The sequence below is a fragment of the Coffea arabica genome, chromosome 9e (assembly GCF_036785885.1).
Source record: "Coffea arabica cultivar ET-39 chromosome 9e, Coffea Arabica ET-39 HiFi, whole genome shotgun sequence".
NCBI classification, from domain to species: Eukaryota; Viridiplantae; Streptophyta; class Magnoliopsida; order Gentianales; family Rubiaceae; genus Coffea; species Coffea arabica.
Window position 1 is genome coordinate 1,390,991 of NC_092327.1, and position 72,089 is coordinate 1,463,079.

Here is a 72,089-nt window from a genome sequence, read left to right on the forward strand (position 1 = left end):
AGCTTTTTACTCCTTTTATCTTAGCTCAGCCATCTTTGCATGCAAACACTCAAATCAGTTCTCCCAATTTGTCATTTACAGACCAAATACAAGGAATTTGCCCCCCAAACATGAATAAGAACCCAGAATTCGCAAAAACAAACTGGAAAATTCTTTTCTTCTTCACTCGGCTACACTGGAAAAATTCCAGCAGCTTTAGTCCATCTTTAAACCGAATTTCCTCGGCTGAAACACTAAATTATGTACCCAAAACTAACATGCAAGACTAATAAATGAAGTCATTATCAATTCCAGTTCAAAACAGGGTCGGTCACCAACAAAATGTATCCAAAATTCCAGAATTTGTTCAACTATTTACGGATGACATGCATGCAGCAGATTTTTTTTTTTTTGTTTCATTCAAATTTCTGGTTTACACACAGCTAATTAATCTCATGCAGGGCTTAATCATCCAGCATTTAGTTAGCTAAACACACAACCCAGTGAGAATCAAACACTTTCCAGCAAATCTCATTCTAAAATACCCATACAACTCCCAAAACAACTCCATCGGCTAAGCTGGAAAAGTGTTTAGCAGTCCAACAACTTCTAATAAAAAAAATTCCAGCCATGCAATCAGATTCCTGGCCATAAGGTTCACATGCAACACCAAATAAAAAGGTTATCTATCAAATTGGATCCTCAATTAAGCTCAGATTATCACATGGAGTCAGAATTAAAATTACATGTCCCAAATTAGTTCATCGGCAGAGACATTTAGCCAAAACAGAATTTCTGCATGCTTCATAACATCATCCGAATGCACAATTTAACATGCATGGTCTTAATCATCACAATTTCATTCGGCTAAGTACACTTAGGTGCTCAGATTGTCCTAGAAAAACAGAAATACAGCTGCGTTCTCTCATCAGTTTCTCGGCAGCAACACTTAGCCAAAACAGAAATTTCCTAATGGCTTGATTTCTATCCACCGACTGTACAAGCCTCACATGCAACTCGCATATAGTTTCCTCCACTAGTAATCAACCTAAAAAGTCCAGAAATTACCTCACAGCAAGCTAAGCTCTTGCACAGAAAGTCTGAAAATTTTTCTTCCTCTCGGCTCTCACGCACGGCTGAAATACAGGTTTACTTGGGCTGTGGCAGATGATGGAACTGGTGGTGGTTGCGGCTGGGAAACTTGATTGCAGCTGGTAGAAATGGAAGTGCAGAATGGTGAAACTTGCTCACGGTTTCTCCCTGGCTTCACTCTAGCTTTCGGACAGAACCAGGAAATTTTGCAGCCGCGGTTTCTCCTCTTGCTCTCACCCTCTCTCGGACAGCTCAAGGCCGCAACTCACTCCACCCTTTCTCTGGTTTCCTCTCGTCCTCATGGCTTGCTGATTGCAGCTCACTCTCTCTCTCTCCCTGTCGATGATCACGAGGCAGATGGAAAATCTTGTTGTGGTTTTGGGATGTATTGATGCCGAGGAAAAAAAAATGGAATTGGTGGTGCGAGGTCGTGGTGATATAAACCGGCACTAAGGATAGAAAATACTAGAATGTGAAGTGGAAATGGATTCGGCAGAAATAGAATTGTGATTTTTTTTGATTTTTTTTTGATTTTTTTATTTTTTTTATTTTTTTAGATTAATTAAAACAAAATTAATAATAATAAAAAGAAATAACAAAACAATTAACATTGGATAAAGAATAAATAAACTAGAAACAACAAAATGCAAATTCCATTTTCCTTTTTTTTCATTTTCATTTTTAAATAATGAAACTAAATCTAAAACAACTAAAACATATTTTTTGAACGCTTTTCTTTTTTCCTTTGAGAAATTCTACGCTAAAATGGCTAAAATAACTAAAACTAAAAGTAAATAACTAATTGTGACAAATAAAAATAGAACAAATAAAAAACGAATAGTAAATAAATAAATAATAAAACACCAAAAATTTGGTGTCTACAGTTTGCCCCTCTTTGTCTAAGTTTTGAAAAAACTTGAGACAAAAAAGTAGACACCAAATAATTACCTGTGTTATTTGGCTGCATTAAACTTAAACGACTGACACTCTAGAAATGAGGATTTACCCCTTTTGACAAACTTAAAATGGAATTGACTTAGACAGGAAATTTAAAGCGGGATTGACCCGAACGAAATTTAAAGACGGAACTGACTAGAGAAGGAAATTCAAATCATGGGACTGGTCCGAACAAGCTTTAATTGCGGGACTGACCCGAATAAGCTTTGAATCGCGGGACTGACCCGAATAAGATTTTAATCGCGGGACTGACCCGAACAGGCTTTGAATCGCGGGACTGACCCGAATAAGTTTTGAATTGCGGGACTGTCCCGAATAAGCTTTGAATCGTGGGACTGACCCGAAAATGCTTTTGATCATGGGACTGACCCGAAAATGCTTTTGATCATGGGACTGACCCGAAAATGCTTTTGATCGTGGGACTGACCCGAATAAGCTTTTGATCATGGGACTGACCCGAAAATGCTTTTGATCATGGGACTGACCCGAAAATGCTTTTGATCGCGGGACTGACCCGAAAATGCTTTTGGTCATGGGACTGACTCGAATAATCTCTTGATCATGGGACTGACCCGAAAATGCTTTTGATCGTGGGACTGACCCGAAAATGCTTTTGGTCATGGGACTGACCCGAAAATACTTTTGACAATCGGTCAGTGGGATTAAACCCGAGCCTGCCGTGATAAAATCTGTGTTGATTTTTGATTGATGATTTTTTCCTTTTTTTTTTTTTTTTGACTTTTGAAAATCTTTCCAAAAAATTAATTTGCCTCAGTATGATGAATTTTTGCAATGTGAGTCCAGAGTTGATTCTGTATCGCCATGCTGTTGCATTTTTTGATGAAATTTGCTTGCGACATTTTCAATCTGCCTTTGTTCACCGGAGGACTCTTTCCGACACCTATTCCAGTGCGAGGTGTGCTTACTTTCATCTGTGTATGCAATTTTTCTGCAAAAGAGAAAAAAACAAAGAAATTGCCACCATCATTTGATCCGTTTTCCTTTGAGAATCGTGTAAACATGAGTCTTTCAACGCCTTTATCAACTTTTGCTGCGGCAGTCGATTGAGTTGGATTTTTCACCCTAAGGCTTTTTCGATTTACAAACTGATCAGGTATGTGCTTTGCCATATTGTGAAGTCTGCGTAACTGACTTTGTTGAACCTTAACCCTTTTCAAAAGATGACTGAACCCAAGTATGCTTCGAATAAACCACGGGGATTGTTATTCACCAAAATTCAAAGATAAAGAATGAAGTATGCAAGAAAATTCACATGTCATGAAAGAATAAATATGCACAAGAATGCACACATAACCATTTGTGCTTAAATTCTACAAAAATGCCATGAATGCAAGTAATTTGGAAAAATGAGCTTCCTAAGAATGTATTTGCAAAAGAATGTTTTACAAAATGACACAGTTTTGGCCAACAAATGTCATATTCAATTCTCTGGATATCTTTGTTCTGGAATTCAAAATTGACAGAAGTATGACAAAATGAGGAGAAATCCAAATGAACCAAATCACCAGCTGTTCTTCCTCGTGCTCGCTCGCTGCAAAATCCTACCTTGGTGCCCTTTCGGGTTTTTACCAAGGTTGCCCCCCCTTTTTTGTTTCGTTTTGTCTTTTCTCTTTTTTTTTTTTTTTTTTTTTTTTGAGGTGCCCTTTCGAGTTTTCACCTAAAGACGCAAATGAAAGAGCTCAACCATGATCGACTCAGGAGTATGAGTTGAAGATTTCTGGCATCAGTAAAATGCACTTCCCTTAGAAGTTTAGGCGAAGGCATTATGGACATCACTTGTCAGTTGATTAGCAAACTTTCCAATAGAAATACTGCAAGTGACGAAAGCCAGGACTTTGGGCTTTTGTAATGGGGTCAGGTGGGGTATGTCAAGAAAAGTTAAGGCTTGAAAACAATTTGCTCTTATGAGAGGTGAAATAACCTGAGATTGCATCATTTGAAATCATCTTCAATTTCGAACGAAACTGAGGGAAATTTGCCCCAGTTCGATTGAATCCTCTCTCCTTGCATTTTCATTGCATTTTCCTCACTTTTTGCATTTTTCTTCAAAGCTAAATTTGCCCCGGTGTGGGGTTTATTGTCTTCCATCTTTCTTTCAAAGATAAATTTGCCCCAGTGTGGGGTTTTACCTTTTCTTTCGGATCGTCTCTGTTCACAATGAATTTGCCCCAGTGTGGGGCTTGCAATCCTCAGGGGCTGCCAAACGAAAAAACTATTGTTCTGATAGCTCAAAAGGGATGACTAGGGATGAAATGTTTTGATTGGAAAAGAAGATGGCCTGACTTTTGTTTCGCTCCTTGCATGATTTCCAAAAGAAATTTGCATAATCAGAAATAAAACTTCTTACACATGTCTGAGTTGATAGGTTGAGAGACTGTTTGTTCGTCCATCTCTTCAAGGATAAGTGCTCCACTCGGTAGCACCTTTTTGAATGACAAATGGCCTTACCAGTTTAGGCCAAATTCGTCTTTGATTTCATCTTGCATTGGCAAATCTCGCTTTAACTCATTGTCCTTCTTCTCTAAAGGACCGGTGGCGGACCTTTTTGTTATGAACACAGGCCATACGACATTCAACTGCTTTTCATCCATCAAAATCAATCGTCGGTGACGCTGCTTTAACCAATCAGCTTAGAACTTGGCAGAGGAGGGATTTCTTGATGAAAGGCTTTCTTAACGAAAAGATTTTCAATGAAGAGCTTTCTTAATGAAGGGATTTTTCAATGAAGGATTTTTAATGAAGGGATTTTTGGCCTTCTCAAAGAAGGAATTTTTCAACGAAGGGATTTCTGGCCTTCTCAAAGAAGGGATTTTTCAACGAAGGGATTTCTGACCTTCTCAAAGAAGGGATTTTTCAATGAAGGGATTTCTTAATGAAGGGACTTTTGGATGAATGGTATTATCGGAATCCAGAACAGTGATATTCAAAGGGTCAAATAATTTCATCTTTGGCCATTTAAAAGAATTAAAATTCAGGACAATAATCAAATAAACAAATTGTGCATTTAATGGAAAAACTAATCAAAGCGAAAACAAGACAAAAGCTTAATTGCGAAAGATGTTTTCATGAAGCTATTCACATATGCAAGAAATGGTTTTTGTGAACTTTAGTAAATAACAACCCCTAGATTAACCGAAATTCCCTTCGAGAGGGAAGATACTCGGCCATCCAAATTGTGCAAAGCTCCTTCAGGATTTTCAAATTTCGTCGTTGGAGGTGGATGCCTCGAAGGTGTCCTGGTGTTCAGGAAAAGGATTTGTACTTATGATCGGCCCTTGTTCACCTCTTTTCCTTAGCACTATTTCTCCTGCCTCGATCATGTCTTGGACTTTGTGCTTAAGTGCCCTGCAATCGGCGGTTGAGTGGCCAGGTACTCCCGAATGATAGGCACAAATAGCATGTGGATTGTACCCAGCAGGCATGCCATGAAGGTAAGTTGGAGGGGGAATCACGACTATTTTGTTGGCAACCTTCAATTGCTCATACAATTGGTCCAAAGGCCTGCCTAGGTTGGTGAAGGTTCGAGTACGGCTTTGATTGTAGGTTTCAGTGGGTCGGGGATAGTTGTAGGTGGGTCTATTTGGTGGGGGAAATCTTTGGTGGTAAGGAGGCCGAGGACGAGCTTGTTGAAAGCTTGGTTGAGATATTTGGAAAGGGGTTGTAGGCGGGTTGGCATAATTTGGGCGAGGTCGAGGATGAGTGATATTGGTGTGGTAAACAGGACGAGGATTTGAGTAGTAGGGGTAAGGGTTTGAGTAGGTAGGGTATTGTCGAGGTCTGGGTCTTGGGACAGGGTTTTGATTCCATGTGAAAGCAGTTTCCCCCTCTTTCTTTTGGAATTGCGGGTTCTTCCCACTAGTCCCCTGACCTTGCAAAGCATCCAACTGTGACTTGAGGGTAGAGACATTAACAATCTTCCCAGCCTTTTACGAAATCATCAAATTCCTCAAGCTTATTGACAATAGCAGCGAACGAGCATCCAGTCATGCGAAAAATTTCTTCGAAATATGGAGGATCATGTGCCTTAATGAAAGTGCGTATGATTTCGTCCTCAGTCATTGGTGGCTCGACTTTGGCAGCTATTTTCCTCCATCTCTTGGCATAAGTCTTGTGATCCTCGGAGGGTTTTCTTTTTGTTCCTTCCAACGTATTTCGTGTTGGAGCCAGCTCGCAGTTATACTCATATTGCCTTACAAAAGCATTGGACAAGTCAATCCAGGTTTTTACTTCTTCGGACTTCAAATTTGAGTACCAATCGAGGGCATCCCCCTCCAGACTTTCCGGGAACAACCTTAGAGGCAGGTTCTCGTCGTCTACAGGCTTTCCCAACTTGTTAGCAAATAGTCGGAGGTGTGTCTTGGGATTACCCGTCCCATCGTACTTGTTAAATTTAGGGGTTTTGAACCCCTCGGGCAATTGCATATTGGGAAAGAGACAAAGCTCATCGTAGTCCAGGACTCCTTGCTTGTTCAACCCCTGACTCTTCCTCATAAACTCATCAAAACGATCAAGGCGTTTGAGCAGCTTTATATCAACGGGAGCAGAAGATTCCCCCATTTCTGCCTTGGTTTGAACAATATGGTCTGGTAGGAATGGCTCAGCAACAGGGTGATAAAAGGTATGTGGCTCAGGTGGTACATTTGAAGTGATTTGGGGTGGTGGACCTCGCGTGTGAGTAAGAATAAATGAAGGATGAGGAGGGTAAGTGTATGGCAAATTTGTGGTGGGATAGGTGAAAGTTTCTTCGGGTGCAATAGGAAATGATGGAGTAACAGTGGCATGGGCCGAAGGTAGGACAAACGGCTCTTGCTCAGGCTGTCTGGCGGGTACAGGTTCGGGTTGAACTCCGCTGCTAATTAGCTCATCATTCAACTTCCTTTGGGCGGCCATCTCAGACGCCATCTCTCCAAACTTGGTAAGCATCTCAGTCAACTGAATCCCCAAACTTGCAGTCTCGGGTTGAGCGGTAGTAGCAGACCTATCTGACTGTTCCGGTTGTGAACTCATGTTTACACGACTCCTCTGGGCTTGACTACGGGATCGCGTTATGATGGGGCTTCGACGAGAAGCTATATTTAAATATTACCTGAGAATTTTGAAAGATTGCCTTTAGATTTAACCCTCGCTTAGTTATTCCAATAAAAACAAAGAAAAAGAAAAGAAAAAACAAGAGTTAGTAGATATTCAGAAAATTCGGATGCATGTCCTATGGGGGAACCCTTTTGTGCCAAGGGTAGGCCTAGCATGAAAATGCAGTCCTCCAGAGCAGGCACTATACAATACCTGATGGATCCGATCGACTGATCGTGTGAGGAATGATTTGAAAAATTTGGCCACTTGGAGTGAGAAGAGACATTTGCCCTAAAACATGAGGACGAAGTCGGAACGGATTGCTTGCTTTGATCTACACATAAAATGATTTGTGAAAGGGATTGCCATGTCTCGATTAATTTATTCAATGAACCCTAAAGGGGAAAAAGCGAGTCAAATGGATAAAATTGGTGATTTATTCAAAATCGACCGATTTACCTAAAAATAGGTAAGTTGGATAACATTGACGATTTATTCAAAATTGATCGAATAGATAGACTTGGTCAACTGAATTGAATGAAATTGATGATCTCTTCAAAATCAACTTGATTTCGCCCTAAAAATGGGTAAATTGGCCAAAGAGATGAAATGGAGTTAATGATTTATTTTAAAAATCGGCCAAATCCCTAAAAGGGTAAATTGGTCAAATGAATTGATGACTTATTCAAAAATCGACCGGATGACCCTGAAAAGGGTAAATTGGTCAAATGAATTGATTTATTCAAAAATTGACCGGATGACCCTAAAAAGGGTAAATTGGTCAAATGAATTGGATGAAATGAATTTATTCAAAAATGATTAGATTGAACTAAAATTGAATGAATTGACAAAAATGGATTGGATAAAATGGATGATTTGTTCAAAAATCGATTGAGTTCTCTACCCATTGGGTAGTTTCAAGAAATCATTACAATGTCTTAGTCTATGAGCCTCCTAAAATCAAGATTTGGCCTCCATTGATTTATCGTCTCAATAGTGAAGAATTATTTGGGTTTCTTCAAATTAATGTCCTTTACGCAAGGGATTTTTACCAATTTTGATAAAGTGGCCAAAAGGTGATTATTAGACGCTCATATTCCAAAGATCGCTCTATGAAAATGATCGGATCCTACCTTACCTTGTGCACTACCCTTTTGGATGATACAAAAAATGTAAACGTGCAAGTCTCCTTGGATTAAGTATCCGAGACATATGGTGGCTTATTCCTAAACACGGGATCCCCTAAATGGCATTCCCTTCCTAGGGTGGATGCGTGATGCCAGTTTATTAAAAGCAGTAAGATATGCAATTTGAAATGAGACATGACCTAAGGAACCCTTTGTTTGCCAGGGTAAGCCTAAAAATGACATGCCATTATTAATTTACGAATGAAATACACCGAAATTTCTAAACATGCAATAGCCTATCTATAAGGGTAGGTCCTAAAAGAAGGTCATGCCCGACCTCTTATTTCCTAACGTTTGTGAATGCAAAGGCAAGAGACAAGGAAAGTTAATTCAACACATAATCACATAACACGTTGGACAATTAAATGATATAAAAAGTAGGAAAAGTAAATAAGGAAAAGGGTGGGATCCCTCCCCTCGTGAATGGTGTCCCTACTAGGGCAAGGCAGACTCTACCCTAGGTGAACTATATGGATGCATGCGGTTGGGGTTCACTAATGCATCTAGACTCGATAAGCTCAGGTCCCCAAGCCTTCAGACTCGTGGCCAAGGGTCATCACTCCCAAGGCCCTTTGTCGGTGGCTCGAGCGATTCCCCAAACACCGCTACGCACACGTCGTGTTACGGCTGCATGTTTGAATGAATCTATAAAAAACCCTCAACCTTCGACTAAAAACTAAAGGCTATCAACCCAAAGTTTAAAGCGGAAGATTGAGTGACCCATTGGATCGTGCTACGCACACGTCGTGTCACGATCACACGTCCAAGTGGGTCTCCTAATCCTAATAGGGTGGAGTGGCGTGACAAGCCACTAAAAAGAAAATAAAGAGGGATGAATAATAAAGCGTATGCGCGTATGATAGTATACGTTTTGGAGGGGAGGGATCGAGAACCAACGCGTGGCTCTAAGGGTGACACACCCCCCCCCAAAATGTAAATGCAAAGCGCGAGATAAAGCAAGTACAATCATACATCCAATCATCCAATCATACATACGTGAGTGAGGGAGTAGTTTGATATGCGCGTACGTGGCAAAAAGTCCTAGAAAGGGAAAATGCAATCCTAATATCCAAATGCTATACATAAAGAGGGTAGAAAAAAGGAAAAGAATGGCTAAATCAAATGCTTGGACCCACTTAGGAAGTCCCCAGTGGAGTCGCCAACTGTCGCGCCCCACTTTTTTGGAAAAAATAAAATAATTGTTTTTTGTTGAATTTTATTGATTTGGGAAAAATGAATTTTGTTGATAAAAACAAAAATGGGTCTAAATGGGACTTTTGAAAATGCGACGATTTGACCCAAGAAAAATAGTTCAAAAAGGGTTTTTATATGAAAAATGGAGTCGCCACTTGGTATAGAGTTAGGGTGTACCAAGTCACCCAAAAAATGAAATTTTTAAAGAAAAAAGTAAGAAAACCCTTTTTAAACGACTCCTAGTCCACGTAAAACAAAGAAAAAGGTTCGGGAGTCACATTTGACGAAGGGGAAGGCAAGGATAAAAATCCAAGGCACCCCTTCGACCTAACCAAGGCTAGTTGCGTGATTTAACCCTTATTTTCCTATATTTTCTACCCAAAGTATGTATTGCAAATTGGATTTGACTAATGAATGAGAAATGTAATCCTAAATCTAAGAAATGTCTCTTATGAGGCTTTTGGTCCCATTCACACGAGTCGTGACGGCCAATAAGGAAAGTTCTCATAGAAAATCATGAATGATGCAAATGAGGACTCAAATGAGAGTGTAAGTGTGCAAAGTGTAGAAAAAAGTGCATGTGTGCAATTTGAAAGTGTTTGTGTGCAAATGAATAAAAATATAAATGCTCGTGTGCAAGTGAATGAAAATAGTAAATATATAAGTAAAATAGGTGCAATGTGTGAAGTGAAAAGTAAAGAAAGTGAATAAGTGTGTGAATATGACATGTGGATTTAAAATATATAATTAGTGAGGAAAATAGTGAGAAAATGATATGAAAATGCATGAACTTAGAGGAATGCATCAGGTCGGGTACGGGAATGACCTCTAGTTTTTGTGATTTTAATTTTCCCTTTGATTAGAAGGAAAAACTAGCGTGCTAAGGCTATTTTGAAGCCACACTCGCTCGTTTCCCTTACCCAAGGGGGTTTCTCAGGCAAATGGACCCTATAACTAGCATGAAATGCAAAGGCCTAAAATGAAGGGAAAGGGAATCGGGGGCATGCAAAAAATGACAAAACTAAAAAGAATGCATGACATGTAATGAACATACAAACATGTACTAACGAGGGGAAATCCCTAAGGGTCTAGCGTTGGACTAGCCCATTCTATGAATTCCGACTAGCGTTGGACTAGTGGAAACGTACATTCATCCATTCCATTCATCTACACTACAGAAAGCTAGTAGACATGCCAAACGTTCGTAAACACATAGCACATAACATTTAGCATGCTCGACTAGATGCAAGGGCCTAATAAAGCAAATTAACATGTAGCAACAAAGGTAAGCAACCAAACTAATAAATCTATTACATTTGCTAGCTAGGCACACGTCTTCAATAGGTCTTCATCAAATGCTTCTCCAAGCCCTATCTATTACAAGCTAAGAGGTGTACACATACCCCATAAAGAACAACTTAAATAAAAGTAAAAATAAATGAAATAAATGCAAGGAATTAAGGAAAGGCAAGGAAAGCGAAATAGACATGCATATTCACATAACACGTAGGAGCACGTAGGGTCAAATGAAGTGCAAATAAGGGATAGAATGTACCTCCCTTGAATCGATGCTCTAATGAAGTGAAATTATTAAATTACCCTCCAAAATAATAAAAAGGTCAAGGTACCACTTTAATTATCAAATAATCACATGAAACAACCATTAAACACAAAAGTGGAAATTAAGCATGAAACGAAAATTAAATATGGAATAGATCATGCACATGCAAGCAAAACTCGGTCTTAAATAAAAGGTCTCAAGAATCTAAAGTGGAGTGCTAAATTGAAATGCTTACGATGGAATCCATCACAATCAAATGCAAAAATCACAAAAAGAGAAAAACTATCACAGAAATTATTTATTGTGATTAAATAACAAAATTATCTAAGAAAAACTGAATCAAATGAAACCAAGACTATGAATTCTTCCAAGATTATTAAGCTTTCATGACATTGGGAATTATCCATTGAAATTTGTCCACAATTCACGTAAAAACATACCGAAGCGAATTATCATGTAAAAGGGATCCAATTGCAAACATTAATCAATCATGTGAGCCCAATTAGAACATTTAAGAACTTTAAAGGTTCAAGAGTGATGAAAAAGTCAAGTCATGGTTCAGATTGCAAATACTTTAGGACTCAATTGCAAGAAATTAATCAACCATTCAAAGCCAATGGGAACATCTTAGAAACTTTGAAATTCCAAGAGCAAGAAAAGGCCAAAGCCAAATTATTTCAGAAAATTCAAAAAGAAAGGCGAACACAAGCTCATTTGAACACAAAGTTCTTAAACTCTTGCCTTAAGTATCACCTTAGCAAAACATGGTAACCAATGAAGTCAAGCAAGTAATTGAATTGAAACATTAATGTTATCAAAGATTCAATTATGAACACTAGCCAAGCATTCAAGCTTAAACAAACACTTTTAGGAACTTCCAGGGTTCAAGGGCAAAAGAAAAGGCAAATAATGATTCAAATGCAAATATCTTAGGACCTAATTGCAAGAACATGGAATGTAATTGGGCCATAGTGGAACAAGGGGAGACTTGGGGATCAAAGTGCAATTTTCAGAAATTAATTCATGCAGTTTTCATGCAAGCTACGTGAAAATCAACATGAGAAACAACATTCTGCAGCAGAAATTTCTGCTGAAAGCTTTCGGCAACCCAGAAGACAACCGTGACTTTCATTTTCTCAACCTTAACACCATTTTGATCGAAAAATCTTCTAACCAAAACATTAAAGCATGAATCTAACAACCAAACAAGCAAGTAAATCAAATTCAAAGTGAGTTTCTGCAATATTTTCTCTCATGCTTGCTCAAACGAAACCCAACTCAAACTCACATCTTATTTTCCAAAAAATCAGATTTCAAGTTCACATACATAGCTTTAACTAAGCTGCAAACTATGTCATTACCATCGCCTCAACAGGTAGAAAACTTAGAAGGAAAAAAACATGCAAGTTCTATGCAATAGCCATGAAACAAGTTTCTGCAATTACTTCACATACTCTAGCAACCGAAGACTGCTGCACTTTCTTCTCAAGCTCAAGCTTCTTAATCACAACCGTGATCAAATATTTTTCAGCATGGTGTTTAATCATAGCTCAAGTGTTTTAAGGACTCAAACGTAAACTTAACATCAAATCATTCCATTCCTTCTCCTTAAAACCAGATTTAACAAGCAATTTAAACGTAAGGGTCCCTTAAACAGCCATGGAAAAGAAAACAAAAAGACAAAAAGATGCAGCAGCTTTTTACTCCTTTTATCTTAGCTCAGCCATCTTTGCATGCAAACACTCAAATCAGTTCTCCCAATTTGTCATTTACAGACCAAATACAAGGAATTTGCCCCCCAAACATGAATAAGAACCCAGAATTCGCAAAAACAAACTGGAAAATTCTTTTCTTCTTCACTCGGCTACACTGGAAAAATTCCAGCAGCTTTAGTCCATCTTTAAACCGAATTTCCTCGGCTGAAACACTAAATTATGTACCCAAAACTAACATGCAAGACTAATAAATGAAGTCATTATCAATTCCAGTTCAAAACAGGGTCGGTCACCAACAAAATGTATCCAAAATTCCAGAATTTGTTCAACTATTTACGGATGACATGCATGCAGCAGATTTTTTTTTTTTTGTTTCATTCAAATTTCTGGTTTACACACAGCTAATTAATCTCATGCAGGGCTTAATCATCCAGCATTTAGTTAGCTAAACACACAACCCAGTGAGAATCAAACACTTTCCAGCAAATCTCATTCTAAAATACCCATACAACTCCCAAAACAACTCCATCGGCTAAACTGGAAAAGTGTTTAGCAGTCCAACAACTTCTAATAAAAAAAATTCCAGCCATGCAATCAGATTCCTGGCCATAAGGTTCACATGCAACACCAAATAAAAAGGTTATCTATCAAATTGGATCCTCAATTAAGCTCAGATTATCACATGGAGTCAGAATTAAAATTACATGTCCCAAATTAGTTCATCGGCAGAGACATTTAGCCAAAACAGAATTTCTGCATGCTTCATAACATCATCCGAATGCACAATTTAACATGCATGGTCTTAATCATCACAATTTCATTCGGCTAAGTACACTTAGGTGCTCAGATTGTCCTAGAAAAACAGAAATACAGCTGCGTTCTCTCATCAGTTTCTCGGCAGCAACACTTAGCCAAAACAGAAATTTCCTAATGGCTTGATTTCTATCCACCGACTGTACAAGCCTCACATGCAACTCGCATATAGTTTCCTCCACTAGTAATCAACCTAAAAAGTCCAGAAATTACGCTAAGCTCTTGCACAGAAAGTCTGAAAATTTTTCTTCCTCTCGGCTCTCACGCACGGCTGAAATACAGGTTTACTTGGGCTGTGGCAGATGATGGAACTGGTGGTGGTTGCGGCTGGGAAACTTGATTGCAGCTGGTAGAAATGGAAGTGCAGAATGGTGAAACTTGCTCACGGTTTCTCCCTGGCTTCACTCTAGCTTTCGGACAGAACCAGGAAATTTTGCAGCCGCGGTTTCTCCTCTTGCTCTCACCCTCTCTCGGACAGCTCAAGGCCGCAACTCACTCCACCCTTTCTCTGGTTTCCTCTCGTCCTCATGGCTTGCTGATTGCAGCTCACTCTCTCTCTCTCCCTGTCGATGATCACGAGGCAGATGGAAAATCTTGTTGTGGTTTTGGGATGTATTGATGCCGAGGAAAAAAAAATGGAATTGGTGGTGCGAGGTCGTGGTGATATAAACCGGCACTAAGGATAGAAAATACTAGAATGTGAAGTGGAAATGGATTCGGCAGAAATAGAATTGTGATTTTTTTTGATTTTTTTTTTGATTTTTTTTTATTTTTTTAGATTAATTAAAACAAAATTAATAATAATAAAAAGAAATAACAAAACAATTAACATTGGATAAAGAATAAATAAACTAGAAACAACAAAATGCAAATTCCATTTTCCTTTTTTTTCATTTTCATTTTTAAATAATGAAACTAAATCTAAAACAACTAAAACATATTTTTTGAACGCTTTTCTTTTTTCCTTTGAGAAATTCTACGCTAAAATGGCTAAAATAACTAAAACTAAAAGTAAATAACTAATTGTGACAAATAAAAATAGAACAAATAAAAAACGAATAGTAAATAAATAAATAATAAAACACCAAAAATTTGGTGTCTACATTATAAAGTATTTATGAATTTAATAGCTAAAAATGTATTTTGTGATATCAAATTGGATTGAGCATATGTACTTATTTAATGATTATATGTCCATGAATGATTACAATTTGTCTTTATGCTTGATTAAATATGTGTGACTCTGGACGTTATTGAATTTGTTAAAATAAGTTAAGGACGGGAAAGATTGGAGAATTGCAATGTTTAAATGCTAGTACAGCTCTCCCACGAGATATATAGTAATAAACAAATGACTCTATTACATGCCCTTCGGGGTTCGGTTCCGTGGTCGTAGTCCAAGTTGGGGGAGAGCCACGTCCAGGGATCAAGTCCCTGGGTTTACCTGGTCGGTGATGTTAGGCAGCCTCTCCCGGCCACGCAGTGGGATTAGTTGAGTCGTACGGTAACCAGTCCACGGACCCAGATACCCGCTGCGTTGACAAAAAAAAAAAAAAAACCAAATGACTCTATTACATGTAAAAATATTAACCATAGTATAATATTTGGAACTATATTTTGACCGACATATTGCCCTATCATGAATAAGAATGGTAGGTATCGCGAGTATAAAGTGATTGTAGCATATTTTATAGCTGAAGACAAAGGAAGAAAGAGGAAAAGATCTTTAAGGATTGGAGTTAAAGATTAAAAAAATACAAATGCATACATTATATATGCAATACACAAATAATGTGCTAATTGTGATTGAATTATGTGATACGTTTTATTAAATGCTATGTGCATTATTAATATGGTTGATCCTGTAGACAAATGACTGGATTACTTGGTGAGTAAATTGATCCTCATTCCATTTACTTTCATTTCCTACGGATAAGGACCAAGCATAGGCTGACTTGAAGGCTAGTTTTTAGGCATTTACATTTACCTCTCCTGAGGTATGACTAAATTACCAATCAAACCCTCAAGTTTGACCAAATAATAAATACCCCCCTTATGATTAACTTCCGTGAAGTATCTCAAACAGAAGTGGAGAAAAGACCAAAATGCCTACTAATGTGAAAAGATAGGAGTTTGTTTGGATGATAAAAGATATTAATAAATCTTCTTGTAAATTTTTTTTATTCTTTCCTTTTTTATTTTGTTTTCATCTCTTTCCTTACCAACTTTATTAGAAACTTTAAAATTTTTAAGAGAGTAACCTCGGACAAGGGGCACGGACGGTTGCACCTGCAACCGTCCCCAACGATTTTGGCCATTTTCAACAGCGCGCAACTTTGGTTACATACGTCGTAACTTTGTTTGCACAACGTATAACTTTAGTCACACACGGTGTGAAAATCGATGCATAACTTGTTATCTGGACCGCACAAAATTTTTTGGCCAAATCATGGCCATTAACTGCTCAAGGACAGATGACCGTCCCTGCTCCATTTCCGAGTAATCTCACTGCTGCCACACCTGCCGCTGTCAACTGCCGTCATCGACCACCTCTGTCCAATAATAAATTCTAGCAAAAATTGCATCTGAGAGTCATTTTTTTAGTGCAAATCATATGATTCCAACCTTAAAATTGGCTAAAAATGGCTGTAGAGCCACCAAAGGAGCCTAAACCAGTGGCTATTCCTTCCTTTTTTCCACCAAAACCCAAAATGTTTACAGCAAAATAATTCTCACCAGGCATGGAACACAAGCAAGCCCCAAAACCTCGAGACCCAGCTCGTCAAATTTTAGGTTCATAAATTCGTGAAGTTTTAGTCATAGAATCATCAAAGGGACAGCAACCGGAATAATGAAAGAAAAGAGAAGAAATTTCTACGGGTAAAAGGAAAAGGCTTATGTTAAAGTTGAAATCAAATTGCCGTTGAAGAAGAAATTGGCAGTCGATTCATTTGCTTGAATAAGTCTGATTTGAAAGGAATATTTAGTGATTTTGAGTTTGATTCCATGTGAAAATGTTTAAGTAGACAAATTATTAGTTCTTGGTTTTTGGTTTTAAGTTATTGATTAAAACATATACAATGAGCCAAATCAATGTGTAATTAAATCGGGGAGAAACATCAATTGCATTAGATTTTTTTTAGGTCACTTGCATTAGAAGATTTTACTTTCTGGTTTACTCTTTCCTTTTCCTTTTTTTTTTGAAGTATGAAGCTGTTATTCATATTTTGGGAATAAAGAAAATTATTTTTGTGATATATAGGGGTGGCAATGGGGCGGGGGTGGGGGGTGGGGCGGGGTTAAAAAAAAAATTATATAATTTCATTAAATTTGAGCAAATAATCAAGTACTAAAATATTAACATATCACCAAATTATTATTCATTGTAACTTCACAAATGAAACTCATAAAAATAATTAAACAAAAGTTATTTGAATACAATATAATATGATAAAACAAATATAACTAAAATAATCAAGTTTTTATTTTTGATACAAATACAATCACTAAATTATTATTTTATTTTTTTAGAAAAAAGTATTATTGTATTAAGTGTAGTTAGGAATTTAATATAAATGTATTAATAAATTTAGTATAAATAATTAATAATTTTTATTAATAAACATGTATAATTAGTAGTATAGTTGATAATATCATGATATATATAATTATGCACATATATATACCTTTTTTTTTTCCAAACAGGTGGCAGGGCGGGGGTGGGGCGGGGGTATCCCTCAAACGGGGGGAAAAAATTCCCCGCCGCCCCAATAGACCCCTACGGGGCGGGTGCGCCCGTTGCCATCCCTAATGACATACATGGTTTATAAGGGCATTTTTTGGAGTCTCACACCATTTTTTTTTTTTTTTTTGCTTACATTAGCAACATTTCTAATGGTAGAAGATGTCAAGGGTATTTTTTGATAAACTTTTGTGCATTCAAAGGGTTAGACCATTATTTGGTCAAAATTTAAGATTTAATTGGTAATATGGATAAATTTAAAGGGAGATAAATGTAATTAATCCAAAACTCTATGTGGTTGAATTTATCAGATATTACGATTTAACTGCTTCGACACATACTCTTAGGCCCTATTTGATAATTCAATTCAGCACTTAAATTTAATAGATTCAAATTTTAATATATTCAGACCGTTTCATAAAAAAAATGAACATCTAAATTAATCAAACGGCACTGAATTTTCTAAAGAAAGTTTGTTCTCAAAATTAAGTAATAAACTATTTACTTATTACTGAATGTGATATGCACTCAAATGTATTAAATTTAATATTTAACAATTCAATAACCTAATGGATTTATACTTCAGATTTCAGACTTCAGTATTATAAAAAACACCCTTAATCATTTTTAAAGCAAAAAATGTGAAAATTCTACATTTTTACACATATAACATACCAAAGACAAATTAAAAAAAGTAATAAAGGATGTTATATTCCATAAATTAATTCAAGACATTTAAGTCAAATTTATATGAGTTTTTTTTCCATAGTGTTGACAAATATCATCGTTGTATCCACGACACATGTAAAAAAATAAATTTTAAATTTAAATTTTATATAATTATCATTTATTCAATGCTCTCAGTGTAAAAACGATCAATCTAAAAGAAAAGTGAATGAGTATACGTTCATTGGGATCCCTGTCTTACCAAATCAGGGATAAATAAATGAATTTGTCTACTACTCGGAACCTTTTCACCAATTTTTCCATCATAATTTAGTAACTTCCAAAATTCCTCGTTAATACTCCTTAGAAATTATTAGTCGTTGTATAACATAAATAAATAATACTGCACTTATCACTAATTGTGTGCTGGAAGCCAAGTCTACGGCGCCTTCCTTCTCTGTCCCTCCTTTTCTTCTCTCTCTCTTTCCCCGACGAGTCAACTCCTCCTCCCTTCTCACACCCTGACGACCCGACCGAGTCCTGTATCGTCGCCGTCATCGCTCTTTCTCCGGCGAACCATTGCTACTCCTGCATCTTTGTCTTCTCCTGTCAAACGACCTTTAGCAGCATCTACTAAAACTAGCTGTTTCTTTTTCTTTTCTTCTCCAGAGCTCGACTAGGATCCACTGATTGAATCTTCCCCCATGGTTAGGGTTTTTCTTCGCTGTTTCCAATCTAAGTCGTAACTTATTTTGTTGTAGTTGAATATTAGAGATTGAGTAGCTCCGGTTTGTTGTTAGATGTGTGTAATTTTATGTTTTAGTTAGTTGACTTTTCTCTGCTTTTGTGGTTTGTTATGTGCTTTTAGTTGCTTCTGACTGATAAATATCTGTTGTTTTAAGTAATTCAATTGAATGTCTTTTTGTTTGAATTTGATTGTTGGATAATTGGGTTTGTAAGGTTTTGACCTAGGTTGAGCTTCTTGTAATACTCCAGTTGAGATCAAAACCTAGTCAAAGTTATCCGCGAACTTGGTTCAGATACTCCCGTTTTGAAATAGTGAACAGGATTTTGCTTTTTAGTATTTTGGGTATAGGAGTAATTTTTTATTTTTTTTCAATTTTTTGGTAATTGGGTTGATGAATCTCTGTTATGAATTTGATAGTTGGATAATTGGAAATAAGGTTTTGACCCGAGTTTGAGTAGTATTGAACTGAGTTCAAACCCTACAAAAGGTTTTTGGTGAGCCCAAGTGCAGATTGAATTCTATGGAGTTAGATATAGGCCTTAGATACAGCCTCTAGATAAATTTTGCAGATGAGAAAATTTTCTGTTTTTAACAACCATTGATGTGTTGAATTAGGTGAAAAGAAAACGGATTATAAGTCTCCCATTGTTCATGCTTGCTTTTAACATGAATACCTGAATAATTTTAAAGTATCTATCCTCAATCAGCAAGCATATATTTGGTTTGGTATTATTAGTTGCCCCAGAAAGAAGGCAGGATAGAGCCTGTCTTGGCATCCACTGTAATTAGTTAGGAGAAATAACAACTTTGTTCTTGTATTGGTTTCTTTTTTATGTCATTATATTTTTGTTCTTTATGTGTGATCTTGTGCACTTGAATATGGGAGCTAGTGCAAAATATTTTTTTATCGTGTGTCTGGACTGATTGAGTTCTATTTTTTTTAAAATGTGTTATAGCTCCTGGAGTTGTTTTGGCCTTCCTGGATGGACTTCTCATCCTCAGCATTTCAGTGACAGTGGTTGTTCCTTACTGTTTTGAGGAGTTTATTTTCCCGCGAATGTTCTTAAATCCAGATTTTGGTGCATATCAGAAGTATAGATCAAATGCCATCACTCAAAATGAAAACCAAGTCAACTGTGGGCTGTTTGAAAGAAAAAAAAGGTCTCCGCATATGCCCAAAATCAACCATGATATCCAAGAATTCTCTCTCTGTTTCCAAAATTGCTCAGAATGCTGACGAACTTCAGACTATTATTCAACATACTCACGATGGTAAGTAAACAATAAAGGATCTCAATCTTCTAGAAGAACTGTCTTTTGGGGGTCTATAAGGATCAAGTCAATTATGATTAAACATATTGTTCTTTTGAGAAGAACTTTAAGTATTTGTTGGTTAGAAGGCTTTAGAGTCTATGACAAAGGATGTAACTAGTTTAGTTATTGTTTGCGATAATAGGATTCTTTTGTTGTGGTACTTTTTATTTATTTTTTCTGCTGTAACTGGATGAGACTATACATATACTGTGCAACAAGATGCATCATTCCAAGGGAAAGATTGAGGTAATTATTCTGTGAATTTAAATTTGAAGTTTTAGTTTGTGTAAGAGTGAGCATAGTATAAATTCAGATTTAGAGGCTGGGTGCAAGTTAATCAGACATTTGCATCCATAATTTTTTATTATTGAAGTTTTTTGAGGTTTTTTTTGAAATACAATTTTATTATGAGGTTCTGGAGATTCACTGCTTGAAACCTCTGTTTCTTGATTATTAATATCTATAAACTGCTATAGTGCTACAGGCCTGGTTGTCTCATTGATATGGTGTATTAACTACTTCAATTTCAAGTAGCCCCTTTTTCTTTGTCTTGTGTAAAGGTTAAAGTGTCCTCAGGATATGATTTCTTTCATTGTCCTTGTAGTTTGTTCGTGTGACGAAAAACGTTCTCATGATAGCGAAGCAAGCGATGCTGACCATGGGGAATCATTCAATGGAGAACTCCTTCAAAAGCAGTATATGCCTTTCATTGATTCTACAGATGTCAGTAGAATGGTAAAAAAAATCTTTTTCCCCCCCAATTTAGCTGTTTGTTTATTGTTTTTTTGTTTGTGGCAGTTTGCAGCTTATTATCCAGTTCGTTTTGTGGTCTTGGTCATTATCCTTTTTCAAAGCAATGTACTTGATGCTTTTGTATATGAGACAAGAATTCCTTAAGTCATGTAAAATAATTGTTGGACATCTTTGTCTTAACTTAGCTCTAAACTCACTGCACGTCTTTGTCCTAAGTTAGCTCTGTACAAATCACACTTCTTTGTCCTAACTTAGCTTTATAGTAGCCTTCTTCAAGGCATGATACCAAGTGGTTTGTCATCTAAATTAATGTAAAATATGGTGCATTGTCTGATAACGAATTTCAAGTTTACATCATTAGAAAAAGAGCTCTCTCTCTCTTTTTCCTTGTTCTGCATTCAGATTTTGTCATTTACTTGTATTTCTTGAGTTTATTTGTCTTAAACTTTGTTCCCATTCTTGTTAGTTCACTAATTGGGAAGTTTTTGCAGTCAACCAAGAGCTCAGGGAAATACAGAGCTAGAGATTTGTGTGATTTTCCTCAAGCTTTAACTAGGCATCCCATGTAGATAAGGAGCGTAATTAGGAGCAATAATATGTTAATCGAGAGTCTTTGTTTATGTTGATTATAGTTTTATTTTCTGAGTTTAGTAGTTTTTGAAAGATTGGGTCTCAAGGGTGTTTTGGTCTTTTACTTGTTGCAGGAATTTTCCAACACGTGTGTTGCTGAGTTTTTTTTAGTTATTTATTAGATTAGGTAAGTCATTGTCACAGAAAAGTTCCTAAAAGGCTTTGCAACTTGTTAATTTCCATATTAGAAGATGGAAATACTAAGTTTAGGAAAGTTTGAAGTTTATAAATTTTAATATTCCTATGTGATCCTAGGTAGGGTGAGATTGATGAATAGGAATTGAGTTTTTTGTTTTGTGCTCCCTCCGTCCCATTGATGGGCGTCATGCTTTCCTTTTTGGACTGTCTCAAAATTTATGTCACTTTCTAAATATGGCAAATAGCTACACAACTACTTTCACTTCCTGTCCTTCACCTACTCATTGGGAATTAGTATGACTCAGCCATCAATTTAGGTCTAATTTGTGCTGAGAAATTAACTCATGAACAACGCAGTCAACAAAACAAGACCATCAAGGTGCGATAGATTTTGGTGGGATTTCAACTGACAACCAAGATGTCCTAGGCACCACTTATTTTTCTAGTTGTTTTGGTTGTGAACCAAATTTAAGCGTGTGAACTACACAACCTCAGTAATGAGGAAGTATGTGCAGCACATATAAAACTTGATAAGGTTGATATAGACAACAATTCTCATTTGGCCCCACACATTTATCACAATGATGTTATGAAGGATAAAGACAGAACCTGGCTCAACTTTTTCAGCTACTTATACGCTGTTTTTTTAAAAAAAAAACTCTTGAAATGCATAAAAAATTTGGGTCTGAGGGAGTACTTGGCTTGTCTTCTTCCCCCCTAAATCCCTGTTCTTCTTCCCTTTTTCTCCAATGTTATTGTTCATGGGTACTGTACAAAGCCTGAAAACAGTCCAAGGATCGTCCCATTCTTCTGCTAGAGCTAGTAGGCGAGGACCTCACCTATTTTTCCGACATCAGAAGTATCTAATCGCCAGGTTGTAATCATAACTTATGTAATTTCTCCGGAATTTGAAATTTTTGGTAAACTATGATTATATGTATCGAGGTATCTTTGAATCTTCCAATACCAAGCACGTAAACATAGAGCAATTGTGGAAGATCTGAATAGTTAACTCAAAGTTGCAAGCTATTATAACTTGAGAAGCTTATTATGTTACAAATGGTTACTTCAATTTGGACTATTTTAAAAGTTCAAATATAGATTTTTGCAATGTGATATTTTTTAGATACTGCAGTTGCGATAGATCAGATGTCTTGTGTGTGTGCGTGTGCCCAAGTTCTAGGCTTCTAGTAGGACATCCTGCAGAGTCACTAGCTGTAGGAAGTTTCAATGGGGAGAATTGATGTGCTATTTCCTAGTTGCTGCATTCTTGTAGTATTGCTAGATTTTCTCTCAGTTAGTGTAAAGATTTTGTGATTTTTTGAAATATTTACCGTTTTCATTCTTTTGCAGAATATTTTTCTTTTCATTGATCACATACTCCATAGTTGTATTTGTGTTTTAGTGAAGAATGTCAGCTTGAGTTATAGTATTTTGTGTTATTCCCTAGGATATATCTTTCCCGTTGTGATTATGGATCGAATCATTTGAGATGCCTGTTTTATTTGCACGTACAAAGCTAATCATACTGAATATGATAGCAGTTTCTGATTCACTTTCACTTTCATACAATGTTTACCAGAGTAGGTTTGTTATTTAGCATGTAACAGCATAACTAATTGTAATGCTTTTTTAAACTGCAGGAGTCTGCACCAGGAACCTGTACAAGCTCAGAGACGATTTTCTCTCCCATTTTAGAGTCTATTGACATTCATAGTAAATCATATACTGACTATTATGGAGGTGAGATGCAATACTTGGTCTCATTTGTTCTTTCCTCTGAAGAGTACTATCATGAATATTTCATAATTGATGTGAATTGAATGTGAGGAGACATAAGGTTTTGAGATTGTGTTTCCCTATATAACACTTTTTCCTTCCATATGAAGAGGTAACGCAAGAAAAAATGAGAGATATGATGTAGTAGCTGCTAGTGTTAGAGAATTTCACTTAAATGCAATGCTTCTTTTACTTTGTTTTGCGCTGAAAGTGTGGAATTGAACTAGAAATTGTTTATCATCTGCTGGGCCACCTGATTTTACTATCACACGGAGACAAAGTATCAGCATTTGATATTCTGGTTAAATTGCTTATGCTGCAACTCTCACGGGAGTTGAAATTCTCATCTGTTTGATATGTGTATGTTTTTCCTCGAGTCATCAAATTAAATCCTTATAACTTTTGGAATAGAATCTGTTATGCAGAAGCCTATAGACATAAAAGATAATCTCTGTTTATTGGTTTTATCTAATTATAATATTATCTTATTTATTAAAAAAAAAAAATCTTAACCTTGCTACCAATCCTTCCAGGGAGCAACAACCTGTATGTGCCACAGTTGGAGACAGAAGATAGTGATGATAGCAGTAAAGGTTCATGTGAATACCAGACCTGCAGCATATCAGATTTCTTTATATCTGACATGATTTTTTCTGGGCTACCAGTTGATGGCAACTCAGTCTTTAATGATAGTACAGACACTAAGTTCTTGCCTGATTACAAATGTGAAGAACCACTTAATTCTTTTGATTTGACTGAGGAAACCATGGTAATGCCTTATCTTAAGAATGCTATGGAAAGTGGCTATATTCATGATATCAGAACATGTGAAGATGCTACAATAGATTCTTCTGATTCGAGCTTGTATCTTGCTATCCATCAATTGAGATCGTGCAACCAGGAATCTGATATTAATATTTACTCAGATGTGGATCAACCAGATTCATTTGATCCACACATGTTTATAAGGAATATACCTGACTTGCCAGATTTGGCTTCAGATTTGCGGCCAACAATACTGCCTAAGGATAGCAAGAAAACAAAATCTGTTACTCTTGTTCTTGACTTGGATGGTAAGAGAATTTCTTGAGCCTGCTGAGCTTAGAAAAAAAATGCAGGAATGAAAAACTAACCTTGATCAATGAGTCTTACTTTTAGTTTCAGTCCAGTTCTTTTGGTTTATGTACTCAGATCTTTGCCCTTACAGTTGGGTGACATCAGTTTTTTGTGGACAGAAACCCTAGTGCATTCAACATTGGAACACAGTGATGATGCTGATTTCACCTTTCCAGTGTTTTTCAATATGAAAGAGCATACAGTGTATGTGAAACAGAGGCCTCACCTGCGGACATTCCTGGAGAGAGTTTCTGAGATGTTTGAAATTGTAGTTTTCACAGCTAGTCAGAGCATCTATGCGAAGCAGCTTTTGGATATATTGGATCCAGATGGCAAGCTTATCTCTAGACGAGCTTACCGCGAATCCTGCATCTTCTATGATGGAAGTTATACTAAAGACTTAACTGTTTTAGGTGTTGATCTAGCAAAAGTTGTCATAATTGATAATTCTCCTCAGGTAATTAGTGTTCCATTGTTGTGTCAATTCGTGTGGTCACTAGTATGTTTTGGGGAATTCTTATGATTTTAAATCTGTAGATTACTAAAATATGTCATTTTTTTACCTTGTTAAGTCTATATTGTGCATGTATTTAAATGCCAAATGGTTGCGTAATTCAGTTATGTTACAGTTTTTGAGGGGCAAGTACCGAATTGAGTCTGCTTGTTTGAATAACAGTCATAAACAAACTTATGGGATCTCAACAGTTACTTGATTATTTATAATGCTTATCCTTTGATGTTTTGCAGGTATTCCGCTTGCAAGTCAATAATGGAATTCCCATCAAGAGTTGGTTTGATGACCCCTCAGACTCCGCACTAATGTCACTACTTCCATTCCTTGAAACACTGGTTGACACTGATGATGTTCGGCCTATCATTGCTAAGAGATTCGGTAACAATGAATGAGTGCTCCTTGCACTCATTAGTTGTTTCTTTAACATTTCCTGTCCCTTTTATATCATTTTAAGCAAAACTTTCCTTCATTTTAGATGCTCATTATTCAATTCTCTTTGAGCATGGATACAATTTTTTTTCATACAACAGGGATATTTTTCCATGTTTTGGTCAGTTTTTCTTCTCCATAGCCCTTTGATGACTTGGTTAGTTAAGCTGATTTCTGGGAGAAGGTAGTTTTAAAGGTTTTCGCCTTGTCTGCATTGTACAGTTATATGCTTAAAGGTTTAAAGGTTGTGTATATTGTTAAACTCTTTTTTTGGGGATACTTTAGTGATTTTTTCTTGGCGTTTACATCTCTTTACTACAGCTGGAAGTTGCATACCTAATTGTTCAATTAATATTGTGCTCTATGCTAAGTAAAACGTTCTTGAATTTTGGGGAAGCATGCAACAATTTGCTTCTGGGACTAAGATATGTGAGTGGCATTGACTTTACCTCATACCGTGGATTGAGAGATTGTTAGAATCTTGTCAATTAATAATAGCATTCAGGGAGTATTTGAACCATTATGTAACATGTATGAGCCATCGAGATTTTTTGTTAAGTAGAAAAAGACAATTATGAGTTTTTAGAAATAGGTGACTCCTGAAGAATTTGGGGAAATAGTTAATCCGCATAATTAAAGATGTTTTACATTGTAAAATTACAAAATTCAGAAAATACTGTTACTGGATAAAGAAAAACAGAAATCAATTCAAATTTATATGATGAGTGTTAAATTTCAATACTGACTTTGTGTTCTTTTTAACTGGATAAAACTACTAGTGATCTCTTAATCTGGATTGAGCTTCTTGTTTTCACAAGATAACTTCGCAGAATTAGATTTATCAAACTTGGTAGGGTGAGGATAGAAAACGATAGTATTGGATTGTTAACGTTTCTTGTTGTATGTCTTTAAGACTGCTTTGCATGAATTGGTATTTTCACTCCCTAAACCAGTTCCTCATTCTCATCCACCCAGGTGATGAGAGTGGGAAATGAACGACACCCGGATACATGATTTGAAGTCACTGCATGTGGCAGTTTAGTTGTCTGTACTAAGACTGCTAATTGTATATTTTTATGCTTTACATCTTTGGTGATAAGCTTTGTGAATGTTTTTAAATTTCCTCCACCACAAAAAATGGAGAAATTGCTTCTGTTGTTATCACTTTCAGGATTAGGAATAACATATGTATCTCAACCTATGTATTTTTCTTGTTTATATTGACAGAAGTGGATGATGGTAGTTACTTATTTCCTTTTATTTCTTTCAAAATTTTATACAATTAAATTGACCTCTATTAGTTATTGGAAATTATGTTACTAAGTTTGTTTCTTTCTGACACCATTGACTTAAATAGATTTTCTTTACTAAAAAATTAAAGCATAAATATGTCACTGGAGTAAATACCTGAAGCTTGTGTATAAAAAAAATGTAAGTCAAAACCCTGTTTGCATGGGAGAATATTTTAAAGAGCAGTACCTTGTTAGGTGTTCTTCAGCAATAATGGTTATAGTCATACTTGAATTTTATAAGTTCAACACGGATAGTTGAATTTTCTGTCATCTTGAACGACTTCTTTGAAAGTATGTGAGTTTACACATGAGTGGCACACTAGGTCTGGTCATAATGTTGTTTGATTTTAGTTTGTGAATGGAAGTTAAATTCAGTGGTGAATAATAGCCAATAAGTAATCAACAAGAAAGATGGACAATGGAAAATATAATAGAGAGATCCTATGGACGAAAACCTTAGCATCCTTTGGGACAATAATCTTGTTCTGGAAATTCTATTCTAAGTGATTCACAAACTTTGGTGAAATGAGGAGGTCCACACTTGGAACTCTTCAAGTGGTTAGTCTATCCCCATTTATACTTCGCTTTGAAGGAGTGTTTGCCCTTTTAGTGGAGGTTTTGTGGTTGATTGTGGGAGGGGTTTGAGTTTTTTCTTCCTGTTGGGGTTTGCTTTGGAAAGAAGTGGCATACATTAGGGTAGTGCTTTTAAGTTGCTTGGCGTGTCTCTTTATCAAGTTTTTTGATATCTGATAAGTTTAATGTTGTTATTGTTGTCGGGATAATATCACTGGTTAGGTTCAACATAATTGGCAAATAAAAAAACAGTCCAGCTTCTGGTGGCAACTTTACATCCTTTCTAAACCAGTCCAAGATGGTATCCTTTTCATATTTTGGTTAGAGGTGCTTTAACAGATGAGAAACATCTTTTAGCTTCAGGATGAAATTAGTGGTCCTAGTAATTATGGATACTTTTGCTATTTTAAGGTTGGAAAATTTAATCTTTGGAGTAATTAAGCTACTGGGATACGATGTAATCATTAGATTGTAGTGGTTATTGAGTCTCAGCTACAAGTGGTATCATTCTTAGTTTACCAGGAAGTATTTAAGTGGTTGTTAGTGGCTGGGCTGCATCCATTGAGCTCCTACAATCTTCATTTGAGCTGTTTGATATATGTGTGTGGTATAGCCCTTGGGGACATCTGGATACCTTTTGAAGGATGTATTTCTACAATGCTTTAAGTTTAGCAAAATATGGGGATTTTTATTTGATTGATTATTGGACGTGGAGGATAGCTTTTTGGAACAGCTTCCTGTTTGGCACATGAGCAATAATTACAATCATACAGGACTAGGAGATTAGGACACGTCATGTTTAGCATAACATGAACTTTACAATTAACAATTTCAACATTTTGTTTAACAAACTATTTATGAACTGAGAGAGGTCATTTGATAGCTTAATGAACAGTAAACTAGACACCAAGGCGCAACACATTTTATAGAGTCTTTGCCAGATGAAGGTGATGGCTGGTCGACTTGCATGGATCAGGAGGCGATAATGATGTTTGACAAATATCCTCTGCTCATGACATTTTTGTATAGTTTCTTTACAACTTTGAATGCCTTATCTGCAGGTCATGAGAAGATACATAATGTTATCGCTACCAAATCGCATAAAATTAGGTACGCAGTATTGAATTCATGTTTGTTTTTGCTAAACATTGAGAGGAGAATCAACAAGTTTAAGATCTGTACTGATTTTGACACATTAAAATTGGTGGGAATATTAGAATAAATTCATGTTCTATGTTACATTGTGATCAAATACTAAAGCAGTTATTTATTATCCCTACCACTTTGAACAATGTGGTGTAAAGTTTGATACTCAATTGCTGGAATTTACCGTTTGTTTATATTTTATTCCGCTAGTGTTTCTCAATACGAGCACCTTTTTTTTAACAAGTGGTGGATGTATTTCATCAAACTTTGATTTACCAATATCAGTTTAAACTCAAGTAGTGGGTGTATTACATGTTCTATATCAACATTTATGTTGTGCAGTTAAGCGTTACATACTGAAACTGATTATATGTTTAACCATTTGGATACATTATGGATACTTCTAAAGAGGTTTTGGATTGACCTAATCGCAAGGCAATTAAGCTGTTGTTTGTTTGCTATGGAACTCCTGAATGATTGTGTATATGCATTGCCTGGTCCAATACAACTCGAACCAGAAGAGGTTTCAAGCATTCAGCTTCGGTTTTATGCTGCGGGGTCATGATTATTATAAACCATGAGCCAACAGTAGTACGCAACATAATACCTCAGTAAATGAGAGTTTGCGTACAAATTTTAATGGGAAAAATCGAGCGTTGATTTTTCACTTTTGTCATGTTGGATTCATTCAGTGTTCCAAATCAAGGGTTATCGTTCAAACACACTGGGCAAAGAGCCGGTTAGTCTAATATGCTGTTTAACTAGCCTGGCAGAATTTGACGCGAATACTTGGTGTCTTCCTATTGTATCAATTAATTCTTAATGCCTGTTCTTTAAATTTGGACATTGCCTACATTATTTTCAGCTTCACAACTAACTCTTAACTCAAAATGACTTGATAAAATTATCAGCAACTTGGTCTTCGGTCTTACAATAGTCAATAATAATTTTTTCTTCTTGAATCAATTCACAAATGAAGTTATAGTTGACATTGATGTACTTGTTTCAACCATGAAAAATTGGATTTTTTGTCAACTTGAATTGTGAATTTGCTATCGCAAAATGTTATGGTAGGATCATCTTTGTCATGTCAAATAAAAGCAAGCATTCTTCTTAACCATGATACTTGAATGCCGCTACTCGTTGCTGTAATATATTCTGCCTCAACTATTGACAAAGGACACCATTTCTTCTATAGAATACATAGTTAGAGGTACTTCTTGGAATCATGTCGCCATCCAATCCAATCACCATTTGTAAATTCAATAAATCTATATTCATCAATATGTTAATAAAAGATACCATCAGATTGCATACTTTAGATATATCTTAAATTTCTTCTACAGGAGACATTGTTGGTTTGGCAGTGTTCATCTTGAATTTCTCTAGAATATCACCAACATATTTCTTTTGTGAAACAAATACTCCACCATCTATTTGAGAAACTTCAATGTCAAGAAAGTAAGGCATTAATCCCAAGTCATTTATTTTAAAATGACTCATCATAGCCTCTCTAAATTCAAAAAATAACTTGATATAAGCACACAATAACTACATCTCTTCTAGGATTGAATTTGAAATACTCCATCCGTCCCAAAAATCATATATTAAGCTCAAGGAGCTCGTTTCAAATCATATAATGCTTTCCTCAATTTGTAAACTTTATTTTTTGGCCCTTCCACACATATCTAGCAAGTTGCTCAACATATACTTCTTCTTCAAGAATGCCATTCAACAAAGAAAAATTCACCTCCATTTGGAAGATTTTCCAATAATTATTGGCAGTAAGGAAGATAATCATACCAACAAAAACTTTGAAATAATCAATATGTGCATTTAATTTGTGCCATTTAGCAACTACCTTGCCTTGAAGCGATCAAGTTCTCTAGTTGACTTGTATTTGGACTTGTATACATACCCATTTGACTCTAATTGATTTCTGTTAAATTGGAAGAGTAGTCAACTCCTATATATTATTCTTCTCAATTGCTTGACTTTTTTCATTCATTGGTTGAATCCAATGATCACCTATGACAGTGTTTTCAAAAGTTACCTGATCAAAATCTACATATAAGGCAAAATTTAGCGCATCCTCATTAGATAAATTATTATCCTTACCAATGGCATAATCCTCCAAATAGACTTGTAATCAAGGTTGTCATTGCGCATGATTAGGTGATTGTATAGGAGTAGAATACATATTAGAAGATAAAGGATCACTGGTGTGTTGCTTCATTTATTGTCTAGTAAAACTTCCTCCTATATTTGAAGACAATTGTAGATGTTTTGTCAAAATCGCGATCCGGATCGTAAGATTGTACGATCCTACGATTCGGATCAGCAAAATCAATCTAGATCGTGCATAGAATCGAAAATTGCTTTAATATACATAGAATCATTAGAATCGTTTGTGGGATCGTAGGATTGTACGTAGGATCGTATGATCCTACGACCCTATTGCTATCCTACGGATTTTTGAGAATTTTGTAAATATGGGGCTAGATTTTGAAACTAAATGGAAACATTTGGAGCAGGTTTGTAACTTATCAAAGAATTAGATCTTTAATTATAATTTTGCAACAATTTTGTCTCAAAAACAAAAGTTACAACAAAAACAAGCTTCGAGAACAAATGAATGAAACAAACAGAGATAAAGTCACAAAAGACAAAGAGAGAGAAAGTTTCTTTGGTTCTTCCCCATCTCCATTCTAAACTTCTCCTCCATCTAGATTCCAATAAAATGTCACAAAATTTTGCCAATCTCCCATCTCTAATTCTCAATTGTCTTTGTATCCTTGTCCAAACTCAAGGAATTTTTGGCAGAAGAAGTTGTCCAATGAAAACAACTGCGAGTACCCGTAACCAATGACGGAGCCAAGGGGGGGCAGAGGGGGGCCATGGCCCCCCCTAAGTTTTGAGAATTTTAATTCATAATATGTAAATATGTGTGTAAAATAAAATTGGCCCCCCCCTAAATTTTTACAATTTTAGTTTACATTATGAGAGTTTATATATATATATATATATATATATATATATATATGAATTAGTCATCTTTGAATGGAATGGCTTGCAAACTTTAATTTACCATGAATGTCCATATGCCTGTTACATTCATTGTTTGGCTCATAGGTTTCAATTTGCTTTAGTTGCAGCTTCTAGAGAAGTAGCTTCTGTTCTCCAATTCTTCTCCAATTTAGTTTTCATTATCAACATTGTTACTACATCTAGCAAACATAATGATGAATTAAAGATGGCTCAAGCAATTGAAGTTGCTACTAAGATTGCTAATGGTGAACTTGAAACTGGAAGGGGGCTTAATCAAATTGGCACTTTAAAACAAGCTAGAGATACTCATTGGAGTTCTCATTTGGATTCTATTTCTAGTTTACTGAAAATGTTCAATGCTACTTGGGTGGTTTTAAGTAACATTGCAGTAGATGGAGGTTCATACTCTCAACGTGGAGATGCAAATTTTGTTTTGAATCAGTTGTTATCTTTTAAGTTTGTTTTCACTTTGCATCTTATGAAAGACATTGTGGAAATTACTCATCTTTTTTGTATAGCATTGCAACGTAAATCTCAAGATATTTTGAATGCAAAGTATCTTGTCTCAAGCACAACAAAGCTACTAAAGAATTTTCGAGATTCGGGATGGGATGATTTCTTGGTGAAAGTTAAATTATTTTTTGAGCAACATCAAATTGATATCCCATGTATGAATGCTCAATATATTGCAAGACGTGGTAAATCTCGAAGTCATCATGATTAGATTAGTGTGGAGCATTATTATCAAATGGATATATTTCTTGCAACAATTGATTATCAATTGCAAGAGTTACATAGCAGGTTTAATGATCATACCGTGGAATTGTTTGTTTTGAGCACTGCTTTAGATCCTAGAAATGGATTTATGCTGTTCAAGATTGATGATATTTGTAAACTTGCAGAGAAGTTCTATCTGAATGATTTTATGGAGCAAGAACTAGTACGTCTAAGAATAGAACTTCAACATTTTGAACTTGACATTCCAAATCATCATGAATTGCAAGAATTATCTGGTATTATGAGTTATGTCAAGACTTGGTGAAGAAAAGAAAATCAGTGATATATTCTCTTATTGATAGATTGATTAGACTTGTTCTTACTCTTCCTGTATCAACTGCAATTACAGAGTGGGCATTTTCAATTATGAAAATAATCAAGACAAAGCTCCAAAACAAGATGGAAGATAATTTCTTGAATGATTGTCTAACTGTGTATATAGAAAAGGAAGTTGCTGAAAAATTTAGCAGTGATTCAATCATAGATGAATTTAGTTCTATGAAAGAGCGTAGAGCTCAATTTATTTCTAAGAAAAGATATTGAAATTTCAAAGTATGTTAACATAACTTTTATCTTTTTTCAATTGAAAATAGTTACATTTATATTACATGGTTATTTATATATTGCATAGGTGACATATTAGAGAGCATCTTCTCATAATGTGCAAATTGGATGGTTTGTGATGTTATAAGATATTTAATCAAAGGTTATCTTTTTTGTTATGACTGTACCGCATATTTATGAATAGACGTACCTTTATAATTAAATTTAATATTTGATATTTTTAGATGTCATATATTTAAATAGAAGAAAATTATTTTGAACATAATATATTAAGATAATTTTATTAGAAAAAAATTTTGGCCCCCCCAAAAAAAAATTCCTGGCTCCGTCACTGCCCGTAACCCTAATTTGATTGTTTCGTTTAATTATGTCTATCAGCTATATATGCATACTAAATGCTTTTACTATCAAGCACTAAGATGGGTTGTATTCTTATTTCTGATTAGGCAAGACGTCTGGACCTTTTCTTTTCATTTTGGGGTTCCGTTGCTTTTCTTTCTTTTTTTTTTGTGGTTATTCTATGACATTGAAATATATAGCTATGGACTTCATTGAGGTTCCGTTTCTTTTTTTTTTTGTGGTTATTTTGTGACATTGAAATATATATAGTTGTGGATTTCATTCTAGTGCTTGTTTCTAATATTTGTTGTCCTTATACTACTTAATATTATTGTAATTGCATATGAAGTTGTGTCAACGGTGTTTATTCTTCTATGTTGATCTGAGTTTTACTAATAATCTGTCAATGGTGTTTATTCTTCTATGTTGGTCTTGGTTTTACTAGAAGTCTCGATTTTACTAGAAGTCAAAAAAGGTCTAAAAATAATTGAGATACGGAAATAATTAATCTAGTTTCTTTAAAAAATTTGAGATATTTTAGGAGAATGATATCTTGAAAGTTTTGCTAGTTGTAGCCAGCCACATAGCTGAATTGTTAAAAGAATGAAAGCAAACAATTAGAAAATCATGCGAGGAACATGAATGGAAAAAAACAAAGGTGCTATTTTAGCATATGACATTTTACTAGTTAATTTTAATGTTGGAGATCTTGGATTTGGAAGTTATCACTTTTTATTATTCGTGGAGATTGATGATTATCTTACATTTGAAATTATTGTTGTGTAAATTGTAAATCATTTGGTTTTAAGACTTGTAATTATAAATAATAACTGTTTATATTCTTCTTCTTTATTTCTCGTCAAACTATAGGTAAAAATTCTATATATTTATAAATAATTTACTTATTTGATATCTTTTAGGTTGTGCAAAGCTATATATGAACTTCAAATTAGTTAATTTAGTTAATTTGGGAGTTTTGGGTGGAATTTTACAATCCTACGATCCGATCTTGTGAAACTAAAATCGATCCTATAAAGGATCCTGATTTTGCAAACCTTGGTTTAGTCTAGAATCTAACAATTTCTTTGACCTATTCTTAACACATTGTTTATCAAAAAGTAACATCTCTACTAATAACTACTTTCCATGTGTTTGGATTGTACTGTTTATAAACTTTGTTTCATTGCCATAACCAATGAAGATGCATTTCTCGACAAATCATTTAATTTAGTTTTGATAGGATCTAGAACATGGGAATAGGTAAGACAACTAAATATTTCAAATAAGTAACAATTGGTTTCTTATTTGTCCATGCTTCTTGTATATTTTTTCCAAAATTGCACCTTAGAGGATACTTTTTCCCTATAGAAATATAAACAACACAAGCAACAACTTCTGCATAAAACCCTTTAGGTTCAGTTTTAGTATGCATCATAGACGTCACCATATCTATCAAAATATGATTGTTTCTTCAGCCACACTATTTTCTTAATGTGTGTATCTTGCTGTTAATTGATGTTTAATGTTTTCTTCTCCAAATATTATTACAGATAATAAATATAGTGCTTCTATCATTTCTTAAGATTTTAATTATGTGTCCACTTTGTTTCTCGATATACAATTTAAAACTTTTGAAAAAAAATCACATGCATCAGATTCAATTTTCAGAAAATATATCCAAGTTTTTCTAATAAAATCATCAATAAAATAATATAATATTTGTTACCTCCATTGGAAGGAACCCAAATTGAGTACAAACCTGAATGAACCAACTCCAAGGGTCATTTAGATCTCTTAGCTTTGCCTTTTGAGAAAAGAATCTTAATTTTTTTCCCAAAATACTAGATCCGTATTGCTTATTAGAAAAAGCAATAGGAGGTCACCCATCCACCTTTTTTCTTTCTAGCAAGAAAATTTGGAACTCCTACCAAGTGACCAAAACTCATTATCCACAGCTAATTATAGTCAAAAGCCATAGAACTATAATAAGATAAATCACTACAATTAAGAGTGACATGCCACAAACAACTACGATGCATGTAAATCTTGCTATAAGTCCTAATTGATCATAATGAATAGTATCAATTTATAGTTACAATGTAAATCATATTTGTTCTCAAATACAACCTAAAGCTCAATCAGTTATGATGAAGGTTTAGCACAAAATAAATATTAGATATAAAATTAGAAGATTCATCGTTTAGAATTTTACTAATTTTTCCTTTACCCAACAAGTACTTTTTCATTATTTTCAAATTTAACAATAATTTTGAGAGAATTCATCCAAGGTAGTAAATGTTTCCTTATCATCACACATGATTGCTACAGTTAGAACCTAAAAACCAAATATCTTTTTTGAATTTCTTACTTCTAGGGGTGGAAAACAAAATAGTCTCACCTTTTTCACCATTATTTTCAATCACTTTAGCATGCACACTCCAATCATCAAATTTATTAGACCAACATTCATTTCTATAATGGCCTAACTTTCCAAACTTATGGCACTGAATATTATACCTATGATAATTATTATTTTTCTACTATGTATCGGAATTCGTATTACTTTTTGCTTTTAATGAAAATATCTCTACCCTAACTTCTAAAATTACTCCTATCACTATGTGTCCTTCTTCTATGGTTTTGATTTCATTGATTTGAAATGTCACTTTTTCTTTGGTCTTATCTTGTAATGCCTTTATTTCTATATCATTTTCTCCATGTTCATCCAAGTTCTCATTAATTTCCCGTTCATGAAATAGTTAACAAACCTTGCAATTCTTCAATATCAACATTGATAAATTTTTTGTCTCTTAAAGCATGATTACAACATGATCAAAGTTCATCAGAAAAGTATTGAGAACTTTCTGGACAATCACATCATGAAAACATGACCATTGAACTCAATTTTGATCTTGATATCTATTAATCAGAAAAAATAAGATTCAATTGTCTCTAATTTTTCCATGGTAATGAGTTTATATTTCCTCTTTAACATTATCAAATTATTTTTCTGGACTCTGTTGAATTCTGTGTATGTATTTCGCAAAATATCCCATACCTACATTGTTGTTTTGGCATTTGTAATTTTTTAAAAAATTGAGACATCAAGCGCCTAGTGAATTTGAGATAATGCCATGCTTGTTTTCCTCTTGGTATTTTCATTTGCATCTATATTGACTTCTTGTTCGACAAACATGTATAAATTATATGCCTCAAGACGGGTTTCTATGTGCATATTCCAAAAATTATAACCGTTCTTTCCTATGAGTTTTGGGACTTCACAATTAATATTGCTCACAGCCATATCGTCGAATCAATCTACTTTTGGTATGATTTTGTAGGAAATAAATTTATTTCAAATAGATAAATATATCAGTCTCTCAAAAGGAAAAGTTAGGTATCGAAAATAATATGAAGAAATACGGTACAAACACACGGCACTAAACATTTGCAAGGCAAGCTCAGCTTTTTATTCTAAACTTCTCAAAACTTATACTACTAATATATAAGTAGGATGACACACACAAACACACACAGTGTGTGCATGTAAATATATAAATACATGTTAGGATCCAAGTGTCTGTGAACAGTCCAATTTCGCAACCCAGCTCTGATACGACTTCTTAGAGAGAAATATATCCAGAGAGCCCACTAAAGAATCCAATATGTAAGTCATTATTAGGTCTCAGACCCTTATTTACATACTAAGTACTCTTTCTCCATCTCTTGAACTAATATGACACATAATCCTTTATTCATGAATTTAACAAATCTCCCTATTCATGAGTAACCCCTTATATTGAACCCAAGTTTGCAAACTTTTTTTCGAACCCACTTTAATACTCAATGCAAGCCCACCTTATCACCTAAGGTCACCTCTTCTCCCAATCATAGACCCACTTTCACCTGTTCAACTCCGAGAAGAATCCATTTGTCCATGAGTAGTTCAAACTCACAATCTGAAACTCTGATACCATTTGTTAGGATCCAAGTACCCGTGAACAGCCCAATTTCGTAATCAAGATCTGATACCACTTTTTAAGGAGAAACACGTCGAGAAAACCTACCAAAGAACCCAATATGTAAATCAAAAACCCAATTCTGACCAAAAAACTTAAGTTATTAGGTCTCGGACCCTTACTTATTTATTAAGTGCTCTTTCTCCATCTCTCGAATCAATGTGGGACATAATCCTTTACTCATGAACCCAACAATACACATAGTCTTTATACGTATACGAATAGTAGACTAAGGCAGTCACAACTGCCGACTAGCTTTCTTAGTAATATGTAAAATCCCTAACCACCACATCCATTTGCACAGTCTTTATTCTGATCAATGAGAACATTTGCTTGGCATAAATTGCCATATAAAATAATTATTCAAAACCCAAGATAATCACATACCAAAGAAGCCTACCATTTTTTTTGACATATAACCAACACACACGCAACTTGTTTAATAGCATATTTATCAATTATTTGGTTTAGACATTATTTTGGTCTTTAACCCTTTTGAAATGGCAACAATATACTCCCTCTGTCCCAAAAATAGGGATGGTTTTAGGGTGTGAGAGCTCAAAAATTTATATCTAATTGCGCACATTACCATTAGAAAATGTGATCATGCAATCTTGTTGGATTATCGACTACTTGGAGCGTTTAATTGATTGCCTTATACTTAAGTGTATTAGAATATTTTAAATTCAAGCATGATTGACATTCATGGAAATTTAATACGAATTGAACAAGAAACTAGTGGGGTAATAGTGAGATGGAATGAAAGTGCAAGGTCTAAATTTTTATTTGTTCATGCATTTGACACATGGCATGAGTTGGACACTTGTCCAACTACTAAACCAAGCCTGCACCAGCTCATTTGTCTCTTGACATACAAAGCAACTTTTGACCGAGAGAGCAAACACATTTTTAGTTCTTTTTTACTCTAGCCTGCAACCGAGAGAGTGAGTGAGAGAGTTAGTCCACTTTCCTCTAATCAATTCAACACAAGAGAGAGAATTGAGAGTGAGGAAGCGATTGCAGCTTCTTGGTGCCCAAACCAGCCGCATTGAGCGGAGAAAATTGGAGCATTTGTCTTTGAGAAACCGAGGGAGAAGAAAGGTGAAACAGTCTGCAATGTTCCAGCTTTCATTGTGAGGAAACAAGAGGTAAAACCTGATAAATTTTCCTTATTTTCTTTCTCCCTTAGTTCTATAATGTCTTAACTCGAACTACCCTCAAGAAAAGAGAAATTTAACCAAGGAAAAATGCCTCAAAGCTGGGAATATTCTGCTGAACTTACTACATGTTGTTCGTCTGCAATGCTGTGGTTGTTTCTCTCAAAATTTGTTAAGTTGAATTTGTATACGACACACACACCCTAGCTCTTCTACCTTGTCATGCATGTAGTATTTAACTTGAAACAAAGAAGGATCAGTGTAAAAGCTGAAGGAAAACTTTGCTTAAAAACTGATAACCTACTGGAAAATTCTCTGTGTTGGCCGAGAGGAAGAGAGCTTGAGTTTCACAACTTTTCATTCAAAATCTTGGAAGAAATTTTACTAGAAATGCATGATATATATTTTATCTCTTGCCTTATATGATATATAGTATGTTTTATCTTTGAAACTAGTGAAAAGTTGGTGAACTTGGCAGAAAATATTGAAGGACCTTGCTGGAAATTTTGTTGAGATGGCCGAGAGAGAGAGGAAGAACTTCCAGTTTTCCTCGATGAATTTTGGCTGTAAAATTGCATATTGTTGTTTAATACACCTTATAATACATTAATATTGACATGCATGTAGTACTTAGCTTGAATCCAAAGTGAGATAAGTGGTGGTGTTGAGAAAACCTTACTGAAATTTCCAACTATGATTGATACTTGAGGGCCACTGGAATAGAGCAGAGAGTTTGCAACATTAACTCCAAAAATTTTGTTGGTTTTGGTCAAGAACTCACTTCATGTACCATTTACTTCTCTTATCTAGACATGCAAGTAGTATTTGTTGAGTTAAAGGCTAGAAAAGACTGACTATTGGAGGAAACACTAAACCTGGAAATTTTTAGTTTTCTTGCCAAGAGTTTTGTTGAACTTGGCTAAAACTTACTTTATGCATCATCTATTGTCCTAATCTAGCCATGTATGTTGTATATTTGGCATTTTCAAACCCTAGCACACTGGCTATAGAGTTGCATTAGAGCTTTCAATTGATTTAAACAAAAAAGTTAAGGCTTTGCACAGTGGAAACGGAAGAAGTGAACCTGGATAATTATTCCACCTTTAAGAATAAACCTTAACCTTAATTAATTTTTGGTTTTAACTTGAATTGTTGGGTAGATTTTATACAATATTATTGTGCTTGAGCTTAACTAAAATTATACTAAAGTGAACGTTACATATATAGTTTGGGGATCTTTTAATGATTAAACTTGGTATAATCAACTTAGAATCGGGTTCGGGGATGGAAGTAACTGCACTTAGTAATTATTCCTAGGGTTATACCGTAACTATAGTACTTGTAATTTGTCTCAGGAACTACTAATGGGTGCGAAAGCAACCCTCGAGACTGAGGTGTAATCCACTTGATTTGAATGAGTGTTCTATATTTGTTTGTAGTGATTGAATACTTGATGAATGATAAATGTTATGTGCCTAGTTGATTGATACTTGTTGGATTATTGATGTTTGAATTGTTTAGAGTGAAAATTGACAATTGCTACTGTTTTACTGAAAGCGAGCGCATACTTTATTGCACTCTACCTAAGTGAATTTTGAAAATGATAAATGCCTAATTATTATTGGAATTGTGCATGAATGTAAGCCAAATGTGTACTTTATCACATCAGTTGAACTGGGCCCAAACCCCATCAATGGTCGGCCTATTCCAACCAGCAACGGGCTCGGTCAAGTAGGTCGATAGTCCTTGGGCACTATTTATTGGTATACTTGAGTATTACCCCTTTAATGAGGTGCCTATTGGAGTGACCAAATGATTAATGATTGAAGGGGATTGTTTACTGTTTTGGAAGATATATCGAAGAGTTTGGTGGAGGAGTGATTGTAGGGAGTTGTGCAATGAATTACTAAACGGAAATATGTGTTACGTTTGGAAATGGATGGGAGCCATTTCTAGAGTCCATATCAGTACCATATCCTTTGATATTGATTGTGCTATTTGTTAAGAATTGTTTCATGAATTATCCTGTTATTAATTGGTTTGATATTCCTATTATATTATTGAAAGTACGAAATGTTGTGCTTAAGTTTATCTATTTTTTTTAGAATCTCACTACGCAAAAACTCACCCCTTTAGTTGTTTTCCTTAATAGGGATTGGAAACACGGAACCGGAGAATAGGGAGTTGAAGTCTTTGTCTTAAGTAAATTGCCATCCTAGTTGTACTTAGTGAATTGATTGAACAACTTGTATTTTGATCCGTTTAGTTGTACATATAAGTATGGATGATTCGGAATGTTAGATGGTTTGTAATGTTTAATTGTGGTGTTTTAATACTTACTTTGGAGTTAATGTTATTGATTGGAAGATTTTGAGTGAGTTCCGGTGAGAGTTGGATAGATGGTCCACTAATCTTTAGGGTACGCCCTAAGCGGAGGTGGGGCCATCACATAGGAAGTAGCGCTTTTTATTAGAGCTGTTAAACAAACCGAACTGTTCGGTAGCTCGGTTCGTTTCGACACGTTCGTGTTCGTGAAAGACTCGTTCTAAACGTTAAACGAACTGAGTTCGAACGAATTTTTTTGTTCGATTAATAATCGAGCAAACACGAGCATGTTCGCGAGTTTTAACGAACGTTCGCGAACATGGGTATAATTATCATTTGACTAATTTTATGGTTAATTTTATGGCTAGACTTTTATATTTGGAGGGTTTTATTTGTTATTTTTATGTTAATGTTAGTTATATAGTTAATAAATAATAGAATTTAGTCACTTAGTACTTTAATTATTTTTTAGAATGATTAATGATTTGTATGGTATATTTAACGCTTAAAATAATTTGGATTCGAGCATTTTGAATATGTTCACAAACAGCTCGTTTATGTTAAACGAGCCGAACACGAACTCGAATTCGAACATGAACTTTGCTTAACGAACCGAACACGAACACAGGTTTGGAGTTCGAAAATTAACGAATGAACGAATGTTGTTCGAATCGCTTAACGAACAAAGCTCAAACATGAGATACTCGATTCGATTCGGCTCGTTTACAACTCTACTTTTTATGTACAGTGAAGTTGTGGGCAGTACTTTTCAAAACTTTTCGATCTTAGCCTTGTTTAAATAAAGGAGCTTGCTGATGAAAGACCAAAAGTCATGGTCGTTGTTGAAGCGTGCATGTATAGTGGAGGGCTCCGTGTGATTGTATACTATGAAATGATAGAATCTTATAATCCTTAATGGATGGTACAAAAGGAAAGTAGATTGAAGAGTTGTTTGAATTTTGCAATGGAACTCTTATTTTGGGATAGCCAAAAAATGAAACATAAATTAACAATATATCCTATTTTGGAATTGCTTCTATCAAACAATCTTGTGAATAATTAATTCCCATGTGATACATTTTGGGTTGAAAAAGTTTGATTGATCTCAATATATTTTCCTTCTAAATGGAAAACTTTTTCGAATTTTGTATTTTTTATCTTCTAATTAGGAAACTACTTAGATCATTGCAGTGTTAATTTTATGGTGAAACTCTTGGATTGAAAGCAGTATAGTGCTTGAAGAAAGAAATTAAAACTATTACAATTAGATGTTGGCATTCTTATCCAAGCAAAATCATATGCATATAGCATGGTGGCAATTCAATCGCATCAAGACCGCCAACATAGTCCACGAACCTTCCCTAGGAAGTTCATTCTTGCATAGTTTTGTTTGCCATTGTAATCGTCATGCACATGCAAATTTGCCTTCAAACCTTTGATAATTTTTTTGATGGACCAACAAGATTTCATGTTTGACGTCGGGGTGGCAACAATTGCAGTGTATGGAGGAGACTTTTTTAGTAAGTTATAATATTATGGATATCAGGATAGCCTTGTCCTTTTTTATTTAAATTTTTTTATTAAGAGGATCAATAGTGTTTCTTCACTTACCTTCGTGATGACTCGAACCTGTGACTTTTCGGTTACAGGTGAAGTATCCCCAAACTTTGTTGTCACAGGATGGCCTTGCCCAATGAAACTTTTGTAAAATTGTCTAGCAAATATAACTCATGATCAGTAGATAAATAAAAAAGGAATTAAATCAAAGGTTAAGGAAAGAAAACATATGAGCTTTATCTTCAAAATTTTTCCGTGATGGGGTACTATATCAACCAATGACCGTAACCCACTCCCAATCCTTCCTACAATTTCTTTTAGCAGTTGAAAACAAAGGAAATAAACAATACATACTTAAAGAAGCTGCGTTCGAAATAAAATGTTGGAATCCCTTTTAATCAGGTCATATACTAGGAGAAACAGCTTTCTTAGTAAAATGTTAGAATAAAATGCAATTTCACTTTATTGCTCTTTAAATTCATATGAGATTACTAAAATAGCACGATAAAAAAATTGTAAGCTTACATAAAACGTAGCTTTTTCATCCTTCTAATTATGACTAAGAACGAATTGCATCATTTAAAGGCAATAGCAGTTAAGGAAGCAAATTATGTTATTTTGTTTCTTGATCATACTCCACATGCATCAATGATATATTTGTTGTTTAATGAGTATTGTTTGTAGTTTATTCTTTTTTTTTGTTTTTGCTATTGTATATATTTCATTATATTAGCTGTAATATATGATACATTCCGTCCCCTTGAAAATGTTATACTTTTCTTTTTGATTTATCCCAAATCTATTGTCATTTACCTAAAATGGAAAAATATTTTCCCATTCAATTCAAATTTTACCCTTCTTTACAAGACAAAGTAATCTTACTAGTAATGAATTTTACCCAAATTTTAATTCACAAGTCAATAAAAAAAATTAAAATACTCATGTATAAATGCATTAGACATACCACCAAAATTTGTCGATTCTGTCGTTTATATGCATGGTTTTAAGTCACATGCATTTTGAGCCAAACCAAATAAATAGACCCCACATATATTGACTCCCAGTACATTTCATTGCTTGTGAGTATGTTTTGGAAGGGCAAAGTAAGAAAGCGGTACATAATTGAGCAACTATTTTTAGTGTTGATAAAAAACACTCCTAAAAAGCAATAATGTTTTCAGGATCAAGGGAATATTATTGTTTGCCATTTATACACTTCTTTCGATTGACAAAAGTTTATTCAATTTCTTGAATTTAATTTGAGCCAGCATTTCAAACAGTATTTTAAAGCATGTGGATTATCCACATTAAATTTAATTAAGGAGACAATGATACTTTTTTCAAATAAAAACTATTAAACTTGTGCAAACCTAATGAAAGTTAAGAGTAACTATATAGTTAAACCAAATTATGGGTTGCTTATATGTTAAAAATAAATTTGTAGAATCTTTTTTACCATCCCGCCCCTATCCATACCCTTTTCACTCCTAACTGTAAGACACAGAATTTGGCATGTGATTATCTTAGATTTAAAAATTATTTGATGTGCTTTCTTCATACATAAATTTGGTCTAATTCAATAATATCGACTTGTGCTATAACATATATAAAATATGTGAGAGAAGTGGAGTTTAATAATTACAAGTGCACAGCACATTCAGCTCTTATACTGAGACCTACATAAAATTTAGATAGAATTACCTTTACAAGCACCAAGACACTCACTGGTCTTTTATAATTTTTTTCTCACTCTTCTAAATTAAATACAATACTAGAACACCAAATATAGAGTAACATGACTTATAGTAAATAAGCAACTACCAAATAATTTCTCTATCTTTTTAACAAGTAAACTACTAAAATTGGATTAATTATGTGAACAATGGCTCCCTTAAACCAAACTTTCTATGAATACAACTCTATGCTACCCCAATAAAAATCTTCATTGAAATTATTGCACTATCTTCTAAAATCTTTATTCATTGTTGTAATCCATGTAACTAAATAAATTAATTTTTGTTAATCACATCACCTTCAATTTTTATTAACCAATCTAAATGATAACTAGTATCAAAATTCTTACTCTAGTAAATCATCACAACGACCAATCTAACATGATTCTTTTTTCCAATCCTCTTATTTCACTAAAATGACGAAACATGATCTTTTTCTCTGATGACTTTTTGACACCAATAACATGAGGTCTTTATTTTTAGATCTTTGTCCAATTATTTTCCTAATTGTTAATAATAGTTGAGTATCTTTGGACCAATTTAGAGATCCAATTTTATCCAATGTTCGAGTACTCTAACTCATTAAAAAAATTTTACAATCCTGTAAGCATCAACCTTGTAGATTTAATTTTCACCAACACATCGAGATCAACACATTAGGATCAAAGTCTAGGGTTCTGATACCAGACACAGGCTCTAAAATCTAGGAATGGCAATGGGGTGGGGGACCCCTCACCTGCCCCCCGTCCAACTTCACCCGCGAGCCTAATAAAAATTTGTCATATAATTTCATTATAGTCAAATTTTAGCAAATAATCAAGTACTAAAATATCAACACACTACCAAACTATTATCCATTATACTTTCACAATTGAAACCCATAAAAATAATCAAACAAATGTTATTTGAATACAATCCAACATGATGAAACAAATACAACTAAAGTGGTCAAGTATTCACTTTTGACACAATACAATCACTAAGTCATTATTGTGTTTTTTTTTAGAACAAAGTGTAATTATGTTAAGTGTAATTAGAAATTTACTATAAATGTATTAGTAAATTTAGTATAGCTAATTAATAATTTCTATTGGTAGACATATATAATTATTAGTATAATTGATAATATCAATTATATTACATATACTAATATACATTATATAATACATATAACTAATAATATCATTATTATAAATTTGTAACTAATTAAATTAAATATTACTGATATAATTATATATATACATATATATATTAATTTTTTTAACAGGTGGCTAGGTAGGGGGTATACTCACCTGCCCTCACCCTGCCCGGCCCCATTAGCCTCCCGCGGGGCGGGTGCCTCCAATTGCCATCCCTCAACTAAAATCATATAGCAGAAGCATATTGGCATATATAAAAATATGTGAGAGAAGAGGAGTTTAATAATCACAAACTAATAAAAGCATATATGGTTCTCATATTGAGATCGGTATAAAATTTAGGCAAAATTTGCCTTTACCAACACCAAGGCTCTCACTAGTCTTTCTTAATTTTTCTCTTACTTTTGTCAACTAAATAGAATACTAAAATGACCCAATGTATAGTTAACATGACTTGGTAAATAAGAAACCACTAAGACAAGAAAATATCAAAAAATTTCTCTATATTTTAAACAAGTAAACTACTAAAATTAGACTATACTTGACCTTCTAATTTAAAATAGGATACAAAAACTATTACAAAGTTTGGTTTAATTATACCAACTTATTGTTTTAGAAAAAAATTTCTGCTAGGAGAGGCGAGAGATTTAAGAGCAAGGTAAGGGGAAGAGAGATTAGAACCCAGGACCTCTAGGTCTTGAGGTCTCAACCTTAGCTACTAGTTTAATGACTAACATATATATGTATATAGATGTGTCTTTGTGTATGTCTACACACACACACATATGTATGTGTACATACATATATATATACATATACACGTACATACATATAATATGTATGTGTATTTGTATATGTGTGTTTATATATATAGGAAAAAGAAAAGATGAGAAGAGGGATTAGTCACAGATATATGATTGTATCTTTAATCTTTCTTCATCTCTTCTCCTATCAATAGCATGAACGAAAAAAATGGAAATGCCAATGCATCTAAAGAAAAAAAAATTAATCTCTATAAATAGACTTGTCAAAGTATCGAACTATAGTGTATTTAGTATTGGTGCCACGGACAGACATGCTTCTAAATCTTGCATTGAAAGCCAACACTCTCTTATTTAGTTATTGTAATACTAACAACGCATATATGATCAAATGCGCATATAGTTAAGGACTAGTTAGAATTATGCACAAAGTCTTTAAGTTAAATTAAATTGTATAATGAACTGATGAATAAGATTTCACCCTTTCTTAAAATCTTAAATTAAAACAAAAAAAACCTCTATGTATGTATGTATATGTACACATTCACACACACATATATACATACATACATATATATATGTAATACACAAGAAAAGCGTAATGTAAGAAATTTTAAAAAATTTTAAGGTTGCTTTCCGAAAGGCTTTAGTAACATTTGTTCCTTTGTTGCTGCATCGCCTAATTTTTTATTTGATTTTCATTGCCAAACTTTTTGTCATATGAGATTGGTATGCTTATTTATTTTGGGTAGGGCTTTCTTTCCTATTTTTATAAATTGGTATCATATTGAAGTTGATTAGAAGACATGGCTACAATCAATATTACCACAAACTTGTAAGGAAGAAAGATTACAATTTTTTGAGAAGGTTACTATCTTTGTAGAAATCGAATAGAAACTCATCTTTAGGCATATAGTTTATTTTGATTTGTCAAACAAGATGTCGTGACAAATGCAGATGCAAATACTAAGAGGAGACTAAAAATGACCGTGTCTGAAATTCATCATGTGGTTCATGTCTTAATTTATAGATAATTTGTAAACTTCAAAATTGCAGACTAGACATTGAATATTTTGGCAAACATATTCAATACAGTTGATAGATTCCATAAAAATAATTTGCTCATATTGAAAAGAAAATTTGAACTCATCGCCATTAAAGTATCAGAGACAATTGATACCACTTGTTGGCATAAAAAAAATAAAAATAAAAACAACAAACAATGGAAACTATTTTAACATATATAAAAATATATGGGAAGAGGAGGAAAATAAATACGTAATAAGTACTTAATAATTTCATTACTCAAAACTCAACAATAATAATATAAGCCTTAGCTTTTTTTCACTTTAGCTTGTGGCACAATTTACTCAAAAAATTGTCAAGATTTATTTCTCTCAAATTTTCTTTTTGGCTATCTCTCTGAATAATTGTTAGCCAAACACTAGTTTATATGGACCAATAAACTATCTTAACTAAAACCATATAAAGATAGGAAACAAACTAATCAATAGATTAAAGGACCAACACAAATTCAAATTTGGATATCGACTTGAACTTATGGAAACTAAAATAATTTTGACCAACCCAGTTAATTTGACCACTGATAAAAGTACTTTTAACACATGATATTTTTTTGGTGATGGTTTAGACTTGTGTTCATAGAAATTTGAATTAAGAAAGGTATTATTGTACAATTAAACCAAAATTTCTAATTATTAATGTTCTTTATTTTTAATGTAGAAGTTCTTATTCTAGTCAAATTCTTGTCGTTACTTGTGTAAACTATGGAGTAATTATTTGGTAGTTTATAGTCTTAGTAGTTTCTTAATTACAAGTGTTGTGTGCTATATATAGGATGTTTTAGTATTATATTTAGTTGAAAAGAGTGGCTCAGAATTCTATAATATTTCTATTAGTAAAAAACTAAAAATAAAGGAGGAAAATTATATCTTATCAATATTCTTATCATCTCCTTCACTCTAATTCTTCAATCCTTTTTCAACTATTTCCTCCTTTTCAGACTCTTCTCTGCTCTTTCTTTTCTTGATTTCCTCTTTCAACTCTCTATTCAATCTAACCTTTCTGAACATTCTCCTTAGTTTTGTTGATCTTGTCCTCGAGTTACTTCTTCACTAGTATTGCTCTCCATTCAATCTAACCTTTCTAAACTTTCGCCTTAACTTTGTTGATCTTATCCTCAAATAGCTTCTCCATAGCATTAGTACTCCTTAATGAGAGGTAAAAGAAGAACGAACCTAAGCTGGATGCCCCAAGAAAGTTAACTAATATTTTTTGTTGGCGATATTGGATAATAGTAACAAGATGATTGTACTTTATGTACTAGGAACTTATAGTTGGCTAGTTCTTGGAACCCAAAACCCCAGCAAAATAACCCATAGCAGTTGTTGCTATTTTCGATATTTTGGGTAGGGGTGTGCAAAATCAAAAAATTCCGATTTACCAATCGAATTTGAATTGAATCCGGAATTTTCGAAATCGATAATTCGGAATTTGGCACTGAAATCGGAATTTTTGATTTCGAATTATGTGAATTTGGTTCGAATTCGGTAATGGAGTTTTTGAAATCGGAAATCGAAATCGGAATTTTCGATTTCAATTTCATTTTGTAATATATATATATATTAATATTTATTTATTTATATATATACTAATTTTTTTATTTCAATTTCGTTTTATAATATGTATATTAATATATATTTATGTATATAATAATATTTTAATAATATATTTATATATAATAGAGATTAGTTGGTAACATAAAATTTCAATGTGTCAAAAAAATATGTTGTATTCTTTTTTTTATTGTGGTTGGGTCTTGTGCATTTTATTGTTACTCCCTCCGTCCCACTTTGATAGGTTTGATTTTGTTTTTTGCACGGTTTACGAAAAGTTTGTTAACTTTGTTGGCAGAATAAGTCTAGCTTACTATCTTTCTAAAATACCCTTACATTAAATGAAGTTTACACTAAATAAGTTAGGTTATACTCAATAACAACCTACATTAAATAAGGACATTTTAGAGAAGTTGCACGTTAACCACATTTTTCAACTGGAAAGTGGATTATAATTTGGGATGGATAAAAAAGGAAAACAAACCTATCAAAGTGAGATGGAGAGAGTATTATCTACACTGTACTTTTGTGTTTGTTCCTAAATGTTTGTTTGTTCCTAAATGTTTATTGTATATTGTCTACACTACACCATACAATTGCAGTTGAGAAGAGTAAGAGAAAAATTATTAAAAAAGTAGTGAGAGTTTTGGTTATTTGTAAAAGTAATTTTACCTAGATGTTGGTCTCAATATGAGAGTTGAATGTACCTCATGATTAATATAAACATTTCTTCTCCTACATACTCTTTTGTGTCAAGTATGCTTCCTCTGTGTGTTTTTATATACTAACACTCTTATTTTTCCAAATTAATAGACATAAAAAAGAAGATGAGGCCTCAGTCTCCATGATCTTAGAGGTGAGGTGTTTATTATAAAAGTTGTCAATACTTTGCATGCAATGGTGGCCATGTTTCAAGAAGCGAAAGATTTGTCAACCAGAAGTATCAAAAATTTGCAGGGCTCCATGATTAATGAGTGTAGAATTGTTAGATTTACACACGGTGACTAGGCAAGTAACATAATTCAAATACAAAGTAACTCCAATTTTGTGTTCTATTTCAAATAATGATGTATTAATCATTATTTTTTTAGTCATCCAAAAAGTAACAAGTCATGGAATCTTTCATAGCTATGGAATCTTTCATAGCTAAAACTAAGTATATGGTAGCAATAAATAGTTCTACTCAAACACTACAGCTATGACAAATGCTTGAGAATTTTTGATATTAACAAGATGGTCCTAACAAAATATTTTTGTGATAGACTGATAATAAATCTACAATTGAGTTAAAAAAAAAATTCTAGTGTTTATGGGCACAGTAAGTACATTGATATCACGTATCATTTCATTTATGAGTTAGTTTAAGACAAGAAAATTGTCATTATTTATAGCAAGACAGAAGATCCAGTTATCAGTATTTTTATCAAACCACTCAATTTAGAGTTTTTTGTGAAATTGAAGAAAATACTAAATATTTGGCAAATCTATCAATAACTTGATATAAAGGAGGCAATTTAAAATTAAACTAAGTTGTGTTTGCTTATATGTCAAAAGTTATTGATAGATTTGATAGTTGGCATGCAATTACCTAATAAAATAATTAGTAGGTTATTAATCCAAATTTCTTCCAAGTAATCCAAACATTGTAGAGAAATTTGAGAGGATTTTAAATATTTCATCAAATCCTTCGATCCAAATACAGGATTTTATGCTTTCTTTATGCATGGATTAGGTCGGTTATAGCAACTTAGACTTGTGCTATAAGCAACAAAAGAAATTTGAGATTGCCTCCCAAATGCTTTAGCATTGTTCGTTCCTTCTCTACTGAGTCACCTCATTTTTCCTTTACTTTCTATTACCAAAATTTTCTCTTATAAGCTTGATTTACTTCTTTGTCTGGAGTGAGTTAGTTCCTACAAGAAATATTCAATTTGAATGAAGAGATTATAGCTCATTTTTGAGCATTTTTCTATTATTTTGCGGAAAAATAGTAATCAATCCACTTGAATCTCACTTTAAATGTAGTACCAGTTGTAAATTAGAAGAACATACTATAGGCTCTCTTATTGCAAATGAAAAAACGTACTCCAATCTTCATTTCATTTTTCTTTTGAGAATTATAATTTCAATGCAATCAAATTGGACATACTACAATTCGTTTCCTTTAATAAATATAATTGGGAAAAATCCAAGTAAATTTAGAAAAATACATAGAAGATAGTATGGCCCTATAAAGGATGATGTCTGTCTCTAGACCTTGAGGTGAACATTTTCTGCCATCTTCGATTCTTGTGGCAAAGATAAGTCTACGGAAAGTAATATACTAGCAACCAATGATGACAATCATATAGCTGGTGATTATGCTTTATGGGCACTTAAATTGTTCTTTTTTCTTGGTTATCTCATTTGTTGGTCGGATATCTTCTTAATCAACTTTGAGCTAATAAGGGGGAAAGTTATTTTAAATCTATTTGACATTCTTTGATATCACAATTATCTAGAATGTTGCTACAAATCCACCACATATTTTACACAAACTATGTCCGTACAAATTGTGTCTTCTCACAAATTTCTAATCATGTAGACAAACTCTTACAAAGCTAATTTACGTGTCAGAATACCATTGATTGTTGCAGCAATGAATGGAAAGAACAATAAAAATTATATAATATTTTATATCATTAGTAACAGAGCACGTACTTTGCATGTAAACATGATGTTTATAGATTTTTCCTTTTTTTTTAATTTTGAAAAAATCAATTGTTTTAAAAGAATAATTGTAATTGAAAAGAAAAGTGTACATACATACACACACATATAATATATATATATATATATGTATATATCTATTGAACTTGGTCTGCTCTAACCACGACAAATTAAGCACAAGCAAAAAGGCTTCCTTTGTGATGAGAGCGCCTTTATTCTATACCACTTTTGTCCAAATGAGTTGAATGTTCTCTTTTATGTTATTTGGGTTGAACTTCTCATCTTTTTAATTATTTTTTTGTTTTCCTTTATACCACTCTATTTTTTTGTTGAATTAATAATGGATTGTAAATGACTTATTGTGCTATTTCTTTTTTTTTTTTTTAAGAGTGTAGACAAAGAAAATTTTTTTAATTTATTTAGTCAAGATTTATTTAAATTAAATCGATCTTGATTAAATTAAATTAAATTATAGAAGTCCATTATGTTTTGGACTGGCAAATTGGGCCAATGTTATATGGGCTATTAAATCAAATTAAATTCATAGTGTCCATTTAAGTTAGAGTGAATTGATTGCTTTATTAATTCACCATGGACCCTTTGGGTTGGCCCACTAGTTAAGCCCAAATTAAATAGGTTTCTTGAGTTACAAGTTACCCAAAATGCAGGAAGATTTCCGGAGGATTTTTTTGAAAACTTAGCCTACATATTTTGGCTATAAATAGAGGTTTTCTCTCAAGGCAAAGATATAGAGAAAAATCCCTAACATTCGCAGAAACTCTGTCAAATTCTTTCAAGAGCTTTTCCTTCTATCCAAGTTCAAATCAAGTCAAACAAATCCTCTTGTCATTGGTGTTGAAGACTTAAGAGTTCCAAGTGTTCAACGTCATCATCAAGTCAATCGTTTTCTACGCAGAAATTGTAGGAAACACCCTTTCGATTGGAGAACAAGCCTTTCGACCCTTCAATTGAAGCTATTCGAAGAGAAGAATCAGGGGATTAATTTCTTTGATTCAAGAAGTTTCAGAGATTGTAACCCGCTTATTATTTGATTTAATAAATTTGATATTTGTGCAAGTTTTCTTGTCTTTTATTTTAGGCAACAAAATTTGTACTTACAAATTTTTGACACGCCCAGTGGGACCATCTCTGCCTCTCATCTCTTTTCTTCCAACAACTTACCAGTTTCAAAATTCAATGGAGTTCAAGAAGGTGAACTTTTCTCTTGAAGGCTTAGTGGCCGATGTCTCAACAATTCAAGAGACGCAGTATACTGCACCTCTGACAAGGAGCAAGGCCAAGAAGTTAGCAGAAAGAGCTAAGGCGAACGTTTTGACTGAAGAAACAAACCTCAAGATGCTTCCCAACAAGAAAGGAGCTCATGATGAATCCATTGATAGCCCAAGTGATTTGGCTGCCTCTGTGGTGATGCCCGTCATGATGACCAATACCACAACTGTGGAAGACCAGATTTCGAATCTAGCCAAAATTGTCGAAGGGCTAGTAGTGCATGCTCAAAGTCAAGATGCCAAAATAGTCAAATTAATGGATATGGTGAAAAATATAGGCGAAAATAGTCTTAGTATGTCCAAATAGAAATTCAAAGTGCAAGATGAAGGGGATTCGTCATCAAGGGAGAAGGAAAAAGAGGATGCGAAGTCACAAGCCGCGAAGGAATTTTCAATCTCCCTTGATGGCACCATTCATGTTGATAATCTGAAGGAATTTATCGAAGACACAATCAATGATAAGATTGGTGGAAGCGCCAAGTCATATAGCGGTTACACTAAACCTTACACCGCTAGAGTGGAAGGTTTGAAGATGCCTGTAGGATATCAACCTCCAAAATTTCAACAATTTGATGGCAAGGGCAACCCTAAACAACATATTGCACATTTCGTGGAAACTTGCAACAATGCGGGCACTGATGGTGACTTGCTCGTTAAGCAATTTGTTCGCTCTTTGAAGGGTAATGCCTTTGATTGGTATACAGATCTGGAGTCTGGAACCATTGACAGTTGGGAGCAGTTAGAGCATGAATTTCTTAGTCGCTTCTATAGCACAAAGAGAACTGTCAGTATGACTGAACTCTCTAATACACGTCAATGGAAGAATGAACCTGTCATTGATTTCATCGACCGTTGGAGGAATCTAAACTTAAATTGCAAAGATCAAATTTCTGAATCTTCTGCGATCGAGATGTGTATTCAAGGTATGCACTGGGGACTCAGATACATCTTACAAGGTGTACAACCAGAAATATTTGACGAATTATCCACAAAAGCCCATAAATTGAAAATTAATCTTGATGGACAAGAACCGCCAATCCCTGACCCTCACAAGGCTAAAGAGAGACAAGAAGCGAGGAAAGGGGGCAAGCCACCATTCAAAAATGAAAAGAAAGAGGTTATGGCTACAAGTATAACACCTTTTAAGGTCGTTTCCAAAATGGCCAGGAGAGAAGACAGGAAGAGCAATGCACATCAAGAGTAAGGAAAGAGGAAACCGACTCTCAAGGGGATGCAAGGCAAAGAGTACCCTTTTCTTGATTCTGATGTCCCTGGTATGTTTGACGATCTGTTAAATATAAACTTGATCACGCTTCCTGAGATGAAACGACCTGATGAGGCCAGGAACACTGACGATCCAAACTACTGTAAGTATCACCGATTGGTTGGGCATCCCATTCAAAAATGCTTTGTCTTCAAAGACAAAGTAATGGAGTTGGCGAGACAAGGAAAAATTCTCCTTGAAGAAGACAAGGTGAGTGTAAATCAAACGTCCATTGATTCCCTGCAGTCCATGGAGGATAAAAGGGTCATGGTACCTGTATTGCCAATAATTCAATTTGGATCACTTGACCCTATAGAAATCAAACAAGAATGTGCTCTTTCAACTCTTCAGGAACATGTATATGAAGATGAAAAGGCGCTACAGCCTAATGTGGATGATGAAGGATGGACTCTAGTCACGCGAAAGTCTTGTCCATCTAGTAAGGCGAGCAAGGTCTTAACAAGAAGTATGGTGATTTGGAAGGAAAAAGAGAAGGTACTCTTCTTCTAATGACTGTCGTAATCTTCAAGGAGGTCGAATCTTCAAGCAAAAGTCGCGAACTCCTATCACTTTAAAAGAGTTTTTGCCAAAAGAATTCTTTGATGTTGATGTGGTCGCAAGTCACACAACGCGAGTAGATCATATCGAGGAACAAAAAAATAATACTCGCGAATCTCTCTGTGAGATAGCCCGTGCGTCCACCGGCAATGAAAAAGGTCGTGTGCCTACCAGCAATGAAGAGGTGAACGTCACAAGTATCACTTTTACTAGTGAAGACTTGTTGCTTGGGTCAACACCGCATAACCGTCCTTTGTTTGTGACTGGTTATGCAAAGGAGCAAAAAGTGAATAGAATGTTGATAGATGGAGGTTCCGCAGTCAATATTCTTCCTTTAAAAACTCTGAAGGAGCTTGGTATCCCGATTGATGAACTCTCCAATAACCGACTGATGATTCAAGGCTTCAATCAAGGAGGGCAAAGAGCTCTTGGATCACTAAATTTGGAGATAATCATTGATGACATGACGTCCAGAGCACTGTTGTATGTGATAGATGCTAAAACAACATACAATGTACTGTTGGGAAGGCCATGGATTCATGAAAATGGAGTTGTACCTTCAACTCTTCATCAATGTTTCAAGTATTGTCAAAACGGGGTGGCAAGAAGTGTGAAAGCTGATGATAATCCTTTCACTGAGACGGAAGCGTATATTGCTGATGCCAAATTTTACATCAAAAGGCACAATGTGAAGGATAAGTCTGACCAACCTCTATCTACGGATAAAACCCAGAACCCCGAATCTCCAAGTGCAAAAGGGGAAAAAGTGATAATTTAGAAGTCAAAAGAGGAAATTCATGAAGAAGCTGATATTTCATTGCTAAACAATGAATCAGTTGTCTTTCGCTGTCCTTTCAAGTCAAGAATGGAACAAGGACAGTCACCTGCAATTCAGCATGAAATTCTAAAAGGTTTGACTCTTTCGGTAGCTCATTTTGATACAAAGAAGACATCATCTCCTCCATTTAAAAGGTCTAACTTTTTAAGCAAAGAATCTGAAAGCAACCAAGACACCATACCAAAGTCAAGAACCAAAGAAGGTTTTGATCCTATTGCGTATAAGCTTCTCACTAAGGTTGGATACGATTTCAAAGAATCTGCGGTGTTAAATGTTCCACCTTCTCAATCTACTGGTGACATGCTTCACGGGTTGAATCCTACCCAAAAAATGTTGAAGGAAAAAGGATATGCCGTTGAAAATCCTAAATTTGGTCTTGGCTATTCCTCTCGTACACCAATCCGCATCAAGATCAATAGAGTTAGTAGCCAATATATTGCTGTGAAGGATGAATCTTCTCGAATAGTTGGTAAATTTCAAGCTTTTCACGAAAAAGAGAATAAAACTCCACGGGTATCTGTTTTTAAGAGATTAGGACCACAAATAAGACAAAAGCCTCAAAACTCTCATAAGAGTAAAGAAAAAATGGTAAAGTCATTGCAAAATCTTGAAGAACCTTCCAATTGTCCTCATAAATTTGGTAGCATCATTCTTTCGAGAATGAGAAGATGCACAGATCTTGTAATAAAGTGTGGGACTGAATTGAGGGTCAGGAAGCATACCGTAGTGTACACAAGACCAAAAGAGGATGATGAAGAGAGTGTTGCTTCATGCAATTATATAACCATAATTGACGGTGACTCGCCTGAAGAAGAAGAATATGCTGAAGACACTCCACCTGAATTGGAGGAAGGTGTTAAGGCCACTGTGGATGATCTAAAGAAAATCAATCTTGGTACTTCAAAGGACCCACGTCCAATATATGTAAGTGCTTCACTGAGTCCTGACGAACAGAAGGCATATATTGAACTCTTGCGGGAGTATCAAGATGTTTTTGCATGGACTTATAAAGAAATGCCGAGTTTAGACCCAAAAGTGGCCGTCCATCATTTGGCTGTGAAAAAGGGAGTTCGACCTGTAAAGCAAGAACAACGGCAATTTAGACCAGATTTGATCCCGTTGATCGAAATTGAAGTCAATAAACTCATTGAAGCCGAATTTATTCGTGAAATTAAATATTCCACATGGATTTCGAGTATCGTGCCTGTGCGAAAGAAGAATGGACAAATCCGCATCTGTGTCGATTTCAGGGATGTTAACAAAACTTGTCCCAAAGATGACTTCCCTTTACCAATCACTGAGCTCATGATTGATGCAACTACAGGGCATGAGGTTCTATCATTTATGGATGACTCTTCTGGATATAATCAAATTCGATTGGCATCTGAGGATGAAGAGCTCACTGCATTTCATACTCCTAAGAGCATTTATTGTTATAAAGTGATGCCCTTTGGTCTCAAAAATGCTGGAGCCACATATCAAAGAGTAATGCAAAGTATCTTTGACGACATGCTTCATAAAAATATCGAGTGTTATGTGGATGATTTAGTTGTGAAGTCAAAGAAAAGAAGTAATCACTTGGAGGATTTGAGACAAGTTTTCGATCGGTTGAGAAGGTATCAACTCAAAATGAACCCTCTCAAGTGTGCATTTGGAGTCACGTCGGGAAAATTTCTTGATTTTGTGGTTCGCCATCGAGGCATTGAAATTGATCAGGCCAAAATTGATGCTATATTGAGGATGCCTGAATCTCGTGACATTCATGAATTGAAAAGTCTTCAAGGGCGATTAGCTTATCTGAGGAGATTTATCTAAAATTTAGCAGGAAGGTGTCAACCATTTAGTCGCTTGATGAAGAAAGATGTGTCATTTCAATGGGATGAGGCATGTAGTAATGCATTCAATAGCATTAAGTCTTATCTTATGAAAGCACCTGTGTTGGCTGCACCTATTCATGGAAAGCCATTACTCCTTTATATTGCTGGCCAAGAACGGTCGGTAGGGGCATTGCTCGCTCAACAAAACAATGAAGGGAAGGATGTTGCCCTTTATTATTTAAGCAGAATGATGACCCCCAACGAACTAAACTACTCGCTAATTGAAAAGTTGTGTTTAGCCCTTATTTTTGCAATACAGAAGTTAAAACACTACTTTCAATCGCATAGTGTGAAGCTCATTTTCAGGGCGAATCCCATAAAATATGTGATGAGCAGACCAGTGCTGTCCGACCGTCTAGCTAGATGGTATCTTCAACTACAACAGTTTGAAATTATTTATGTGCTTCAAAAAGCTGTGAAAGGACAAGTTCTGACAGATTTTCTTGCTGATCACCCGATACCTGCTGAATGGGAACTAAGTGATGACCTACCAGATGAGAATGTACTCCTTATTGAGATTCGTCCACCATGGAAGATGTATTTTGATGGTGTGACTCATCGTCATGGAGTTGGAGCAAGGATTGTATTCGTGACTCTTGATGGAGGGATATTGCTATACTCTTTTACTCTAAGTCAACATTGTTCAAACAATGTCGCTGAGTACCAAACTCTCATACTCGGACTTGAAATAGCTGTTGACATGGAACAGTTGGACATTCAATTCTATGGTGACTTTCAATTAGTGATTAACCAACTCTTGAAAAGTTATGAAGTCAAAAAGTTCGAGTTAATTTCGTATCACAAATATGCAACGCGACTAATGAAGCGGCTTGGAGGTGCAAGTATTAAGCATGTTCCTAGAAGAAAAAATAAGCAAGCTGATGCATTAGCTGCGCTAGCCTCTCACTTACCATGCCGAATCATGAGATACAAGTTCGGTATGCCAAAAGTAGTTAGTTTCATCACTAATTGATGATGAAGATATTGAAGGAGGCGACACTCATGTGGTCTCAACCTATGAAATTGACAAAGAAGATTGGAGACAACCCCTCGTTGATTATCTCAAGTATCAAAAACTACCTGAGGAGCAACGTAGGAAAACTGACATCCGTCGCCGTGCTCCTCGTTTTATCTTGTATAAAGAGATGCTGTAGCGAAAATCATTTGAAAGTGTACTGTTGCGCTGTTTGAACGAAGACGAGGCATATCGAGCGATGCACGAGGCACATTCTGGAATATGTGGAGCTCATCAATCCGGTCCCAAGTTAAATTTTCGGATTAAAAGGATTGGCTACTATTGGCCTACTATGGTCAAAGATTGCATAGAATATGCTCAAAGATGTCAAGCTTGCCAGTTTCATGCAAATTACATTCATCAACCACCTGAGCCGTTACACCAGACCGTTGCTTCTTGACCTTTTGATGCTTGGGGTCTTGATGTTTTGGGGCCATTACCAAAGTCGTCCGGTCAACATTTATATATATTGGCTGCGACCGACTACTTTTCTAAATGGGCTGAAATCATACCGCTCAAGCAAGTTAGAAAGGAAGATGTGGTGAATTTTATTCGTGTGAATATTATTTACCGTTATGGAGTTCCCCGGTACATTATCACTGATAATGAAAAATCCTTCTCAAATAGCTTGATGGATAAATTGTGTGAAAAATTTCATCTCAAGCAACGCAAGTCCTCCATGTTTAATACCCCCGCCAATGGCCTTGCAGAGGCATTCAACAAAACTTTATGTAACTTGTTGAAGAAAGTGGTGGCTAAATCAAAGAAAGATTGTCACGAAAGGATAGGCGAAACTCTTTGGACTTATCGCACCAGGTATCGAATTCCAACACAAGCCACACCATATGCCTTAGTCTATGGTGTAGAAGCTGTCCTGCCCCTTGAGCAACAAATTCCTTCTTTGAGAATTGCTATCTAAGAAGGGCTCACGGAGGAAGAAAATGTTCGCCTGCGCCTTGAAGAATTGAAAGCTTTTGATGAAAAGAGATTGAAGACCCAACAAAATCTCGAATGCTATCAAACCCGTCTCTCTAGAGTTTTTAATAAGAAAGTTCGGCGCCGCTCTTTTCAAGTTGGGGACATGGTACTCGCCGTTCGAAAGCCAATAGTTATGACTCATCGCATTAAAGACAAATTCGTCTCTAAATGGGATGGGCCATACGTTATTCGAGAAGTCTACACGAATGGCGCGTACAAACTGGTGGACAAAGATGGCGTAAAAGTTGGTCCTATAAATGGAAAATTCATGAAATTATACATGCCATAAAAAAAAAGAGAAATACTCTATGGCGCATGAGTCTAAACTGCATGTTGCTCTAAACCCGCATGAGCTAAAACTGTGGACAACGACTACCAATAGTGTAGCACGTGGTTAAACTGCTGAAACACTCCACCAAATCTAATGTGGTAAACAAAAGGATACTCCTGACCCGCAAGAGTTTAAACTGTGAATGGTAGGAATTACGTGTGACTTGATTTCCTTTTGGGATACGTAGGCAGCTTAGAGGGCAACTTCTAAGTTCAGTTACAATTATATAAAACTAAATCCTTTGTCCGGATGATTCTTTTGTTGCAAAAAAAAAAAAGAGCGGTTCTCTTTAACACAGTTCGAATTATTTTGTGACATATACTTGAAAATATATTATTCAGATTACTAAATTTTTTGGATAATTACTTTTTCAAGTGTGATCAAAATTATGCAAAGATGGAATTGTTTGTATTGCAGTTAATAGTTTAAAATGGTAGCTATTGAAAGAATAAGAAAAAACTTGGACGTCTGTAAGAATGTGAAAAAAAAGAGATCAAGCTTCATTATAAAATGTTTGTGCTCATAGCTACACGCTTTGAGCAGGTAACAAAAGATGAAATTTGAAACAAAGTAAAAGATTGCAACTATTCCTAGAATTCAAATGATGACAGCTCCTTTCGGTTGCTTTCAAGTAATGCTTGCATCTTGTCCAAAGTTTGACTCTCTTCAGCAAGTAGGGGTGGGGAATTCTCAATCTTTAGAACTTCATTTTGTAAGTCGACCATTACGCCTTGCACTTGGGTAAGCTCATCTTGCTCTTCGCGTAGCCGTGAAAGTGTCTCCTTCCTGTGAGTATCCAAGAACTCAAGCCGCTTCCTCAACTCGACTTCCTCACGATCAATCTTCTTAAGTTTCAACATGTGTGTTGAGATCTTTTCCGCTTGTTGTTTCTCCTTACTCTGAGCATCTCTAAGATGTTGGGTGGCAGTAGAAAGCAATTCATTATATGATTCAATTGAAATTTTATTTAAGAGGAAAGATTTCACTGCGACGTAACGAGCTGCATTTGCAAAGAAAGCCTTTAAAAGGCCTTGCAAATTTGAGATATCTGTGGCATTGAAACTTTACATTTCCTCCATGATTTCCCTTGCTTTCATTTCAAGAGCAGGCATGCGCTCCAAGGCTGTTTGAGATATCATCATCCTCAAGTTATTCCACAACATTTGGATATAGTCTCGACGGCATGTTGAGATCACACTTTGGGGGCAAAATTCAGACACTTGAGGTGCTCTCGGCCATGATGGTGGATCGAAAATTTTGAATTTTTTTTTGGCCGATGGAGTCATATGTTCCGCCTTCTGTGGTGTGATTTGTTGAATCACATTTCCATCCTCTACTGCCTTTTTGGAATTCTCACTAGCACCCATTTGTTGGGTAGAACTGACCACTTGGTTGGCCAAAAGTTCAAATGCAGTAGGTCCTTCAATTGATGCTTGGCTTGGTTCTCCATCATCAATGAAGATCAAGTCTTAATCATCCAACTGTAGAGAAAACGTTATGAGACAAATCATGAATATGAAATTGACAAGTAAATTTCAAATGCTAAATTAAAGTAGGCAAGGGGGGTCCTTACAATATTGGCACGGCTTATACCAGACACAGATACATCCGGAATGTCTTTAAAGAGTTCTTTAGGATCTAAACCAGTATCATCCAAAGGGAAAGTCATTACCTTGGATTTCTTACACTTCCAATGCTGGTCCGTGCTAGTGGATTGCTCATCCTCCTCATCAAAAGGCTCGCTCCTCTTCTTCTCATGTGAATTGCAAGAATCATGATCAATGACTTTCACAATTTTTGAAGGAAGGTGAAATGAAGTACCCTTCGGAGATTGTTCATTAGGAGTAAGGTTTTCAAGGGTAACAACCTTGTTGTTTGAACTCTTCAAAATTTCCTTCTCGTTTCTCACAGTCTTTTGCTTCATCTCAAAACTGTTACCAACTTTGGAGAGATTGTTCAAGTTTGCAAGTTCCTTCCCTTTTGACCTCTTCTGTCCCCACTTGATTGGACACTCTTAATCAAAGTATCCCGCCCTTTGAGGAGGTAATCGTCATGCACCGTAGACCACCATGTTTGAAAGCCTGAAGATGTGTGCTTGCTAGCATTCAAGGGATAGCTAGGAAAAAGTATCTTTGACTCTGTTTTACTGTGAATGGCAGTGCGCCACAGTATTCGACTCAAGTCATAATTTGTGGAACGCACATCTGCTCTGAGTTCCTGTGGAGGAACTTGATAAAACCCAAATTGCCGCGCGAATCTATATGGACTATATGGCTCAACAAGGAAATTCCCTTCAGCATGCAAAACTAAGTAATTTGAGCAGGCGCTTACAAAATAACTTAGTTCGAGATTTGCTAGTTTGCCATCGTCAATAAAAAGTTCATTGCGATTCTTCACAAGAGAAGTGATTTCCCAAGTTGCTTTGTCCCCCTGATGAATGATGTCGCGAGCACTGTTTTCATCAAAGTATGGTGTGCCACCCTCTCCAGAATAGTTGGTCATTGTAGGCCCAGACATGATATTTGGAGTCAAATAATGGGTAGAGAAATAACTTGCTAACCAAACATATACATAGTGCACCAGAACAGCCGCACGCGCACACCCCGGGGTAGTTGAGTTTGAAATTTTATTGAACGCTCGGTATATGTCTAGCAGGACAGGAACAGCAAGACAAGTCTTACGACCTGCAGCCATCATACTAGCCATTTTGAAAGTAGATGGTCTAATATAATGGAGGTCCTCATCTGGTAAAACAAAAACACAGAGCCAGCAAGATATAAATGCTGCAAGATAGGTCTCTTCCCGCAAGTGAAGTTTAACTCCGATGGTATTAAATACGCCATTGTCTTGACTTGAAAATTTGTGCGGTTGTCCAATTTCGCCATCTGAATTTTGGGTTGTTTGAGTACGAGATGCCCTCTTTATCCTTCTCTGCTTTGGCTTTGAGTACCTGGTTTTGCCTTTAAATCAGAAGTTAATCCATTGGTCAGCAGAAACTCCAGCTTTGTTGGATTCTCCATGTTGAAAATGATGTAAGGCTGCGAACAGATACTCACAACTTTGTGGAATATGCCTTAATTTCTTTTCATTAACCCCAATTAGCTCTTCCGCGCATGGGATTACTTCTTCATAGATACCCCCGATGATTGGAAGTCCCCCTAACTTGTGCAAGTCCCAAAGTGAGAGAGACAATTCTCCAACAGATGTATGCAAGGTATTAGTGTCCGGACACCACGCCTCGCAGAATGCTCTAAGTACATGGGGGTTCCTATCATATGTGAAAAGCGAAGCATATAAGGCATCAAACAAGCAATTTTCACGGAGCACTTGTTTGCTCCTGCCGAGGATATCCTCCAACCACTCCCAGTAATTCTCGATGTAACTGAATGCACCACTGAGTCTCAAGGAAGGACCCCAGTGTGCATCTCCATCTATGATCCGCCTGCCAAGGGTTTGAAAAGAAGTTGTCATTGATTCCTTATCGTGAATAAGGGATTTCAAGGAGTAAACCTTCGCGCCATCATCTTGAGGAAGTTCGAGTGACCAATCCTTCAACTCTGAGTATTGGTGAGAAGGCCACTTACCCGAGTAACTTCCTTGTATAGGGGGATGCACCAATAATTTCGTTCCTTTGTCACCAGAGTCACCATCGCTGTCAGTGATAAGGAGATACTTTTCGTTTGAAGAAGCGACTTCCTTGAACACCACCATTGCATCAAGACTAACCTGCAGCAAAAGGAAGGAAAAAGAAAGTTTGGTTAAAATGGCATGGTCGGAGATAGTAAAAGCTTCTTGATTTAGGTGAGTTTTATTGAAGTGGGTAATCGTGTCTTATTTTTTATGTACTCCTCAAGCCATAATATGGCTCTCGCCTTCTTCAAATTTTGGTCGCACCTCCTTTTATGTACTCCTCAAGCCATAATATGGCCCTCGTGGGAGTTTACGGTTGCGCTTTCTTCAAATTTTGATCACACCTCCTTCATGTACTCCTCAAGCCATAATATGGCTCTCGTGGGAGTTTGCGGTTGCGCCTTCTTCAAATTTTGGCTGCGCCATCTCTTTGTACTCCTCAAGCCATAATAGGCGCTCGTGGGAGTTTGCGGTTGCACCTTCTTCAAGTTTTGGTTGCGCCATCTTCTTTATACTCCTCAAGCCATTATGGGCTCTCGTGGGAGTTTGCGGTTGCACTTTCTTCAAAGTGAGGGTCCACCGTGTATGTTGTCGCAAGGGATCCTCCTTTCATATCACAAAAAAAATTGGCATTGACAAGAAGTGAAAATCGTGAGGCATGTGAGTTACCTTAGTGTTTTGAATTCCACGAGCTATAAAGTGTCAAACACAATTGAAACGTCAACTCGCTTCAATGGATGTCAATACAAGCTGCAACAAAAAAAAAAAAAGAAAAAAAAACTCATAAGAAGGATGCATTTCCAAGAAAGTCGCAATGCATGTGTTGGTGAGCACTTTATATCAGTTATCAATTAAATTGACATGAAAAAAAAACTCTAAAAAAAAATTTTTTTTTTTCCTCTTTCCAAGGTGAAAATATATCAAGTTTTGACAGATCACAATGAAATTTGGCGGACATCTGTTACTCGACCAACATGTAGTTGTCAAAAGGCAGTAAAGATGCTTACCTTCAGGGTGCACATGTGAAACAGGTTTCTTCCTCAAATATTGTGGTAGTCTTCAGTAAAGATGTTTGTCACAGTTTCAAGACAAAAACATGTCTTGTGTGGCTTTTATAAGGTGCTTGGATGAATCGTTTTAAGAAGTTTTAAATTTTGGGCAACTACTAAATTCAGTGATTATCATTTAATTTTTTGGAATCACATGAATTTGATTCCTAAGATTAATTTCAAAAGCTGAAAGTCGGTTTAGGAAGTTCTTGAAATTCGGCAGTCAGAGGTGCTTGGATGAATCATTTTAAGAAGTTTTAAATTTCGGGCAGCTACTAAATTCAGTGATTACCATTTAATTTTTGGAATCACATGAATTTGGTTCCTAAGATTAACTTCAAAAGCTGAAAGTCGGTTTAGGAAGCTCTTGAAATTCGGCAGTCAGAGGTGCTTGGATGAATCATTTTAAGAAGTGTTAAATTTCGGGCAGCTACTAAATTCAGTGATTACCATTTAACTTTTTGAAATCACATGAATTTGGTTCCTAAAATCAATTTAGAAAACTGGAAGTCAGTTTAGGAAGCTATCGAAATTCGAGAAATTCCATATTGTCAAAACATTGGTTTCGGCAATTACCTATTCATTGTATGGAGTAAAGCTGCAACTCCATATGGAAGAGGAAGGCACAGGTCTGTTTGCAAGGAGAGAATACTATATTAATGCCTGGTGTTCTAGAAACTTGGAGTATTTGGCTATTGCTATGATTTCTCGGTTATTACTACTTCCAAAAGCTGCTCGCATGAACTTTAGGAAGCAATGACGTTTTGGTAATTGCAAGGTCAAGGTAAATTGGTTATTTCCAAAGTTGCTTGGCTGCCATTGTTCTTGTAAGTCGCACCAATGGACCTTGAGTATATTTTGGACAATGCAATTGGTTTTGGCAATTGCCAAACCACCGAGGTGATGCAATCTCCATTTTAGTAGCTTTGGTTCAAATTCCAAAGCAACTATGGTTAAAATACTAAGAAGTTTGTGCATGTGACCGTTTGTGGCAATTGCAATGCTAAGCTTCCTACTAATGCTCCATTCAGGATTTGGCAACTTAAATATTGGATTTGGTGTCAATGGGAATCCAAGTTGCTGAATAATAAAAAAAAAAGAAAAAGAAATCAAGGTTAACTTCAAGCCTCGTTTTGGCAATTGTCAAGCAATGCCACACCAAGTCTTGAAGTGGGGGCATTTGTAGACAAAGAAAATTTATTTAATTTATTTAGTCAAGATTTATTTAAATTAAATCGATCTTGATTAAATTAAATTAAATTATAGAAGTCCATTATGTTTTGGACTGGTAAATTGGGCCAATGTTATATGGGCTATTAAATCAAATTAAATTCATAGTGTCCATTTAAGTTAGAGTGAATTGATTGCTTTATTAATTCACCATGGACCCTTTGGGTTGGCCCACTAGTTAAGCCCAAATTAAATGGGTTTCTTGAGTTACAAGTTACCCAAAATGTAGGAAGATTTCCGGAGGATTTTTTTGAAGGCTTAGCCTACATATTTTGGCTATAAATAGAGGTTTTCTCTCAAGGCAAAGATATAGAGAAAAATCCCTAACATTCGGAGAAACTCTGTCAAATTCTCTCAAGAGCTTTTCCTTCTATCCAAGTCCAAATCAAGTCAAACAAATCCTCTTGCCATTGGTGTTGAAGACTTAAGAGTTCCAAGTGTTCAACGTCATCATCAAGTCAATCGTTTTTTACGCAGAAATTGTAGGAAACACCCTTTCGATTGGAGAACAAGCCTTTCGGCCCTTCAATTGAAGCTATTCGAAGAGAAGAATCAGGGGATTAATTTCTTTGATTCAAGAAGTTTCAGAGATTGTAACCCGCTTATTATTTGATTTAATAAATTTGATATTTGAGCAAGTTTTCTTGTCTTTTATTTTAGGCAACAAAATTTGTGCTTACAAAGAGATCCAAAGTACATAGAGAGAAACACCACGACTTATTGTGCTATTTCAATTATAACACTATTTCGACTAGATTGAAATTCCATTACTTATATTTGCAATATCCATGTAGCATAATATTGGGGAGAAATATTTTGATTTGGTAAAACCTAATCTTATTTCTCATTGATGACATGCTTTGTGTTTATTGAGGTTGTATGATTAAAAACATTTAATCATTAGGACTGTTTAGTACTTTTTAGCATTGGATATGGTATAAATAAAATTTGTTCCCTTTTTTCTGGCTTAATTCACCAATCATCATAATCTAAAGGGATGTTTCATTTTCATAATAATTATCATAATTAATATTGATTTAACAACTAGGACTCATGATACATTTATAATGAGTTCTGTGACGCCCCCACTTCTCCCTAAGGCGAATCAAAGGGTATCCGCGGAACGCCTGCCCAACTCTCGTCAGGACTCAAGATAATTCGATTCAATCTTAATACCATACTAGCCATCACGACAAGATAAAGTAAGAAAGTGCGGAAACTTTCAAGCTTAACAATATATAACAATTAATACAAGCCTACTAAAGAGAAGTCGCTTCCATAACCGACTATCCAAGTCTTACACCACCAGTTCAAAATATAGCGATTATCCAATTCTTACATCGGATTTCCCAAAATACACATCAAATCCCAAAATATACAACAGCCAAAATATCTAGCCAATTGCATTCGAAACCCTAATACACAAGTACATCCAGAGGGTTTCTCCGAGATTCACTCCAGGTCCTTTCCTGTTAAGGAAAACAAATCTACGGGGTGAGCGATTGTTCGTGAGGCCAAGAACACACATGCAAGCATATTGTCCAAGTAACAATCCCAATTAACGAGTAAAACAATAATATTCAAGTAAATGACAATTCGAGCAAGAAGAGTAAACAGAAACAATTCAAAGATATAGGATCTCTCAGGAGCTATTTTCCATTTGCACGATCAAGAACCTCCACGAGTTGACACTCCGTCAATCGGGTAGGTTATAGTCCGTAGAATCTCACTTATCATGTCCCCGTTCACCATTACATACCCCTGCACCGGGCCCGCCTGTCATTTGTTTGAGGCGATACTGCTCGAGTATGCTAAGCAAGACCTCTCAATAGGTCAAACTTATATTTTCTCATGGTTCACCAAGGAGCCCGATCAAGCCCATGTTGGCTCGAGTCCAATGTTGGCCAGTGAGAATTGGGCGTCCCCCATGTACATTTGTGAGTCGAGGAGATTCACTCCAACGACGTATGCAACAATAGCATAACATTTCATTCATTCAATCATTCAATATCATTCAATCATTTATTTCATTTCAATTAATTCAATCATGATTCATTCGAATGAGAACGAGTGCGGTAAAGTACACACTCGACTCCATTTTCAAAATCTCCAATCATTAACAACAGTTCAGCATGTATCAAGTTCGCATACACTTGACACTCACCAAATAAACAAAGAAGAAATGTCACTCGAAGGTTCGGGCGTCTACCGTGGGATTCTCTTGAAGGTCCTCTTATGCGCCTGAGCAATTAATAATGAATTACCACTTAGAAACCCCAATTATCACAGAAGATTGCACACTTGTACAATCTAGAAAAATATCATGAAAATGAGCCTTAATTACTCGTAAATCGAGGCTCAATAGTGGGGTTTTAATAATACAAGAAAATTCGATTTTCATCTTTGAAATCAAGTGTAAAACGATCAAGCAATATCAAGGGAAAATGGTGAGTTCTAAAAACTCAATTTCCTTTAAGTTCGGAAATTTCAGATTCGACATGCAATCTTTGAAAAATCGTAACTCACACTTGGTAACTCCAAAATTGGAAAACTTGGTACTGTTGGAAACTAGTTCCAAAGAACTAAAAGTTCCTAGAAGGCACTTTTCCATGATTCCGAATGGAAGACATTCAAATTTTGGGTCCAAGATGCTGTTTTGAAATACCAAGACAGATTTGGGTTGATTTTCGACAAAGTTTGGAAATTCGGCAAAATTCACACAATGGGAACTAGCCTCTGAAATTTGGAATTCAATTAGAGTTACAATAAAAGTTTAAAACATAACAAGAGGAACAAGAATCGGAGTTTTGAGCACCAAGATATGGCGGCTCAAAGTTACTAAAAATCAAAGATTTTCCAGATTTGAAACATGAATCTTGGGACTTTGGTTAAGCATCGAAATGGACTTGGAATGGCACCAAATTTGGTATGATTACACTATCATATAAGGCTATTCCTCTGTCAAATTTCATACAAGAATTCCTCGTGGAAGTCGGTTAATAAAACCATTAAAGTTCCACGATTTGCTAAGGCAAATCTGCCTTGCACTTTCGTTTTTCTTTTCTCAAACATTTGGCCAATGAAAACTCCTCAAACATGATTCATTTTTGAAAACAAGGTCTAAGAAATCTCCAAGATACATTTGGTAGGTGATTAACACCAAGAATTTCGAATAACAAGTCCCAAATCAAGATTAGCTATAAATCAGTCCAGAATTAGGGTTTTCTTTCACAAAGACAGCTCTGAAATCCGGCCACAACTCACTCAATTCAACTTGGAATTGAGCATAGTTTCTGGCGTTGAAAACTAAATTCATAAGGCTACAATTTCTCAGAAGGAATCATTTTAAAATTTTGTCCACAACTAGCTCATATTTGAGCATCAAGTCACAGCTCAAAACAGAGCTTCCAGCACAGGTGAGAAACAGGACAGGCAACTTTACAAGGTTGGTGTGGTTCACTCAAGTGGAATCAGGAAATAAATTTTATACCATTGGAAAACTGGAAGTGTCTAGTTTCTAATGCCACTAACGGCACTCAATTTCGACGTCCGAGCAAAGAGTTATGGTCGATATAAAATCACTGCCAGAGAAGCTCTGGTCACGTTTTCCAGTTTTGTTAGAATTTCGAAATCTCAACTGTTGGCCAACCAAATTGGATGATTTTCGGTGGAAAGTTTCCACATACCCTATATAACATATTTACATCAAAATCAAGTCAATTGGACCACAAAAAAGTGCACCAAAGGGCACGGCAAAACAGGGGCAGAACCGTCACTTTTGCTCATCTCACTTCCTTTGAGTTTTCTTTCACAATACAACTTATTTCACTAGATTAAGCACTAATCCAACATAAATAACATCAAATCTCATCAAATCAGTTCATCAAGCCATTGTGGGATTTCATAGAGCCCACTCACAAGATTTCCAACAATATAAAGCTACCCACATGAATCTATGAGCTCACAAGTGTAATATAACTTATATAAACCAAGATTCAAGAGGTTGATCATCACTTACTTCCTTAGATGACTAGAACAGAAATTTTCGGTCACTTTAAGCTCAAGAAAAACCGTGAGATGAAGCTCCTTTCCTAACTTAGGTTGATCACCAAGTGGTTTGCAAGTTGTAGTAAAATTTTGAGGTGATTTGATGAAGAAATGAAGCAAGAAATGATGAAGAATTTGGGTTGTTTTCCTCCTTGAGTGTGCCGACCGGCAAGAGCAAGAGAGAGAGAGAGTGTTTGATGAAAATGAAGCTTCCTTGAGAAGCTTAAGTGTGTGGCTCAAAAGTGTTCAAAAGTCAACTCTCTCTTCGCGCGCGCAAGCGCACGCTTCGTGCTCGATTCCTCTCGAGTTTATTTTACTAGTGCACTAAACCTCTAATACACTTCCATTCATACTATTATTATTCACTCTTAATAGTCTAAAAATAAATGTCTTAAGTCCCTCAATTAATCACGCGCGTGAAAACGCGTACTTCCGATTTGTGCCCGATAAAATGGAATTTCCAAGAAATTCTTATAACGATAGTATTACTTACTAATACTTGAGTACTTAAACATAAAAATACCTATTTTAAAACTAATGTATAAGTCTTCAATTTCCAAGCTCATTGTACCCTTAAATTGAATATTGCCTCCAAACGCGAATTCACTATTCTTACTAAACGAGCTTTCCAAAAATAAATTTTTGTAACAAATCATTTTAAAAATACATGTAAGCCATAGTTTCATGTAATTGGGTCTAAAAGGTTGAAATAAATTATTTGGAGAAAACAGGTGAATAAATATTTAAATAAACCAATAATATTCGATAAAAATAAGAAATTTTCGGGTACTCACAAGTTCAATCTAATCCACTAATTGATTGTATTTTAATGCTATTAGTTGTTACAAGAATACCTATCATAAAATTCATTAAATTTAGATTTGATGGCAATAAAAAAAAACTTCCCAACCTAAAACCCTTTGCCTACCCTTGCACTCAATCTCCTATAACATTTTATTGATTGTATTTTAATGCTATCCATTGTTGCAAGAATACTCATTTTTTTAAGTTCATTAAATTTAAAATTTGGTGGCAATAGAAACAAAAAAAATCTCAACTTATAATTTTTTGCTTATTCTTGCACCTTGTCTCCTATTATATTTTGTATTAAATTTTCTTACTCAATATCAATATCAACATGAATACTACAAAGGTGCTCTTCAGACTTGTGATACTTTTGTTGGCAAAAAAAAAAAAAAAAACTTATGATACTTTTAAGGAGACTAATGGTAACACTACATTTCGATTCATGTTTAAAGTACTCTTTGAACTTGGAAGGATATGTTGTAAATAAAATTTGTTCTTTTTTTTTTTGGCTTAATTCATCATAACTCATAGGGAAGTTGTTTCATTTTTTGTAGTTCTTAGCATAATTGATATTAATTAATAATGAAACACAATGCAATTTGTCTATTTAGTGGAGAGAAGCATAATTTTGACATTATAGAAACTAAGATGAATTTTTGCTTATACTCTTAATCACTAAAAATCACCATACTTCTAATACAATAATAGATAACAGATAATTGTCACCGTGCCAAAATTAGATTGGTTGGCCATATACATTATGAAGCATCTAATAAATGTACATAGTAATCACACCAAAACCATGATATATTGCATGTTGGAGAGGCTTGCCAATGGCACTCCATCTCCTGTGCAATCTTTTGCAAAAACAAATGAAGAAAATGGAGTACCAATAAGATTAGCCTATGGCATATTGCCATCTTTGATAAATGTTGGCTGGACCATATCCAGCAAAAGTTTATGGATGACTAAAGAAAATTTTAAGCAAAAAAAGAAAGAAAAAAGTTTTGATTGAACTTCAATAACATAATCATAACAAAAGCTCAAGGTTCATTTTATATAAATCAATGTTGATATCTCTCTCTACTATATTAGAAGTGTGAGTTAGATTGATGTTTTAGATTTTGTTTTCGTTAATACCCTCACTATAAAATCTATCATAGAATAGTAAAAGTGCAAGTTGGAGAAGTGTTTTAGAATTTCTTTCCATCAATACCGTCACTATAATGTCCAAGTGATAATGCCAACCTTGAATGACATTTTCATAATAATTGAGGCTGTTTATGTAATACTGATAACAAATTTTTATTTGAGAAATACAAGTAATTTAAAAGTATCCAATGGGGGTAAAATGAAATAAATTCTTTGCTACTCCCTCCGTTCCAATTTGTCTGCATGTTTCGAAAATCTATCTTTTTAAAAATAGTAATTTGATTGTGATGTTTTGTGTTTCACTTTTCAATCATGCCTCCAAAAATTCAAAATTTGAATTTGAATGGTAATATGCATATGATTAAAAGAAGCGATTATATTGAAAAGAAATTAAAAAGAGTTTTGACTTGCTTATCATGACATATATTTTAGGATATCCCAAAATAGAAAGTAAATATGACACTTTCAATAGAACTAAAGGAGAAATAACTTTTAAAATCAATTTTTATTTAGGAATACAAGAAATTTAATAGTAAATTACCTTATGCAACATGGATACATTGAACTAAATTCTTTATTAATAGCTTTTAGAATCAATTTTTATTTTAAAAATACAAGTAAAAGTAATGACCTTATATAACATGGGTACAATGAACTAAATTATTTACTAATAGCTATCCGAAAATTAATTAAACAAGAATACATACAAGGAATGAAAACTTTCTTATGTTTCAGAAGTCAAAGAAATCGATAAGACATATTTTATATAGTTTGGCAAGATTTGCAACAAGGAAACATAAGTAAGGAGAAATTCGGAAATAGAAAAGAATA

At 35.1% G+C, this 72,089-nt stretch overlaps 3 protein-coding genes and 1 long non-coding RNA gene across 5 annotated transcripts; all 4 read left to right on the forward strand.

Moving 5' to 3' along the window:
* Positions 1–18,400: 18,400 nt before the first annotated feature.
* Positions 18,401–28,575, forward strand: LOC113710112 (uncharacterized). 2 transcript variants are annotated; one of them, XM_072065468.1, is made up of 8 exons: positions 18,401–18,704; positions 19,702–20,017; positions 20,664–20,794; positions 23,224–23,323; positions 23,893–24,432; positions 24,595–24,932; positions 25,223–25,367; positions 26,394–28,575. In XM_072065468.1, exons 2-8 carry the CDS (start codon positions 19,849–19,851, stop codon positions 26,411–26,413), a joined length of 1,443 nt encoding a protein of 480 aa, XP_071921569.1. In that variant the 5' UTR covers positions 18,401–18,704; positions 19,702–19,848; the 3' UTR covers positions 26,414–28,575. The 2 variants fall into 2 exon arrangements, with proteins under 2 accessions (XP_071921569.1, XP_071921568.1); XM_072065467.1 differs by having other exon boundaries at positions 28,345–28,575.
* A 3,107-nt stretch (positions 28,576–31,682) lies between these two features.
* On the forward strand, positions 31,683–32,519 carry LOC140014867 (uncharacterized). Its single transcript, XM_072066493.1, has 2 exons — positions 31,683–32,099; positions 32,202–32,519. The coding sequence occupies exons 1-2, from the start codon at positions 31,683–31,685 to the stop codon at positions 32,517–32,519; spliced, it is 735 nt and encodes a 244-aa protein (XP_071922594.1).
* A 5,545-nt stretch (positions 32,520–38,064) lies between these two features.
* On the forward strand, positions 38,065–40,711 carry LOC140014497 (uncharacterized). The gene is made up of 2 exons (XR_011821259.1): positions 38,065–38,324; positions 40,486–40,711. It is a non-coding gene; the product is annotated as an uncharacterized lncRNA (long non-coding RNA).
* Positions 40,712–56,993: 16,282 nt separating this feature from the next.
* LOC140014869 (uncharacterized) lies at positions 56,994–58,173 on the forward strand. Its single transcript, XM_072066495.1, has 2 exons — positions 56,994–57,861; positions 58,001–58,173. Exons 1-2 carry the CDS (start codon positions 56,994–56,996, stop codon positions 58,171–58,173), a joined length of 1,041 nt encoding a protein of 346 aa, XP_071922596.1.
* Positions 58,174–72,089: the final 13,916 nt, after the last annotated feature.

What these genes read in the sequence shown, in the direction of transcription:
- LOC113710112 (XM_072065467.1), top strand. Translation starts at nt 19,849, where the DNA reads ATGCCATCACTCAAAATGAAAACCAAGTCAACTGTGGGCTGTTTGAAA. An exon ending in TCTTGTTCTTGACTTGGATG is followed by an intron (nt 24,433 to 24,594) that starts GTAAGAGAATTT and finishes TTTTGTGGACAG; the next exon opens with AAACCCTAGTGCATTCAACA. An exon ending in TAATTGATAATTCTCCTCAG is followed by an intron (nt 24,933 to 25,222) that starts GTAATTAGTGTT and finishes GATGTTTTGCAG; the next exon opens with GTATTCCGCTTGCAAGTCAA.
- LOC140014867 (XM_072066493.1), top strand. Translation starts at nt 31,683, where the DNA reads ATGGCTCAAGCAATTGAAGTTGCTACTAAGATTGCTAATGGTGAACTT. An exon ending in CGGGATGGGATGATTTCTTG is followed by an intron (nt 32,100 to 32,201) that starts GTGAAAGTTAAA and finishes CATCATGATTAG; the next exon opens with ATTAGTGTGGAGCATTATTA.
- LOC140014869 (XM_072066495.1), top strand. Translation starts at nt 56,994, where the DNA reads ATGAAGAAAGATGTGTCATTTCAATGGGATGAGGCATGTAGTAATGCA. An exon ending in GAAGCGGCTTGGAGGTGCAA is followed by an intron (nt 57,862 to 58,000) that starts GTATTAAGCATG and finishes TTGATGATGAAG; the next exon opens with ATATTGAAGGAGGCGACACT.